The sequence below is a fragment of the Saccopteryx leptura genome, chromosome 5, assembly GCF_036850995.1.
Source record: "Saccopteryx leptura isolate mSacLep1 chromosome 5, mSacLep1_pri_phased_curated, whole genome shotgun sequence".
Taxonomy (NCBI): Eukaryota; Metazoa; Chordata; class Mammalia; order Chiroptera; family Emballonuridae; genus Saccopteryx; species Saccopteryx leptura.
Window position 1 is genome coordinate 33,552,363 of NC_089507.1, and position 72,089 is coordinate 33,624,451.

Below are 72,089 nucleotides of genomic sequence, written 5' to 3' on the forward strand. Positions count from 1 at the left end.
CTTGGCAAAAGAAACAATTTTTAAATTCCAAGATCAGTCAAGATTTTCTAGAAAATTAGGTGATAATGAATGAATATAATTTTCTTATAAACAATTGATACACCAAACTTAGTTACAAGAATATAATCACTAAAATCTAAATTAACTTCCTCTTAACAGATAAATTTGGAAAACTTAACCAACAGGCTTTATATTATAGTGAAACTTTCTCTATTTCTGTCCCCAACAATGTAAAGAGTTCCCATATTTAGGTTTATAAAAGATGTTTCTAACACCACATCACCTTTAGCATGGCTTTGGGGCCTGCTATCATTTCCTAGAAAACAGAACTTCATAACAATTTATAATAAAGTTGTAAAACTGACAGGGTCGAAACTCAAATGAGAAGCACAATATATGAAAAATGCCTAAAACTAGGTTTCCAAAATACTTCTAGTCTGAAAAATGTTAACAGTTCATAGTTAGGAACTTACCCTCAATATGAAGTTACTCAATTTGCTAGGTAATAATTCTTTAACCACAAATCACAGTTCCTCAGTGTTTTGGTTAATTTAGGGAATGTAACACTTTTGTAGAACATACAGAAAAGAAAATCAGTTCTGTCTCCATTTAATTCCAGTGTTGGTAGAAGTAAGTACTACATAAATGTAACATTCTATTTTTTTTAACTTGTTTTTTAAAAAAATGATTTTGGTGGCTTCCAGCCTAGTTTATAAATCATCAAAAAACTTGCATAATCTTATTAACTAATGTCACCTCAATAAATTTAATTAAAAAAACTAAAGGTAATGAGTTCTATTGACTTGATTGAAACAGATAAAAATTGACCTTTAAATTATGTAAAAACTCTCATTTTCTTCTTTAATTAATAAAGACTTTAAAAATAAATTAATTTTTTTCATCAGAGTAAAACATCTTGAAAATAAATCCCGTAAAATTATAGTTTTATGTTTTTAACTTGCTCTATTTCAAACAGGGTGTACAAATAAAAACCAAGAAAAATATCCAATTAACAATATTTTCCAGAGAAATTACTACATAAATATTAGGTATTAGATTTGGCTCTTATATATAAGGTATATATTAAAATTATTCCTTCTTTAAAATATGAGTCAAAGAACTTAGTTCAAAATCTTAATATAATTTAAGTAAAATAAATAAAATTCAAGTAAAAATATATAATAGTATTTTGATAGACTGAATTTTACAAATAATCTTTTACATAAATTTAAGTAAATTAATATGCAAATGGATACTTTACTTACCTATGAAAGCCTTAAAATGGTTATAATACTATTCACACGTAAGTCATTGGTTTCTCTAAATTTTAAATTTTAACTTTGTGTTACTGAAATGCAATAAATTATATTGGATTTAGTCAAACATGTTATGATTATTCCTAGTAAGTAGAATTTATAAATAAAGATAGGCAACCCAATAAACCAGATTGAAAAGGGCAAAAGCTGTTGGGAAAAATATTCGAGAATAGGAATCGATCTTGGCAATGCGTATGTGGATCCTTCCTTCTCTCCATGACCCTGTTCTGCAGTCTTCAAAGCAACAGAAGAAGCTGGCACAGTCTTTGCCCTCCAAACACTGATAACCGTAATCGTCTTCTCCTTGAGGCAAAGAAATGCTATTCATTGGGATCAGAGTGGATCCAGGATGGAGTCCAGGAGAGATCTGTGTAAAATAAAATATCAGAAAGAAAACAGTGTTTAAAACTTTCCTATGCCCCCTTAAGGCAAACTCTAAAAGAAGGCAGTAAAAATAACCTTGGTTTCCAAAACTCAAAAGAGATATTCAATCTTAATGTGTTTTTAGATTATAATTTACTTTGTAATACACAACTTAATATTATTTTTCAATTCAAAGACCACTTAGAATAAAACACTCCTCAAAAATAAAATATATGCCATACCTTAGGAAGATGATCTAATAAAATACTATGATTCTAATTCTAAAGCAATTCTAATTCTAAAACAAAAACAAACTGTATATTTCTATTTTACACTAAAACATTTACAATGTCATGTTTGTTTGCTATTATGTTATCTTAACTATGTTATTCATTTTAGTAATAATGAGAAAAAAAGTTGTTCATTGATTGCTTTCTCATATGTGCCTTTACCGGGACGGGGGACTATTGCAGAGCGAGTGATACCTTGCTCAAGACAGCAGTCTTGGGCTCAAGCCAGTGACCATGTTGTCATGTCTATGATCCTATGCTCAAGCCAGAGAACCCTCGCTCAAGCTGGTGAGCCTGCGCTCAAGCCCGATGAGCCCACACTCAAGCCCGTGACCTCAGGGTTTTGAACCTGGGTCTTCTGCATACCAGTCCACTGAGCCACCACCTGGTCAGGTGCAAAGATGACATTGTGATAATGCAAAGAAGTTTTTAAGAAGCTGTAGATGAGTAAAAACGATAAAGGATTGTAGCAGTGAATAAACTCAAGACATCAGACTTGGAAGATAGAATAGACAGGAGTTAAAACCTCAGGTTTCAGAAAAACTGGAGTTCAAACTTTGTCTCATTTACCAAGGTAGGTATCCTCAAGGCTAAGATTATATTAGCACCTTATTTTTGTTATGGCTGTAATGAGTATATTTAATAACTTAATATAATTATCAGTGCTTCATTTTTCCCAGAGAAAATAGCCACTATTATTATCAGGAGTTTTTGGGATATATATCATTTTTTTATAACATGTTCAGAATAATAGTTAAATAGTAGAAATAAAATTTTAAATATGAAAATTAATCAGGATACTATAAAATGTTGCTTGTATTGATTACTGAAGAGGATATATCTGAAATGGTTATAAAGGATGTATTAAAACAAGCAGCAACAAAATAACAACAAAAGCCTGCACCTCATCGAAACTGTTACCAGAATAAAAATATTAATGAACCCGTGAATAAAATTGCAAGTAAAATATGAATGAAGTTTGCAGGTTTAGTCACTCTTTTCCTTGAGAACTTCTGTGTTTTTCAGAGTTATTTAAGGTGTGACTTTACAGATTATTATATAATCAGTGGTTTTATTATTTAAACAGTAAATACAGTGCTGAAATTATAAAATTTGTTTAAATCTAACACAATTTTTTCTAATGAAAATGTTCATAATTTTTAATCTGATATAACTATATCACAAAACCATAACAATTAAATATTTATAGAAAAGATTCAAAAATTAAAGATAAAAATTAGACCTTCTTGAATTTAAATACTTTTTTTCTATAAAAAGGAACATAGATTCCAAACCATTAACTATTAAAAGTTTAGTATATACAAAAAAAAGCAAATAATCACATTTTGTGATATTTTAAAATAATAAATGCATCAGACAAGTCATAATATCCATGTTAGAAACAAAATGTGCATCCTGGAGATAAGGAGAAATGCCCTAACCACAAATAAATTCATGACTCCACTGGCTTAGATGTATCATAAAAGGCAAAGGCAGTGAATTATTAAATGTTAATGACAGATCTTTTGAGGTTGACACTTGGGGATACTTTACCAGACTCCTAAATTTTAGTGGAGCACTAAAATTATGTACAAAAATGAGACAAATTGGTATTCATTTTCTTGTCACTTAATACTTAAATTGCATAGTTTAAAGGCTAATCAAAGTGAAAAGTGATTAAAATACAAGTTCATTATTTGGCAATTTCAAGGTTATATGGCATAAAACACACTCATATATCACTCAGAGCTGCCATAAATGGAAATATAAAGTATTTCTTGGAAAATATCAGTTGTGTATGAGAGGGATGATTAAACACTACCGTGCATAAAAACAGAGGAAAACTGCAAGTGGGTCATTTAAAAAATAGACTAATCGCTCACGGTCAAATCATACAGAGTACAGTAACATCTTACAGTGACAATATTCCAGTTTCCTGCTGCCTACTCCCCAAAACACCAAAAACTCAGAAATTGAAGAACACTACACTTTAATGAATTACAAATGTAAACAGAAACAGACCTTATAAGTGCTGAGAAAAATAGTCAAAGAGCTGATACAGTATCAATAAAATAAATATTTTGACTGACAGATTTGTCACCAGGAAACCACTGAAAGATTAATTTGAAGAATATAATAAATATTCCACGCCTTATATAGCTGAAGTTTAACTATATTACCCATCTTATAACTTTTCAGGTAAGGATCCTGTGCCCCTCTCAAACAGCAAGCAGTGAAAAAATAAAAATAAATAAATTTAAGTTACTTGAAAAGAAACAACAGAATTGAATAAGACTTTCTTTTACTTCAAATGATAGTGTTTTGAAACATATCATATTTTTGTTATTTCAAAAAGTCACTAAGGATATAGTTAAATGTAACATTTTGAAAAATTAATTATATTCTTTCTATTATATATGTATATGTATATTAAATACTATATTACATATATTAATAATATATTTAAATATACAAAATATATTTTAAGTACTAAGACATACTAATAGCAACTGAAATTAAGTAGCAAATAAAACACTTTTATACAAATAATATTTATATATTAATTTACATACTATAATTAGTTCATCATATACTAACATCATTAATTATATACTATTAAATGTAGTAATATGAATAGAAAACATTAGGTCATGTTATTGATATTATGTAATACTGATTAATATTACTATTATTAAATTTTCCATTTAAACTGTTGCACATGAAAATGCCAACTTAAGCATAGGTTTTCTCCACTCCACTTTCACAAAATGTCTAAATTTTAAAAATTACAAAATGCACACCTGTGTTGAACACACAAAACATTGAGTGTTGGTGATGCTGAGCTGCCCACCAGCACGTCAGAATTTGTGATGATTTTCTAAAAGACAAAAGTTTGGAAATAGGCCACTTGTTAAAGTAGACCAATGGAAGCCACATTTCAGAAGAGGCTCAAGAAATAGGAACACAAATGTGATAGTTGTTCTTTGCATCAAATCTTCAGAGACACTCACTCTGGGGTAGAAGAATGGTAATAATAAACATATGGGACACATGGCATTAAATGTTTTAAATGTTCATTTCTAGAACAGCTGTATCTGTTTGAACTACCGCTCTTCCACTATACATGCAGAGAACTAGAGGTGCTGACAGATTGGTGTTTGCTTCTGCAACTTCTAAAAATAACTAAATAAATAGGTAAACTCATGCCACCCCAGGGAGGAGTAGGGCTCTTGGAGTTGATATTGGAATATCCTATAAAACCCTTATCACTATGCAGAGTATATGCGTGTATGTTTGGAAGCAATCAGATGCCATGTTTGTCATCACACACAAGAAAGAGAAACCTGACAGTAGCAAACCTAACAGGTATATTCCACACCCAAGAGTCTGTGAGAAACTGGTAAGAAATTTCGAGGTAAACCAATAATACAAAGGAAAAAACTAATGATGAACAGTATCAATTACTGATTCTAATAATTCAGGAAACCTAAGAGAACATTAAACTTTCTAATTAGATCACTCCAAAATACTTGAAGAGATAGTGCATCAATTTTAGTCAAAAAGGAAGAAGAACAATTAAAAAAATACAAAATCTGAAAAATTTTAGTACCTGTAATTAAAAAAATACCTAGAGCATTATAAAATATAATATTGAGGAAGCTGACCACAATCTATAGAAAAATAAAATACTTCAATGAAAACTATAATAAAAGGAAAATCTTAAATACATGTATAATTAACTTACAAAGTCTAAATCCATATAACAATAGATTTAGATAAAAAAATAGAAATCAATTGCAGTAAAGAATCAAAACTTCTTAGATATAAAGGATAAGAATATTAATCAACAAGGAAATGAAGGAGATCAAAAAAGTGTACTAATCCTTAACTATTTTTTAAACCATGGAAAAAAGGTGATAATAAAATTTCAGGGAAAAAATAAAAATACTATGTATATGAAAAAGAAATAACAATATCAGCATTAGAATTACTCATGATAATCAAATTAACAAGTAGGGATTTAAGTGTATTAAATTAACCAATGAAATTGGTTTTAAATTAACCAATAAAATAACTATTAATGCTAAGATAAAATATTGAAGGGGAGAATAGGAAGAAGACATGAGAAAGATACCATATTTTAATTATTTATACCAAAGAGTTATAACTGCTCTGAAATATGGTTCTTCAGGAATTAGAAGTATAATTAAAAAATAGGAAGAAAATAAATACAGAAATGATTAAAATGTGCTTAATTCTGAAGGTTGGGAACAAGGGTACCAGAGAGAGAATTTCATTCTTCATTTGTATATTTTACATTGTTTAATTTGTTCATGTATTTTAACCTAGCACATTATTACTATTAAAATTTGATTTTTTAAAGAAAACTGTTACTCAGGATTAATCTGGTCTCTTTCAGCTGTAATAATCTATGGTGATTTTAGTAAAAAGATATATGAAAGAATGCTGCTTGAAAATCAGGGTAGAAAAAGAGCTACTGGAGGTAGTATTTATACACTTCCAGAGCATTATGTGTCAACTGTCACAACTGATATTAAATGGTAACTCTATATGTTGAAACATCCCACATCCACAGACTCTTAATAATTATTTAAATAACCATCTTGCTGTATTTCACATATCACCAAGATGAAATGACGCTTTTGGGGAGCTATGTCAAATACCATTCAAGAAAGAAGGTTTATAATTTGTGAAACTGTTTTTATTACTATAGTTTTTTACTATTTTAATACTCCAAAAGATAGACAAATATTTATTTATATAGATAGCTAATGACCAAAAATAAGATCTTTTCTTTGCAGAGAAGGGCCTGTGGGGTAGGTAGCAATTGTGGGCAAAAACAAATGAACAAAAACAACTACAAAAAAACTGTCCTAAATTTATTTCTAATCTAATACCCTAGGTTCAGCTATTCTAATATATTACATATTGAACTATTGCAACAGTCTCCAAATTTGTCTCCCTGTCTGTTTTACCATACAAGAGTGTATTCTATACTACTACTAATTATCTTCCAGAAACATAGATGCAAATATGCCATCTTACTTAAAAACATTCATGGTTTACCAGGGCTAATATTCTTACCATGATCTTAGAGATTTTTCACAACTTGGCCTTAAACCAGTATCTTCAACCTAGCTTATTTTCTTTCCTAAGATTCCTATTTCTAGACCAGCATTGACTAACAGAACTTTCAGCAATAATAAAAATGTTATTTATCTGCACTATCTAATAAGGTAGCCACTAGTCACTTGAAATGTGACAAATAATACTAAACTATTGAATTTTAAATTTTGGGTAATTTTAATTGATTTGAGTCAAGGTATCTACATATATGGCTAGTGCTACTACTGTATTGGGCAGCTTAGCCTGGGTTTATATCAGTCTACTTTTTATTTTCACATATAAGCCTCAACTTGTTTCAAATTTCCCCGTTTTTTTTTTTTGTTGTTGTTGTTGTTAAGATTTTATTTATTGACTATTTTAGAAAGAAGAAGGAGAGAGACAAGGGAGAAAGAGAAGAAGCAGAGAGGAGGAACAAAAAACATCAACTTGTTGCTTCTTGCATGTGCCTTAACCTGGTAAGCCCAGGATTTCGAACCAGCGACAACAGCATTCCGGGTCAATGGTTATTCTACAGCGCCACTACAAGTCAGGCCAAATTTTTCTTTGTCTTAAATGTTCTTTTTAATTTCCTGTAAACTGCAACTTATTCTTCAGAGAACAACTTCAGCAATATCACACTTTCTTCATAATTTTCTGTCAAATTACTCTTAAAAGAAATAGCTTACAGCTTTTTGAATAAATTATTTATACTTGAAATGGAAGGAAATCACTCCTTTCTGCTGTGGCTCACACAGACATAGCTTCTCCTCAGCACTATACATTTGTGAAGTCAGTGTTTCACTGTGTTAGAGCACGAAAGCAAGAGATTTCATTAAGAACATTGTCTTCAAAAATATCTTTTAGTTACATACAATATAGAAAATATTTTGCTTCTGAAAAAAGTAGTTGAAACCAGTCATCTAATTGCTAACTCCCTTGTAGTATCTTTGTGCACTTTTAATTTTTACACTGGACTGTTATTTGTATTGCACTTTATTACCTTGCAAGCCTAATGTATTTTTTTACAACTAGATTTAAAGATCCCTGAAAGCAAAGAACACGTTTTATCGTATTTTTTCTCCAAAATGCCTTGTTCATGATGGGTGAATTAAATATCTATTATTTTACATTTTCAAATTAAGAAAGTACTAATAAGTTTTTTCTATCTTCAAATGGATATATCAGGTCACTGGTGTGGATATAACACAGTTGCCTGAGATTTCTAATCATCTGTAGGCTGAATATTCTAGTTTCAAAATAAACTTCTCTTTAGTAAATAAGACTAGTTTACTGCTATTTTATATACTTCTGTGACCTTTCCTTTCATAAATGCTTTTAACTATATTTTCTAACAGAGTTAACTTTTTATTTTTTTGTTTAAAAATAGATATTGACATAAACATACTAGAGGCATATTGTTAATTAACAGAAATAAGAACACAATAATGCATATTGGATGGGATTATGGACCAAATCAAAATGTCATTGACATTCACATTGAAAAATAAAGAAGATGAAAAATTTTGAAACAAAAAAGGAAGAACTGAAGAAGAAAAAAGAAAGGAAAGGAAAGGAAAGGAAAGGAAAGGAAAGGAAAGGAAAGGAAAGGAAAGGAAAGGAAAGGAAAGGAAAGGAAAGGAAAGGAAAGGAAAGAAAAGGAAAGGAAAGGGAGGGAAGGAGGGAGGGAAGGAAGGAAGAAAAAACAGCTTAATATATCATATGGAAAGAAAGGCAGAAAGCATCTTAATTGATTTATATTTTTCTAAGAGGATTCATTGAAGCTAAAAACTATTGTGTTCAAATATCATTGGCTTCTAATTAAAATCAATTGAGGTATTCTGGGATTCTCAGTTAAATTGTCAAAGAGACATCAACAAAGGGATTTTAGTTTTCTTTAATAAGAGACATATTTATCTTTCATTGACTCTAGTCAAAGTCTTTGGTCCTGGCCTGACTAGTGTTGTAGTAATTTAAGAAACAAAAAAAAAAGAAGAAAATATTGCATTTTAAACTACTCAGAATGTTGAGCTTATTAAAAAAAAAAAAGTAGAGATATGGAAGGAAGGTGAAATAGGGAGGGAAGAAGAGAAGAAGAAGGAAGAGAGAGAGAGAGAGGCAAAATTTCTTTGTCTAGGTTGTGTATTTGATTATACTGGCTAAAACAAATGAAAAATATTCTACAAAGCCCGTATATAGGATTTTTGAGAGAACAGCAAGTGGAAGTGTCTATTCTTTATGAAAGTGCACTCAGATTGATTTAACTGATTAGCAAGAATTTATGACTGAACCAGGCAGGGAGTCAGAATTTATTACTGATCCCAATTTTTCAATCCAAGGGTCATTTCATATTAAAAGAGCTCACTAATCACATAACTGAAGAGAAAGACTATAGAAATTTAATTTGGATTACTCTAAACAAAATACTTTTTGTGCCCAGGTAGTCAATTATGATATGTCAAATTTAACTTTTGATAGTGCTTCAAAACTTTCATTATATTCTTTATTTTTCTATCTTTAGTATATTTGATTTCTATCTTTAGTATTTTGACTATTGTAAATAGTCAACATGTAGATTCTTTTCTTAAATACCTACTCTAATAACAATGCCTAGAACTTGAGTACTTTTAATAAATATTTGGTGAATGAATAGTTAAACATTATAAACATTTTTTGTGACAGAGACAGAGAGAGTCAAAGAGAGGGACAGACAGACAGGAATGGAGAGAGATGAGAGGCATCAATTCTTCATTGTGGCACCCTAGTTGTTCATTGATTGCTTTCTCACATGTATATTGACCGGGGGACTACAGCAGACCTAGTGACCCCTTGCTCAAGCCAGTAACCTTGGGCTCAAGCTGGTAATCTTTGTTCAAACCAGTTGAGCCCGCCCTCAAGCTGGCAACCTCGGAGTTTCGAACCTGGGTCCTCTGCATCCCAGTCCGACACTCTATCCACTGCACCACTGCCTGGTCAGGTAAACATTTTAATCTTAAAGTCTGCACTCTAGTTTTTAGCTTCCTGAGAAAATGTGACCTGCAAGTGATTGAGAATACATTCTCTGCAGTCAGAGTGATTCGCTGCAGCCACTTTTTGGTTAAGTCCCTATAATTTATAGTCTTAGAATAAACTTAGAGAATCTATGTGGGATTGTACACTGCCTGCTTTTCATTTCATTCATAATTTTCATGAATGAAATTTTCAAAGTAGTAACCGACCATAGCTGTGGATGAGTAAATGATGAAATGTAAAATGCAGAGAGGATGCTCGGCTTTGATAAAAGGAAAATGATAGAAAAATCTGTACTTCTCTTTACCTACAATTTAACAAATCAACAATAAAGTTTACATCATTGTCGTTTGATGGTTTGTTCATTCAGGGGCCATAATATGTCTTAGGCATAAGTTAAAATAATATTAACTTTAACTTCAGAAACTCACAGGCTAATTCTATAAATTCTCAAATGTGTACTGCCAGTAATATGCTCTGCTTTCTTGAAATATTGTGGGAATCTGACAGCAAATTCATAAAGATATGTTTCTTGGAGTATAACATAAAATATAATTGATAAGTATAGGAAACATTTATAATGCACTGAATCCTAGAACTTACAAGGTTAGGAGACAATGAGGAAAACTCTATGCTCTATTATAAAACACTATGGTAGGCTTACAAGCTTTCCATCTTGCTTAGCTGTTTTTATACAATTCTCATTTATTTGGGTATTTTGGAACAAATCTGCTTTGAAATATTTTATGCAGTCAGCAATGAAGTACCTTTTTAAATTAATTATTGGTGACATGAATGTTTATTTTCTGATTTCTTGGAGGAAAATTAATATAAAGGAAGGATTACAAACTTGAGCTCTGGCAGTAAAAATGACCTGGGTTTGAGGTAGACTCTTCATTTCCTAAGTCAGTCCTTGTGCAAATTACTGAATTTGTACTCATCTAAGCATAAATGAAATCATGCATGTAAAATACTTAGAAGAGTGTCTGGCATGATCTCTGTTACATATCACTTTAAGGTTTTATAATTGCTATTGTAACAAAAAATTATAGTCAAGCATTCCACACCTGAGTATCTTAGAATCAATTTCAATTCTAATATATCAACTTGATATGATGTACGTTAAGATAGATACACGATTAGGAAGAGGGAGTAAGAAGGAGAAAATATATAGAAACCGAAACAGAACTGTATAGCCATGACTTTCAAACACAGCAGGATACTAACATTAAAGAGGGATCTTTATCTCTGAAAGGTAAGTTAATTTTGTAAGTCACCTTTTGTGCAAATTCCAAATCCTCACACAAACACAGACTCTCTTTAAAGAATGATCTTAAATAATTTGTTTATGTGCAAGAGTCTATTACTTGGGGGGAAATCACAGCAAATAAAACTAGTCTTTAGAAAGGTGATGCAAGGGTCTTTGCTTAAGGAAATAATACACTACCTTTGGTGGCCAATGCTAGTTACTCCGTTTTCATTTTTAATTATATTTGTTTTTTGTCTAGGTACCTCAAGCACCCATATTAGTCTAAGTAAATATAAGTATTCAAAACAGTATCCCTAATAGTACATGGCTATTCATAAAATGTAGACTTTTAACATACCGAAGCCTTGTTTTTTGGCTTTCTGTCTCTAGTAGTGTTTGCTTTTTTGTTGCTGGTAAAATAATGCAGGGTGCCATACTCCATCAAGGCTGCAAACACAAAAATGAAACACACAGAAACAAAGAGATCCATCGCTGTCACATATGACACCTTAGGTAATGACTTCCTGGCTATTGTGCTCAGTGTGGTCATAGTCAGAACTGTAGTAATACCTGTGGAGGAAGGGAAACAATAAGAGCAGATGAAAAATCATCTAAGAGACCTTTTTTTTTTTCTACTTTCACTTGTTACAGCAATATTGTGAGCAGAATAAACAATGGGCACAAAAGAGTATGATTCTGTGATTTCCAGAAAAAAAATACCAGTAATCACAGGTATATTATGTTCAATGTGTTCTTTGAGTCTGCGTGTTTTAATTACCTAAACTCTGTGGACTGCTCCCTGTACCCATCCTTTTTTTTCTTTATTTTGATAAATCATCCAATTTTTAACTGTCATGAGGCTGACTATAAACCTACTTTTGCCCCACCTGCACAGTTATTTAATTAAATAAGAATACCAATTTAAATCTTTCTTCTTTTCTAATATTTAGTATTATAAAGTTGTAATCCCCCCTTTGAGCAATGCTTTACTTGTATCTTGCAAATATTAATATATTAAATACCTATTACAATTTAGTTTGAAATATTTTCTAATTTCCTTTTTTACCCAAGGGTTACAAAAAATGTCATGTTTTAATTTATAAATATATCAAGTCATTATTATCGATATATATATATATATTGGTAATGTTTAATTTACTTCTACTTTTGTTGAAAAATGTACTCTGGAAATTTTTTTATCTATTTATAACTTAACTCTTATTACTCATTGACATTTTATTCTATGCATTCTATATTTATACATTACCTGTATTATGCCACCAAAGCAAAAATGACATGAACACAAGGATTTATAAGTGTAATTCATTGCTAATACAAAGTCACCTAGAACATTGTCTTTTCACAAAAAACATTTTATAAAAGTTGATTGAAATGTGATGCTAAATAAATGAGCTCAAAGAATTTTTCTTCAATTATATATATAGACACATATATGAAACTTTGTATCTAACTATATAAGACACAATTATAAAAAATATTGTTCAAGTTAAATCTATCACTTAACTTTGCAGTTGATATTCTAATAATAAAAATGCAATTCACACAAAAACACAATTTCACAATTAACTACCCTATTTCATGACACTATGCTTTGAATTTTGACTTCATTCAAATGTAGAGGTAGAAATAATCCAAATTCTCTTTGGAAAAAATATGAAAAATAATGTTTAAAAAGATATATAATATTTAAGTCATATTCAAAGTAGTGTATAAATAATACAATGCCATTTATTTATCTTGGCATAAAATGTAATTTGATATAATTGTTTGAACAAAAAGGAAAACTCAGGTATCAATGCATTGTACCACTAACTATGTCCATACTTTTGTTCAGGCTCTCAAAGGAACTGCATTTCAAAGTATAGAGCTAGATGCCTCAGGCTTTATATTGCTACTTTTATATGATTTGCATTTTACTCTATTTATGAAGTGAAGTTATTCACCAGTTATCATAGAAACCAAATAATACCCTCCTGCTGTTGAAAAGAGCAGTGGCCCTAACTTTCTTTGTTTTGTGAGACACAATTTCCAATAATGTGATTCACTTCCTGCACTATTCGTAGGAATGAATCAATTGATCAATGAGTTGTCTTTGTTTATCAATACATGGATACATGTTATAATTTTAAAAATAAATGTATAGCAAAATTAGACACATTTTCTTATATGATGTTATTGAAATAACTAAAGAAAGCAAAAGTCTACTTTATCAAGTACAAATTATAAAGTACCTTTTAAAAGTGTCATTATACAGGACACTCAAAATACTTACAAACTATGTACATATTTATACATTACAGAAGCCTAGAAGCTCCTTGTTTTTTTCAACAACCTGCCCTTTAGAGTAGTTGACTATTCATTAGCAACACTGTTAAGAGCAAGACACTGCAAAGCCTTCTAAACACACACCAGTCAATATATGTTGGCTATTAATGATTCCACTAAAAAAGAAAATTAAATCTTTATGAAAAGTAATTAAAAATGTTAACTAAATTAAATTCAGCAATTATGTATGATTTTCATGTGTTAATTCTTGCTGTGTATGAAGGTTCTCCTTGACCTCTATTACTGGGAAACAATAAAAAATGTTTTCTGAAATTTCAAGTTCCTTACGATTCTGTCATTCTTGTTTCTCATATGTGTATTTTTAAAACAATATTTCAAAAGAGTATCTATTTTGCTAGATTGTAGTGTAAAGAAATATTGTAATATATTTTACTGAAAACTTCTATTGTAAAAATCTCAGGACACTATAACATTATATTACATCATACCCAATGATGTTCTTGCAGGTACTGCATCTTTATTGATCCAAAAAGACACCCAGGAAAGGACAACTGTCAAAATACAAGGAATGTAGGTCTGAATAGTGAAATATCCCATCCGTCTGCTCAGATCAAAAAAAATTGTCATGATAACATAATCACCTGTAAGAGAAAAAAAAAGTTTTAGTTTGGCTTGAAAAGTAGAACAGTATAGATTTTAACCCATAGACTAAAATACAAATGCTATTTCACTAATTTTTGTTTCCTTCTTACCAGAGATTGTATGAGAAATTTCAGTTGAGTTCCGAAGCCCTACAAATGCAAACTGATATAATCTCCAATATTTAGGATCAGCCACTTCTACAGAAGGCTTTTTCCACTTATACTCAATTTCATTTTTAGGGTATCCATCTAGATTATAAATTAAAATAAAATATATAGATTAGTAAGATCCAAATCTGTTACTGTTGCAATACCGACATTATCCAAAGACAAATTTCTGAAATTCTTCCTCACTTTTGTATTCTGTATCAAAAATAGAAAATAATGGGCGCTGGCCAGTTGGTTCAGTGGTAGAGTGAAAGCCTGGTCTATGGATGTCCAAGGTTCAATTTTAAAAGGTTAGATATTTCTTAGAACCTATTCATCTTTTCTAGCATATTGGATTGAGTACTAGTTTTTCATATTATTCTAGTATGATCTTTTGTATATATATAATGTCCGTAGTAACTTTCATTTCTGATTTCATTTATAAGTGATTTTTTCATCTTAGCGAGCAAGGGATTTGTCAATTTTATTAATATTTTTAAAGAACAAACTGTGTTGTATTAATTTTTTGCATAGTCCTTTTGATCTCTGTTTTATTCAATTCTGCTCTAATTTTTTGCTATTTTCTTTTCTCTACTGACTTTGGGCTGCTTCTGTTCTTCTTTATTAAGTTTTTTAAGATACAATGTTATTGTGTTTTCATGGGATTTCCCTTAGTACTTGAGATAGGCTTGTAATGTTAAAAACTTCCCTCTTATTACTGCTTTCATTATATCCCAGAAATTTTTATATGCCATACTGTGATTCTTATTTGTCTATATATCTTTTGACCTTACCTCATATTTCTTCTGTGAGCTAGTCATTAAACAGTAGTATGCTGTTTAATCTCCATGTATTTGTTTGTTTTTTACTTCCTTTTTGAAGTTGATTTCTAATTTCAAAACAGGGTTGTCAGAGAATACGCTTGGTATGATTTCAATCTTCTTAAATTTGTTGATCTAGTTTTGTGACCCAACGTATTGTCTATCCTTGGGAATGCCCCATAAGCGTTGAGGAAGAAGGTATGATCTGATGTTCTGGGATGAAGGCTCTGTAAATGTCAATTACTTCCATGTGGCATAACGTGTAATTTAAGGCCAATATTTCTTTATTGGTTTTCTGTTTTAATGCTATATCTACAGCTCTCAATGGAGTACTTAGATCCCCAATTATGTGTTTTTAGTCAGTTTCTCTCTTTGGTTCTGTTAGCATACTGCTCTCAAAAATCAGGGCATATTTCAAAATGAATAGGAAGTGATTAAATATCCCCTAATTTTTGTGATCAGTATAGTTGTTTTATATCTTTTAGTACCTCCTGATTCAGTGTATATTTACTGAGAAGTGTTGTCTTTTTGATGTAGGATCCCCTTTATCACTATAAACTGTTCATCTTTCTTCCTTATTACTTTGTTATTTTGAAGTCTGTTTTGTCAGATATAAGTATGGCTACACCTGTTTAACTGTGGACGCTATTTGCTTGTAACATCATTTTCAACCCATTCAAACTAAATCTATCTTTGTCTTTGTGGTTCAGATGTGTCTTCTAAAGGGAGCATATGATTGAACTTTGTTTTTTGATCCAATCTGCTGCACTTTATATAGAGATTATGTTCTATTAGATATACAATCCATAAAGCTGTCAAAATCAATGCCATCTTTTACTCCAATGGAGCTTGGGCTGCGGGAGGGGAAGAGAGAGACGAAGAGGAAGGAGAGGGGGAGGGGTGGAGAAGCAGATGGGTGCCTCTCCTGTGTGCCCTAGCCAGGAATCGAACCCGGGACTTCCGCACGCCAGGCCGACATTCTACCACTGAGCCAACTGGCCAGGGCCCACACTTGGTTTCTTTTATATCCAAATTATTTAGTTCTGCTCATTTCTGTGTTTCGTTTTTTTTTGAAAAAAATAAACTTATTTCTATCTAGCTTTTCCAGTTCACTAAAGACTTTGCAAATATTCGCTTTTCCTGTAGTAAATACTCTTCACTCAAGCAATCTTTGAAATGTATTTTAAAATCCAATATAATAAAGTTATATCTTGCCTAAGTAAGTTGAATAAATTTTTTTTTTAATTTCAATTGATTTTTTTTAGAGAGAGGAATAGAAAGAGAGAGGGAGAAACATCACTTGTTGTTCCATTTATTTATGTAGTCATTGGTTGATTCTTGTATGTGCCCTCACCAAATATTGAGCCTGCAACTTTATTGTAGTACGATGATGCTCTAACCAAATGAGCTACCTGACCAGGGCTAAGATAAGTAAAATTTAAATCAACCTTTTATTCATGGTAATGCCAAACATGTTAAATCATTCTTAAGTACTCCATTATTTAATAAAAATACAAAAAAGGGCACTAAGATAAAACTAATATTTGCAAACAATAATATAATATAATAAAATATATACATTCACTAAGCATTTATGGTCAGTTTAAATTTAAAAATAAGTAATGTGTCATTGTAATTATTTTATCTAAGAGAGTTGAACATAAACCATACTTCAGTAAATTGTATAAATTTTATATTATTTTGTTTTATAATTTTAAATAAACAGTTTCAGAACCTAAAGTTCTATGAAATTACCATGCATTCTATCACTTACAGCTTGAAAATTCCAGTGGACAGGAATGTTCATCCATAGGAAAGTTATGAAGCTGAAGATAACATTCTGCATTAATTGTCAATCTATTTAAAAGGGAAAATAAATATTAAAAATGAGTAATAATCTTAAGCATTGAAAATATTTTCTCTAATTTTCAAATATGGCTTGACCCACAATAATAGACTTCGATATATTAAAAAACAATAATTCTAAAATCTCAAAGTCCTCAGTGGTAGTATTATACTACTGATTCATAGATGAGTCAGACAATTCTAACATTTTCCCCTTAGTCAACTAAACTACTCTGTATACATTTAGTATAATCTCTTTTTACAGTTAAAAATTTGTATTCTAGAAGACCAGTATATATACATGTGGGCTCTTGTGTGCATGTGCACACACACACCATTTAGCAAAGTGCATACAATAAACTACAGTAATTTTTTCTCTTAATTTGTCATGAACATTTTTACATTTTGGGTTATTCTTAATAAGCAGATATTTTCAAGACAATGAATTACATAAAATTAAATCTTACACATCTGCATCATAACATCCTTTCTTTTTTATTTATTATAATTATTATTATTATTATTTGGTATTTTTCTGAAGTTGGAAACGGGGAGGCAGTCAGACAGATTCCCGCATGCGCCTGACTGGGATCCACCTGGCACGCCCACCAGGAGGCGATGCTCTGCCCATCTGGGGCGTTGCCCTGTTGCAACCAGAGTCATTCTAGCTCCGGACTCCTGCACGCCAGGCTGACGCTCTACCACGGAGCCAACCGGCCAGGGCCCATAACATCCTTTCTTAAGGATGTTTTATTACATCATTGAACATCACAGTGTTACTTGGAGCTTGAACAACTGTTTCCAAAATGTTGCATCATAGTATATTTAGTGTATGAAAGGAGTCCGTTTCTTACTTTGCAACTTTAAAAAAAGGGAAATTTATGAGTTGATCAAACATTAGTATAAAAAATAAATTAGAGCAACTACTTTTTAAAACAGTATTACCTTAAAGTGTATAGAACTCGTCCATCATTCCAAATTCGAAGCAGACGATTAGGAGTTGTTATCCAATGAGCATCAGATTTCCTTGAGTTTCTGAAGAAAGTATCAGGAATCCAAATTTTTCCAACCATGTTACTGTTAAGCATAAGCACTTTCATGGTACTATTGAATTTTAAACGACTATCAAACCAGGTTTGGGCAAAAATTATATCAATTGTGTATTCCTGAAATAAAAAAAAAAAAGAAGAATGACATAATAGTAAAGCCACACATTTACATGCTTTCTTTAGATGTTTTGATTTTTATATTAAAAGAGTTTCTGTAAGTTAATAGCACTTAAACTCAGCCATAATCTAAATTCTTTTTTTTTAATTTGTTATAAAGAAAATATTTCTAGTAATCATTGCTGCTTAGTATGGCTTTATAGTTTTTGTCAATTTTATAAGATTTTATAATATATTAGCCATAGTTTTTAAAAAATCAAATTATTTTCATGTTAACAATTATATTAATTTGGTGATATTCACATGGTGCTTAAGTCACAGAAAAAAATGACTAAGTAAAAATATTAAGATGCAAATATTCACCAAATTACCTAAATTCTCTTGCATTGTTCTTTGTCCAAAAAATTAACTGCAATTATTTAGATTTGTTTTCAAATGTTTTATAGCAAACACACACAGACACACACTCACAAACACATGCCCTATTCTTCAGCTGTTTCCCAACAGTTTTTGTTCATGTCTATCCTGACCTCCTGCTTCTCAAACCAGATGTTTCTTCTTCAAATTAAATGATGGTTTATCCAAGCAGCCTCTTCAACTGACACAAATGATTAACCTTCACTCTAACAGTGTTACCTGTGTTAATGACATGATTTGTAATTTTAATAATAAATGCAAACAGAAAGTTAGCTCACATTCTGATGAGTAGACCGTTTGTAGATATGGCAGATCTAGGGGAGAGTAGTCAACATGACATGCCAGAATTTCCTTGAACTTTTTTATGTAGTCCAGAAAGCAGAAAGTGTTTAAAATAAAGGAAGAAGCATACATATATGCCAGGATTGTAGCTAGGCAAAGACCCAACCTTGGTGGGTAAAGGGAACCTCACGCTACTTGGTAGGTATACATGGCTGCAGTACTTCAAAATAACAGGGCATTAAAAGTGGAACTTGGGAACCAAGTTGTCTAAGAGTGAGATTTAGCAAGCAGCTATATTTCTCGCTTAGTAGCAGCCAACAAGATCTACTTTAGAATACTTCTTTATAAAAATGCTAATCACTATTGAAAAAGTTATGACTTCCAAAGGGTTAAACTCTCCCAAGCAGAGAGTCTTGGGAAAATGTAACATTTTTTCTATTCAAAATTACTCGTTCAATCTAGGATCAAAAAGAGAAAGATATCTTGATAATCTCTCCTCCCCAAATCCTTAATAGAGATTAAAAATGCCAAGTTCTTTTAAATTGCTAATCTTTACTAAGCATTTCGTTGAGATAAGAAGGTCATTAAAGTTTGTGCTATTTTATATGCAATCGAAAAATCCATTTTGATTTTTTCATTTGTATTAGTGTAATTTCCAGAAAACAATCAAACTGTGTTCTTGTACTTCATGTTCCTACTTAGAGGTTATATAATCTGCATAATAAATAAGCAAAAGAAACTTCCATTTACCCAGAACAAGAGCAATAACTTCTAGGATAAACATTTGGACATAAGAAACAGTGCATTTAACATTTGAGGTCCAATGTACGTTATAAGACTTAATTTGTCTCCTTGAAAGTTAACTTAGGAAACAACATTGGTAAATAAAGATGATTGATTTCAAACTCATTAAATCAAATCATAATTGATGAAAGTTTGTATAGTGTAGTCTTCATATTACACTGTCAACTTTCCAATTATGCAATGTGTCTCACACTTAACTAGCTAATTCAATATTACTGTCTTTCTAACAGTGAAAGAAAATACACAGTAATTATTGTAGGTGCCCAGTTTTATTATGAGATTTGGTTGATTGTGATTTGGTCTTCCCACCTGGATATATCTAGTCATATAACCTAATATTATGGTGAGCCAAGTAATGGTTAGTGATAAATCAAATCTAAGGGATATACATATGTTGAAAATACAAGTGTAATCTGCAGGGCAGGTAGAAGAACCAGGGGAAAACTGATATTTCTGCCTTGAGTCAAGACAGTTTGGTGATAGAATCCTTTTTTCCTCAAGGGACTCTTTTTTTCATAAAGTTTTCATCTGACTGGATAATGCCCATCTACCTTATAAGAAAAATCTGATTTACCCAGTTTAGTGATGAAAAATAAATTACATCTAAAAAATGTTTTACAGCAACAGATTTGTTCGTGTTTGACACAAATATGTAGGTACCATAGCCCAGCCAAGTGGACCTATAAAATAAACCATTGCAGAGCTATAACAGTAAGAATAGACATTTCATAGTTTCAGAAATATCAAACAAAATCCATGCATGTGTTTCTTTGCTGGAGAAGTTAAAATGAATAATTGTTGTGGTAGAAAGAAACATTCACCCAGCTCACGTTTTCTGTGCAAGTATATTTACCTCCTATTTTACGTCTCATTCTACATCTTAGTGAAGTTTGTTCCAAATATCTTAGTTGAGTGAATGTAACATATTGAAAAATTGTTTTATATTTATATATATTTATAAATTTGTGAATTTGACTTCCCATAGTTATGTATGTCTTGGGAAGTTTCATCAAGATCATGCCCAATTCATACCAAAGACTACACGGCAGGACAATTCCTTAAATAAACCTTAGGAACTTCCCCAATGTACAGACGTCAAAATGATTTTTACCTTCAAACTGATATTATGGAACAGACATGAATGAGGAACAGATGTGCACATGGAGTGCTCAGCATCTGCCACATGGGGAGTTGAAGCGAAACAAAGGTAGTCCAGAAAGCAGAAGCTAGGCTTTCCAGACTCACAGTAGCACTGCATCAAAAAAAGACAGAAACATAAATGGCTGGAGAAAAAGCAGTCAATTGATGTCTCTGACATATTGTCAAGAGAAACCCATCTAAGCAAGACACAATCCTATATTTGGAAGTCATATATTTAGAAAGATCAACTGCCTCAAGTTTTAAATTGTTTATTACCATTTTATAGATTCTTGCCACTGTCTTTAAATTGTTTATTACCATTTTATAGATTCTTGCCACTGTCCATAGTCTTAGCAGAGAAAAATAAAGAATTATTCAACACTATCAGTGTGCTGCTAGGATGGCAAAATGTTAAAAGTCAAGAAAACATGTTTTCTTTCATATTTTAATTAAACTGCAGAACAACTGGTGTTAGTTTAAATTATTATTTTTTTATTATTCAGTGAGAGGAAGGGAGGCAGAGAGATAGACTCCCTCATGCACCCAACTAGGGTCCACCCAGCAAGCACACTAGGGGTGGTGATCTGCTCATCTAGGCAGGCTTCATTTTTCAATAACCAAATTCTTCTTAGCACCTGAGACAGAGGCCATGGAGCCATCCTCAGCGCCTGGGGCAAACTCTTTCCAAGCAAGCCATGATTGCAGGAGTGGAAGAGAGAGAGAGAGAGAGAGAGGGAGAGAGAGAGAGAGAGAAGCAAGAGGGGAGGGTGGAGAAGCAAAGTGGCACTTCTCCTGTATGCCCTGACCAGGAATCAAACCCAGACATTCATACTTTGGGCCAATGCTCTATCTATTTTGACCCAAACAGCCAGGGCCTCAAAATAATTTCTAAACTAATAACTAAGCCTCTGCACTAAAAATAGAAAAAAATAACATTGAATAATATGGCATTGCTTTTAGTTATATACACAATTTTAAATAAATGTTAGATAATCAACAAAACCAATATTGATATGTTGAAAATGTGTTGTAATGAGAAGTTATGCTGTAATAGAAAAAATACTGGTTGGTTGGAATAAATAAATTGTGTCATAATTTCAAATCTGTGACTCAATAGAAAATAATGTTAGTCAAGTTATTCTGTCTCACTAGGAAAATGAGGAAACTAGGCAAGATCTCTCCCAACTGTAAGAATTGGTGATTATAAAACATAGAAATTAACATTTGAAAAAATGTTTTAAACATAAACAAGGATAAAAGCTAAGATGGAACTAGTATATTCCAGTGATATATGCTCATAAGAATATTTGTGATTTATAAGTATCTGTTACTTTCTTTAATTCCACCTAATTCTTTATAAATTTATAGCTGAAAATAGCATAATCCAGTGGCTTCAAAACCTGGTTGACAAGAAGTTTCTGAAGAGTATTTTCCAAATTCTGATTTCAGATCCCCATATCAAATTGCTGAATCAAAATCTTATGGAAAGATGCATGAGAACATGCATTTTACTTTTAGAGAAAAAAATGTATTTTTATACATAATTTGAGTTATAAAAGTTTAGTAATTTTGGCTTAATATCTTATCCCTTCCTTGAGGTATTTCTATCCAATATTCACTATACTTTGGACTAAAAATAAGGAAAAGAAAAAGAAAGATAAAGAAAGTAAGATTGACACTACACAAAATAATAGATATCTAAATGCAGAATTTTAGAATAATTAAACACATTTTAGAGTTAACATAGATAGATGGGAAGATTAATTCTTCATAATGAACAATGTAGGCCAACAGCTCTCCAAATACAAATTCTGTATATTCAATACTTGTGTGAGAACATGTACATATTGTGCATGTATATTTAAAAGAAATTTGTTTTTTATATTTAACTGCAATATAGATGTACATAAATATCTACATAATTTCAGAATGTAACCTTTTAAAATGGTGAGATATTTACGACCTATAGTTATCGTATGCTATGTTAAATATCACCACATGAATTAAACTCTTTTCTTTTCTTTTTTATATTAGCAAAACATTAAAATTATTACACTCCTCATAAATAAATTTTATATTAAGAAATAAACAGGCTGCTTCATGACTTTGAGTTCAGCATTGAAAGTCCTTGGTAAGTACCCTATAACCCACGTAATTCAATCTTGAGGAGGTAAGAAATGAAAAATAACAAGGTCTTTTCAAAATCAACTATAACAAATGAAATAGTGACTTGGAGCAGCTAGGTAGAAAGCAAGACTAAAACCAATTTTTACAAAAGGTAGGAATTAAACTATCTAGCCCTTCATTCTGCCAGACTTTTTTCCTCAAGCCAAGCTGGAGGCCAGAGTTACCAAGAAGTACAGGCCCGTTCTACAACATTCTCTACCTACTAATCCATAGAAGACTCAACATGTAACCAACCCAGCACTCTCTAATTAGAAAATGTTTCAAAATAGACATCTCCAAATATGATTAAGATGGATCAGAGGTTTCAGAAGTGTTTGTTCCCATATCCTAAGAAAATAATTATAAGTAAAAAAAAAAAAAAAGGATTTTGATAACATTATTCTTACAACAAACTGGAAACCTCCCAAATGCAATATAATAGATTATAAAATATATATAGTACAAAGATATCTTCTAATACCATACAGCATTTAATAATTATTTCCAAAAAATAATTAAGTGGAATAACAGTTGTGATAAAAAGAGTGAAAAGACACAATGTTATAAAACTGTATGTCTAATAGTATTATGGTATTTACTACAACTATATCCATAAAATTGTTTAAAAGGTATTAACAATGGCAAGTACTGGATAATAATAATCTATAATATTTAAATTTTCTCTCTTTTATAACAAGAAAATGAACTATTTTGATAAAGTTTGTTTCAATAAAAAAATAGCTTAAAATCCTCATTTGCAACTTAATATATATGTACTTATACAGAACCTTTTTCTTGGCCCTTACTCTTCTGTATTGCTCTATTTTTCTTTTTTTTTTAAGCTAACCTTGCCACTAGGTTTTAGCTTTGAAGGAAGGAAGCAGTATCTTTTAGTGGCCAATAAACCAATAAACAATATAGGTAGTAAACACATATAAGACAAACAAAGACATGAAATAAAATAGAAATGTATTTGTTTGCATTAAAGAAAATTATTTTGACATTTTTTGAAAATCAGAAGTTAATTTAATTTTCAAATTTAATATCTTTAATGTAGCCTGAGCAGTGGTGGCACAGTAGATCAAGCGTCAACCTGGGATGTTGAGGTTCCAGGTTTGAAACACTGAGGTCAGATAATTGAGCTCAGGATCACCAGTTTGAGTACGGTACATAAACATGACGGTCATTGACTTGAGCCTAAAGGTAGCTGGTTTGAAACCTAAGTTTTTGCTGACTTAAGCCCAAGGCTGCTGGTTTGAGCAAGGGGGTCACTGGCTCGATTAGAAGCCAGGGCACATATGAAAAAGTAATCAATGAACAAATAAAGTGCCACAACTACAAGTTGATGCTTCTCATCTCTATCTGTTCCTCTCTCTCTCTCGTAAAAAAAAAAAAAGAAAAAGAAAAAAAAAGATTTGTGAAGAAATGAATTTATGATTCAAAAGTAAGAAAAAGATTTCATATTAATAATAATAATAATAATATATATGGACAAGTAAGCATACTGAGTCAAAGAGTATAGAAATGAAACCAACACTTAATTCATTTATAATTTATCTGTTAGTATTGAGTAAAAATGTAACTTATATTTTATATTTTCTAAAAATAAAGCCTGTGAAAAGAAATAGATTTGAGTATCTAATGCCCAAAAATAAAATCTTTTTTTTTTTTTTTTTTTTTTTTGGTGACAAAGACAGAGAGAAGGACATACAGGAAGGGAAAGAGATGAGAAGTATCTTTGTTGTGGCACCTTAGTTGTTCATTGATTGCTTTCTCATATGTGCCTTGACTAGCGGGATACAGCAGACCGAGTGACTCCTTACTCAAGCCAGTGACCTTGGGTCCAAGCTGGTGAGCTTCGTTCAAACCAGATGAACCCGCGCTCAAGCTGGCGACCTTAGGGTCTCGAACCTGGGTCCTTGCCTCCGAGTCCGACGCTCTATCCACTGTGCAACCTCCTGGTCAGGTAAAAAAATTAAATCAAAACAATATAGAAAACTAAGGAGACTAAAACTATGTAATAAGCTTTAAAGTATTGTGCAAACTAAGAAAATAAAGTTAAACTGTTAATTATAAATTCATTTCTTCAGTTACTTTAACTCATCGCATCCGGGAAGACTAAACTCCTTCCTCTCTATTAGAATATGCAGGTCAATTATCCAGATAGAAAAGATATTATTGTTTTTCTGCTTTTGCTGCTTCATTCTCAACATACTGTACCTGGTAAGGAGTCACTGTTTCCTGTTAATATAGTAAAAAGAATAAGCAAGTTATTTAATATGTAGAAGCTATGTTTCAGACTTTATTTTCTTAAATTTAGAAGTAGTGATAAAAAAAAGGGGAAGGAAAGAGAGGTACATGCAGAGAAAAAGAGATAAACTTCTTGAACATTAGGACCAACTGCACAAACCATGTTGAAGACAAGTGATCTTTAAAGTGAAAGAAAATCATGGAGAAAATTTTTTCTGTGAGCACCAGCTTTTCTAGAATCTTTAGAATGTTTGAACACAAGTTAAATGTCTGGGGAGTTTATTACCAAGAAAAAAAAATGAGTCTGATAAAACAAGATACTGTAGTAAAGACTTTAAAGTCAGTTCTCACCATATTCAAACAGATTATTTAACTGTACACCCACGCATCCTCCCACACAGACATTTTATACTTGGCCATTCCACTTAAAAATCTACCCTCTTGCTTGCTAATTACACTCAAGCCAACTTGCTTGATTGTACTCACATTCAAATCGATTTTGTTCATTTATGAAAGCTGAATTCTAATTTTTTTGTATTGTTTAGTTGTCTTTTATGTAAACTGCTCCTTATGAATCCTTAATATCACAAAACTTCTTTTAATAAACATTATCAAATATGCTTAATTTTTTTCTCTATGTGCTTTAGTACCACCAGATTTAATAGCAATTTCAGTTAATTAGTTTCTTGAAAACAATCACTGTTCAAGGTTATAAGTATAATTTGTGTCATTGGGAAAACAAATCTTCAATACCATGAAAATTTTATAGAATAAGATCATCATAATAGCCTCTTAATACCCATTCTTGTCATAATAGCTCTGGAATACTAATGCAGCTTCGAATTCTATTTCTCTTCATTTTAATGACCATATATTTTCATTAATAAATTCATTCAAATTGCAAACAAAACAAACAAACAAAATATGCATTTCAGAAAAAGAGACTTCCATATACTCAAACAAGCTTATCTTCTCTAAGCCCTGACTAATTTAAACACACACACACACACACACACACACACACACACACTTTAAGGATCTTTTAAAAAGAAAATTAACATTTTAGTAATGTATTATTTTTATGAAATCTCATATGTACATGTTAAGTAATATACACAGATATTGGGATGATTTGTCTCTATAAAAATCAGCAAGTTGTATAGGAATTCAATCTGAGCGAGCTAATATTAAAATCTCATTGAAACTATCTTGTTCTTTGGTTTCTTTGTTACTGCTTTATCATAATTGGCCTCCCAATCTTGCTGTTTTACTACACCAGCTTCAATTACAGGTTCTTAAGTGTACATATTCCTTAAAATCTGATATTCATGTCTAATTTCCAACACCAGTGGGCCCAATATAATCCATTTTTACCTGGATTCTCATGTATATTACAAATTAATTATTTGTTCCTTCTATTTCATGCTCTTTAATATCTCAGATTATTTTATATCGTCATTCCTGGTTCTTCTCTTACCCCTCTGACATTTCTGTGTGTCTCATTTCTGCACCTCTCTTGTCTTTCCCTTGTATTTTATATACATTGATCTCATTTTAATATTTGGTCCTTAGATCTGTGTATTTCATGTCCATCTTCTCTTGGATCATTCATGTATTATTGAGGTCTTAAGTTTTTTGCTGCTTGTCCTTCTTCCTTTCCTCATTTAATCTATACCCTGTTAGAACATCTTCCCTGAACGGCTCTGGCTTAATCTTCAAATTACTGCTGAACAGCTTTTCTGGAATGTGCCATTACCCTTTGGGCTATGGCGATATTTCCTATTTTAAATCATAACTCTACCTTCTGTCAAGTTTTCTCATTTCTATAAAATATATTCATCCTATACACAAACGATCGATCTCTAAATTCTGAAAAATGTACAATAGTCCCTCATCTATCTATCGCAGAGGTTCGGTTCCAGAACCCACCCTTCTCTCCACCCCACCCCCGTGAGAGGCGAAAATCCACAAAGTAGCGACCTTATATTTATTTTATTATTTATACATATTTTAAGGCTTTCTAATCCCTCCCCACACTCTTATAAACCTTTCCCACTGTTATTCACCATTCCCACACTTATTTTGTTTATTTTATCACAAAAATAATTAAAATAATAAATATATAAATATGACACAAAATCCCACAATACAGCGAAAAATCCATGATACAAAATCAGATATTTACAATTTAAAAATCCACGATATAGTGAGACCGTGAAAAGTGAACCAATATATGGCAAGGGACGACCGTACTTATCTAGCATTTCTTAAATGTACTAGTGTGTTCTCCAGCTCAAATGCTACTGTGCTAGGTAAGATCTTCCAGATCTATTATTCAGACTAATGCAACAACCTCGTAACTGGTTTCACTAACGCTGGCTTGGCTCCTTATATCCATTTTCAATACTGATCTATTCTAAGAATGATCTATTAAAAATAAAAATTTGCCCATGGCACACTCCTGATGAAAACTTCCAATCATTTCTCTTATCCAAGGTATTATAATTCATGCTAATCAGACTTCACCCTTAATAAGGCACTTAAACATTGTTTCAAGCCTTAATTTCTTACCTTGCATTTATGTGGCAGTGTTATCAAATTCCTGGAACTTCTCCTGATTTTATCAGGCTGTTTGATTCCTCTCTGACTGTGAGCATGCTCCTTCCTCTGCCAGTGAATCCCCTTCTTTCTCTAACTCCTCTACCTTCAGTTCTTCTGGTTATCTTCCAGATTTCTTCAGGGAACCACTTTTGATGGATCAGATAAGTTTTAATTCCCTAGCATAGATCCTACCAAATATAGCATGTTAGAAGAAAAAGCTACACATTCTTAGATGTAGGAATATTTTATCTCTAGTTCCTAAAAGCTGGCACATAGTAATTGGACATGTTGCCCTCAACTCATTCAGGATTAGCTATCAGAAATTACTTATATATTCATCCAATTATTCAAGAATTTTATGCCAGTTTTTTTTATTGTTTATTACTCACCATATTTATAGGATCAACTGGTCCAATGCTGTTTACATAAACATCAGTTTCGATTACTGTTGGCCTCACTGCAAAAGAGCAACAAAAATGGTCAGAGCTATGAACAGAGATTCTGTTAAATAGAACTCAGTTTTGAAAATAACCTAAATGAATTATAATATTTACTGTTTCAGTAATACAACATTCCTCATTAAGAAATAAAAAAAAACACCATAAAATGCTACAGAACCATAAACACCTTTTTAGTTTACAAATTGGTCATGTTACTAAGACTTTTGACCGAAAACATTCTAGTGTACAACCTAAAATTTAAAAATGTATATATATACCTACATCATTCATTAAAACTAAGAAAGTTTATTCAATAAAAATTTCTAGATAATTTGCTCTACGTAGAATTTAGAATTTAGATAGATTTTTAGAGTCTATTATTTTTTCTTACCCTGCTTCTCCCTTGTTAATAGTATTCCTGTAGATTGTTTATAGTTGGCTTCAATATAAGGTGGATTTTTGCTTATTTTCACAAAGTATATGGCATGCACATCACTATGAACTTCATGTTATGTACATACCATTTGTGTTTCCCAGTAAGTCTTTAAATGATACATAAAGTATTTTTATATTTTATCAAAATGTGTAGCACAGAACAGCTTTTTTTTTTTTTTTTTTGTATTTTTCTGAAGCTGGAAACTGGGAGAGACAGTCAGACAGACTCCCGCATGCGCCCGACAGGGATCCACCCGGCACGCCCACCAGGGGCGGCGCTCTGCCCACCAGGGGGCGATGCTCTGCCCACCAGGGGGCGATGCTCTGCCCATCCGGGGCGTGGCTCTGTTGTGACCAGAGCCACTCTAGCGCCTGGGGCAGAGGCCAAGGAGCCATCCCCAGCGCCCGGGGCCATCTTTGCTCCAATGGAGCCTTGGCTGCGGGAGGGGAAGAGAGAGACAGAGAGGAAGGAGAGGGGGAGGGGTGGAGAAGCAGATGGGCGCCTCTCTTGGGTGCCCTGGCCGGGAATCGAACCCGGGACTTCTGCACGCCAGGCCGACGCTCTACCACTGAGCCAACCGGCCAGGGCCCAGAACAGCATTTTAAATGTTTACCAGATGATATGATTAATGCATATCTATAATCATACCATATTTTATTCTGATTCAGGCTTTTAACCTTTGCCAGGTATTTTTGGTTCTAATAATAAGATTTACTATAATAATTATAATGATAATTTATACTCATAAGATATTTTGTTTGCTATAAAAAACATTTTACATAGTTTCTTTTATTCCCTTCCTGACCAAATAAGAGATAAATGGTTTATTAGTTCACTTACCCAATACTTGTTGAGGAATATGTATAAAAGTTTCACAAAGTAGATAAAAAGTAAAAGAATATTCCAAGAAAATAATCTATTTTATCTATGTATATATGTATATATATATACACATACACATATATAACAGAGTTTTATAAAGAGATAATTCAAATAAAATAAAGCAGAAAAAACAACTTGAAGGGTAGACCTTTATAAAGTAGCATGTTTTCAGGATATTTACTCAGTTTTCCTTTCTAAACTTTATCTGATCCCCTTCTTGGCCTAGTTTTTCTCACTCCTATAATTCAGACACTATGTCCCAACTGTCAGGATGCACCTGCTTCTCTAGCACCTAGCTGAGCTGAGTCTGCCAGCCTGAGTCTCAGTTAAGTCTGCAGTCTTCCTCTCTTCCCGCTTTCCACCTGGCAGAGCTCCGAGGCTAGAGCTTTAATGGGAAACTAGAAGCATTTGGAAAAACAGTGTCTGTATAATTTTATAACAGTATTTAATCTTACCCTTTACAATTAAAAAAAATCACTTAGGAATACATAACATTTAAATAGTTTGTTTTGTTTTTTTCAAGCAAAGATTTAATTACAAGGTATAAATATTTCTTAGCTAGAAAAAACAAGATTTGTTCATAATAGTTTTAGAACAAAACTATAGATTTTGGGACTTATGCATGACAATGTAATTTGAATTACTAGTCAACAATCAGATTGTTTAAATAAAAATAGGCCATATAATTGAAAGAAGATTTTAGAATTTAACTTAGGTTGAAGACTGCTGAGACAAGTTGCTTTAACCACATGCCATTCATTTTGACTAACTATGAGTTGTAGCCAATAAATGTAATATAATTAAGCCAGTTGTGGCTAGATCTACAGAATGGTTTTTATGATAGCCAATTAATAAATAGATGATAGGTTTATTGGTTCCATTTATAAGTATATTTGTGGGTGGAATGCAGAGCGCATTCCTAGCAGCTGTGGCTGATGCAATGCTGTGAGAATACTCCAGCGCCCAGAACCCTCCTGGGCACACCCAGGAAGGGAGCTCGCCCACTATAAGGAAGTGACTCAGCACCAACCACGCAGCTCCCTGATCTTTTCAGCCATTGGCTTTGAGGAACATACTGTAACACCCTATAGGCTGAACCTGTGTATATAAGCTAGCTTACTTTCTGAATAAAGTGGATCTACATCACTAAACCTGGTCCCCGGAGTCGGGTCTTTGTGTCTCCGTCGTCCTCACCCCCCGGCAGGACTTGTCCAAATATATTTATTACTACTTATATGCAGCTCAGTACAGCATACCAGTCTTATTAATAAGACATTTTCACTTCATTTGATAAATCAACAAAAACTGAATATATGTTCTTTATTTCATAATGCTAAGGACTGAACACTTCTACACCAAGAAGTTAATGATTTTTGAGGACATTTTTATATGCAGGATATATAAGAAGAAAGTTTTAGATATGAAAGATGTATCCTGGTGTTCTGATATTAAACTTTCTTTAGGCAATTATAAGACAAGTATATGTATGTTAGAAAAGTATTAACTCTGACTTAAAGGTATGAGCTACCCTGAGATATCTCATGTTCAACCTAAATCAGGGTCAGCTAGGATGGGACAAATGAAGACTCATATTAGCCAGCCCAATGTAGAATACTGCTACTGATAAAAAAGATGGTAAAATAATTTAATAAATACATATTTGCATACTATAAGTATTTTTTTAATAATTTTATTTTTAATGGGGCGACATCAATAAATCAGGATACATATATTCAAAGATAACAACTCCAGGTTATCTTGTCATTCACTTATGTTGCATACCCATCACCCAAAGTCAGATTGTCCTCTGTCACCTTCTATCTAGTTTTCTTTGTGCCCCTCCCCCTCCCCCCTTTCCTCTCCCTCTCGCCCCTCCCCCCGTAACCACCACACTCTTATCAATGTCTCTTAGTTTCACTTTACTATAAGTATTTTTAAAATTCTTTTTTACCCTATTTTTAACTTTGGGTTGCTGGTGTTTCATCTAATTCTTTAAAGGTTTTCCAAAACACAAGGAAAAATTAACCTAAAAGTGAATAAAACTATTTTATATACAGGAAACTGTAATTGTTACTTATCAATTATTCATAATATAAATAATCTTTGTAGGTAAAATCACTTAAAATATAGGCTTCTTGGTAATTGAGCCAATACTATTTCTTAGCATTATAGAGTTCTCAGTCCAAAATTTGTTCAATTGCAGAATTTTAGCAATTTTTTAAAAAAAATCATATTTCAATTCAAAAAAGAAACTAACAAGAAATTGTTACTCCAGGATTTTTAGGTGATTTTTAAAGTGTGGGCAAGACTATGTTTAATTCATCAATACACACAGAAATCAAAGGTACTTTTTTGGCCCTAGCCAAGTAAGTCAATTGGTTAGAGCAACATCCTGATATACGAAGGTTGCAGGATTTATGTTCTAGGTTATAATTTTAAACTGTGTTAGGATAAGTAAGTGACTTATGCTAGGGTGTGTTTCAACTTTCAGGAAAATTCAGATTACATCACTGCCATAGGAACGGAATTGTGTTATAATCCAAGGGTCCTTGTGTATAATATAAGAAAAACCAAAGGGGAATAAATGTTGAAACAATAATTTTTTAAAAACTCTTTAAGAGACTACTTTGCAAGTAAACTTAAAAACTTTGATAAGATGTTTTATTTTCCTAGGGAAATACATTACCTAAATTCCCCCTGTTAGAATAGAGAGCATTGAAAAACATGTTTCCATAGGAAAACAAAGTGATTATTCCCCCAAGATTTAAGACATGAATGGTTTTACAATGAAATTCTACAAAACTTCCAAAAGACAGGTGTTGCTAATGCCCAATAAATTGCTGGACCTTTGAGAGTAAACTACTCTTTCATGAAACAAACATAAAAATGATACTTAAAAATGATGAAGAGAGTACTCAAAAATAAAAAGAAAGGTGAACATTATTTATGAATACCAATGTAACACTAAATAATATATTAGTAAACAGAATCCAACACCTCATTAAGTATATAATATGCATTGACCAATATGCATATTAAAGTATGCATATTGTTTCAGTATATATTATATACCATATTAATAATTTCAAGAAAGAAAACACTCATAATTATTTTTAGAAATGCTAAAAAAGATGTTGACAAATTTCAATACAATTCCTGATTCAAAAACAAAATAAAGAAAACTGAAAATAATTTTTAATGTAAATATACATATGAAGAAACACTAGAGTCATTTCCACTAAGAACTACAAAACAAACCTACCCATTATCACCATGATTAGTTATATATATCAGTGAATACTATAAGATAACAGATACCAATCTGTTGCATATAAATTGACAAAGAAAAAATAAAATCATTTTGTTGCACATGACATAATACCATATATTAGAAACCCCAATATATTCAATGCTTAAATTAATAGTAAAAAGTCAGTAAAGTAACAGAAAGATAGAATATAAAATGAGAATGTTATAAATCAATAACATTGATGTACAAAAACAATAACCAGTTAAAAGGACATTATGGTTGAAAAATACTATTTATCGCAAGAAAAAAATAGGTAGTATTTAATCTAAGTAAGAAATGTAAAAATTTATATGGGTAAATCCTTAAAATATTCCCAAAAGCTACAAAACATACATGAAGAATTGGAAAGTCAGACCATATTTCTATATTAGATGAGTCAATGTAATAAAGATGTTAGTTCTCTTAATTTATAAATTTAACATAATTTCCAATAAAATACCAAGTTTTTCTTCATTGGAACAAAACTTGTTGATAATAAAGCTCATATAAATATTTTTTAAAAATAGAAGAATAGCCAGAAAAACTGAAAAGAAAAAAAAAGAAAATAAGAGAAAGAACTGGCCTTACAAGATATTAATAAGTAATATTTCAGTTTCAATATACTGTTGAATCTCTACTATTAGTCAAACGTAGTGGCAAATAAATAAAAAAGCCAGATGAAAGAATGAAACAGAAAGGTCAAGTATAACTAAATTACATATGAAAATGTAATATTTTATAACGTTGCTATATCAAAATAACAGAGGCCAAGAATGATTTTTTAATAAATGATGTTGAATAAACAAAAGAGTTATTTGGAAAAGAGTTATTTGAAAAATATTAGATTCATACTTCATACCATACAATAAACTTCAAATGGATCAGGGAATTAAATATAAAAAGTAAAACCATATGAGTACTAAAAGTAAACATGGATGAATAACACTTGAACAAAACTATATTGAAAATGAATAATATAATCTCACGGAAGAGAACAGGTATGAAAACCTAACCACCTACGAAACACTGAGGATCAGTATTTTGATTGCATACTGTAAACCTAATATCAAAATTTTATGTAATTATTTAATTCTAATTAATTTATTTTCACTGATGTGTTAAAATTCTAAAACTCTGTATTTACTAGAATTGAACAATTTAAGAAAATACATTACAAATAATGAGAATTGGGTGTCTCAATGCTGCAAAAAGAAAGGTTACACATAAGGAGAAAAACTAGACTGAATGTGGTGTTTAGATCAGAATCAGAGCTCTCAGTATGAATTCATACTTTATGAATTCATGTAAGAGCTAGATGCAGAAATATAGATGCTTGTGAATGTGTACACAACATATATTTTCTACTTCTGCCCACTGAGAGGGTCATGAAGCAGAGACATCCAAAATTAATGAATACACTTTCTTCCCAGATCATGGTTTCTAAACAACATTCTACAAGAAAATGAAGCAGGGCTCCTAGGAGAAATGGTAAATTCCTTTGCTAGATCAGGATGAGCATGGAATGTCTTATGTGCTGGAAGGAAAGGATGTGTGCTAAGAATATGATGGGAACATGTGAAAAAATATAGAATAGGGTATCTATTTCATTTTTGTATGCTGCCAACATAAAATTAGAAAACAATTCTTTCCCTTTCTTAAAGATTTTATTTGTTGATTTTAGAGAAAGAAAAGAGAAAGAGAGAGAGAGAAGGGAGGGAAGAGTGAGAAGCATCAAGAAGTAGTACAATACTTACTTCTCTCATGTGCCTTGACTTGGCAAGCCCAGGGTTTTGAAAGGGTTACCTCAGCATTCCAGGTCAATACCTTATTCACTGAGCCACCACAGGTTAGGCCCAAAATGAATTTTTTAAACATATTTACAATTGAATCAAAACTCCAAATATATAAATTAAATCTAGTAAAATATATTTACACTACTTCATAAGAAATAAGAAAAACAACTATATACATATATACTGCTTATGACTTTGATGTGATAAAAATTTAATAAGGTAAAGATTTTAATTTCCCTATAATAGGCCATAGATTAAATGCAATATTCAAAAAGCTTTATTTTTTGCTGATTTGTATATTTTTATTTGTTTTAAAGATTCATGGTGAGGAGACTCAGAAGTTAAAATGTTTTATAAATTTTATACATAAATGCGAAGTACCAAGGAGAAGAATCCTAATAAAAATAGTAAGATTACTTACACAAATATAATAACAAGGAATATAATTCTACATTAATTTAAAAAGTGTGATATTGACAGAAAATTAGAATTCCTTCTTAATTATTAAATTTCTTTTATGAGATGTCTCTCAGCTCCTCAAAACTTTGCTGTAGCATCCTTCAGTGAAGCAGGTGTAACATGGTTACATCAGAAATGTTTACATATCTTTATTCTCACATCAGACTTGCAAACCTCTCAAATTAGTGTCATTCCAATTAATAATTGTCAAACCCAGCCATCTGACATACATCAGACAGTCAAGAAATATGTGATTTATAAGCAAAATAACATCAGTAATTATGGTTTTCTTAGTTCCCCAAGTCTCAGAAAGAAAACTGACACATACCTCCTATATCCGGACGAAGTTTATTGTCATAGCCTTGAAGCAAAGAATTGAGAATTTGTGTTATATCTCCTTCATGAATCTTTGGTGCCAAGACCCAGGTTTTGTTCACTGTTAAATCCTCATCATCTTCATCATCTGCTTTATCAACACTAAAGAGTTCCAAAAATAAAAGAAAAAGATGATAGAAAGTTGAACCAAATTGTATATTTCAAAAAAATAGTTTAAGATTATTATAATTTTGTTAGGGAATAGTAAGAAGGAGAAAAAGCATTAGAAATATTTTATATTCAGTAAGACTAGTGTCTTTATCATATGAACTGTCCTAATATAATAACTCCCCCAAATTAAGAATTCATTACAAGAAATATAACACATAATATTAAAATAAAATAAATCTTGGCCACCACCACACTTGCCATTAGAAGCTGGCTATAGGTTTGTGCACTGCACAATCTAGAAAACCATATGTGGTGATTCCAAACTGCCACACCCAAAAAATAAAAAATTAAAAGATAAATAAATACAGGAAAAGTTATAACAATCAGTTTGGTAAAATGTATAAAATGCATGTATACAAAAGAAAAATTAGGAAAGATAAAGAAAGGGTTGTAGTAAGAAGAAATAAGTATTGAACACAAGTACTATATGCTTTTTCTTTTTAAGTCAAAAGAACCCAGGCATCTTATTCCAAAATCACCGTCAAAGATTGTCTTATCCTCAAATCAATGGTGGGTGACTCACCTTCCTCTTATATTTGGGGGGATATAACTGTTAAGTTTTAGGACTAAAAGTTAGAATTTAAAATCAGTTAGCCCACTCCCTTTATAATACATATGAGAAAAACTGAAGACGTAGGGACTTAACTAAGCACAACCCTAGTATTAGCAAAACGGAGAATCAAGTTCTAACTCTCCAGTTAATGCTTCCTGCTACAGGAAGTGTGTTTAATAATCCTAAGAATTCAGCTTATTTCTGAATCGTAGTAGGAAATCCAGTAATACAGATAGATATTCATCTACAATTAAAACTAACAGGCTACTCTTATTTTGTTACCCATAAGCAAACCCATCTTCATTCAAGGAAGGTCATTCTACATTTAAAACATTCTACTTTAGTAAACCTTAGTTCTACAGTAAAAGAGTGAAAATACTAAACACTTATACTAGTAAATTCATAATATAATTTTTATTTACATATACTTCAAAGATTGGCTTCTCTCCAGTAGTGCATATTCAAGTTTATGTTATCTTTAAACCTTTACAATATCCATTCAAATCTATTTTGTTTTGGACTTAATCATCTTAGCTAATGCAGCCCTCACCCCGTTTATACTTCAAAAAATTTAAGTTTTATTGAGATATAGTTGACATATAACATGGTTGCAAAAATTAAGGTATATAACATAATGATTCCATATATGTATATATTGAAAAATATGACTACTAGAATAGGTGTAGTTAACATTCACTCTCCTCATCCTTAATTTTATAAATTTATTACCAATTAAAACTTAACCTTTATAGTATTTGTTACCTCATTTGTTCTTTTTAGCTTTACAATGGTGGTGCGGTGGATAAAGCGTCAACCTGGAACGCTGAGGTCACCGGTTCAAAATCCTAGGCTTGCCTGGTCAAGGCACATATGGGAGTTGATGTTTCCTGCCTCCCCTCCGTTTTTCTCTCTCTCTCCCTCTCTCTCGCTACTCTCTAAAATAAATAAATAAATACATAATACATACATACATAAGTAAAGCCTCTTAAGTTTATACTGAATTTTTGGAATAACATTGGTTAATAAAATTATATAGGTTTCAGCTGTATAATTCTACATCATCTGTATATTGTATTGTGTGTTTAGTACCCCAAGTCAAGTCTCCTTCCAACACGATCTCTCCCTTGACCCTCTTCTACCGCTCCTCAACCCCTGTCCTTTTTGTAATCTTCATACTGTTGTCTGCGTCTATGAGGGCTTCTTTTTTTCTACTACCTTATTTTATCCTCACAATAAATCTTTTGATAATTATTATCAACAGATAATAGAATGAATTATTATTCTCCACTTTTTTCTTCTCCCTCCTATCAGAGAATTTATACTTTTCACTCCACTGACATCCAAGTTATACATATGACTTCAAATACTCTTTCCTGCAAAAGGATTATATATCATTGTCCCATTGAGCTCATGCGGCCTTATGATTTGCTTTGACTAATGGAAAATAGGTGATATGTGTCACTACCAAGCAGAACATTGAATGTTAGTGCATGGGTCACCATATATCTCTTGTCCTTCTGCCAGAAGACCATCCATGCTCAGAAAGAGGTTACTTCATTACTTCACTCCCAGAGTAAGGTAACATGGACAGAGCCATAGTTCACACACATGGACATGTAGCGGCTGAGATTTGGGGGTAGTTTATTACCACAATATACAATTTTTATTTCTATGTAAATTACTAGGGTACATTTAGTTAACAAAATTTTAATGAAGTGTTCATTTATATTCATTGCTGTGTTTTGTTTAACTTCATAAAATATATAGTACTGGTACAATGGTATGTGTAATTTTCTTTGACATGTTTGTATTTGTATAGTAGCAAAATCTTGGTATTCTAAAAAGCACATGCTTATAGTGATTTATATTCCCCTTCTCTCAGCCAGCTCAGAGGTAATATGAAAATTGACCTCAAAGACCCTACAAAGGTATCTTTCCTCATTTTTGGCAATAACAGAAAAAATTCATTAAGGTTAATTTTTCCACATGTTTTTTCCAAGCTTTTAAAATTATCTTCAAACTCTTGATTAATTACGGTACCTTTAATATCATATTGGTATTGCTTTAGTGACTAAAATGTCCTTGTCATAATTTTTAAAATATTGTGTAACATATTTGAAGTTTCAATGTCCTTTCTAGGCTAACAGATTTTTATTTTAAACACATATGTTGAGTGAGTGAGTGTTAATTTGGGGAAAACAATCATGATATTAAGTCATATTCTGAAAAATTCTAGATATGCTCAAGAATTTCTTTGAAATATTTTGAATAACCATAATTTTATCATTAGTGTAGATACATTTAAGCTCTTTAGTATATACATTTACTAATTACTAATTGTTTATTTCAAAGATTAATGTGTTATTGTTATCACCTGTTACTGATGCCTACAATGCAACATCAAGTGCCTAGCGTATTTATAGAACCGTGTTCTAAGTTCTTTACATGTTATATCATTTGTTCCAGAGTAATCCCTTGAAATAAATATTAATATTTCTATTTTACAGACAAAAGAAAATAGGTTTATAGAATTCCCAAGACATACAATATTAAATAATACAGCCAAGATTTAAGATTATGTTGATATAATTTGAAGACTTGTTTTCTCTTTCCTTTGATGTTTCTACAATATCATTTCATTTTATCTTTCCTTTTTCTAAAATTCTTCCATTGATGTGAGTAGAGGAAGGAAGAGGAGAAGATGGAGAGAGAGAGAAAGAAAAGCATCAACTCTTTATTCCATTTAGTTGATCCACTTAGTTGTGTCATTTTATCTTTATTAAACAAACCAGGGTGGATGGATTTGGACTTTTCTAATTCATAAAAACATGTAACATTTATTTGAAGTGCATTGGGATTATGCATGGGTAGGGTGCTTTGTCTCTGCTTTTGAATTCTGAGAATTTAAAATAAAAATCTCAAGGAATCACACACATTCCCTCTGATGAGAAAGACTTTCTAAAGTATGTTTAATATCTAATCAATGCTTTAAATCACTTATAGCAAAAATACTATGTCCTACAAATGTGCTAAATGCTGAAATATAGAGATAACTAACATTATGTTCCTGATATAGATGACCTTATTTTCTGATAAAGGTGAAAACTAATCAAATAATACAGAAAAATCATTATATGCAAAGATTTTTATCATGATATTTTCTATGGTAGCTAAATTTTAAATTTATACTAAGAGTACGTTTAAGTAAATTATAATATATCCATATAATGTAATAGGTGGGGTCTGTTGATTATAAATAGCATCAAAAGTAATTTTTAAAATAATTTAGTTATATGAAAAATAACATATAAATTTACATTTATTAAAAGCGACATATAAAATGGTTAAAGATTTAATGAGAAATACAGTATAATAAATACACTAGGTCTGCTACAATAGTGAAGTCATACAAAATTTATTTTTTCTGTATATTAGTAGTATACTATAATCTTTCTGTATAATTTTGTAATATAAATACACAAAATGAGTTAATTTGGCATTAATCGTTATTTTTTCTATACACTATCAGATAGTACTCTGAAATAAATTTCTACTCATAAAAAATAAATAATTCAATAGAGCCTTTTATAGAGAGAAGCAGAGCTTTACAATCTACCAAGAAATTTGCAACTCAATTATTCTGCCAGGTGGACATAGCTCTTATGCTTGCACCAGACCCAGAGTACTTCAATCAAGTAATATAAACTATTTTTCATTCATACTGTAAACATTCATGTTTTACCCAGGTTTATGGCCTGGTTTATGCCAGTTTTCCTGGAATAATTTTAATATCACCTTCTTTCACTGGCAGAGTGACCTAATTTAAATGATAAATTATATAGTCACCTTGAATATAGTTCACATAAAGGTGACTGTGAATGTCCTGGTTCTGACACCTGGGGAAGACTCTTTCATTAATCTATTATGAAAAAGCAGATGAAACTCCAAAGCAAGGCCTTTTCTGTGATCTGTTGCTCATGACAAATCAAATTGCGTTTATTTTTTACATTAGTTTTTATAAGCATAGTAGTCAAGTAACAAGTTCCAGGAAAAAAAACATACCTGTTAGAATGTTTCTGAGTAGAAGATATCCTAATGTCAAAACTTATAAGCGCTAGCTTTTAAAGAGTAGGTATAAGCACGACTTTAGATTTGGAAGTAAAAGAAAATGAAAGTAAAATTTTAAAAGAAATTTAAGAAAAGTGAATTTTTGTAATTTTCTTTTTGTCTTTATATTGGAGTTACTAAATTCTTTTGTACAAAAACTTATTTCTGGCATTTTAGGTCTGAATCATTTGTATTACTCATAAATGTTGGTAGGTAAGTAAAAGAAGTGAAAATTGATACATGACAGAGTTACTCACTTCAACTCTCAGAATGTCAGCGAGGTAAAATAACAGTGCACTCAATTTGGTGACTATTTTAACACAAAGTAATATGGGACCCACCATTTAACATACATGGAGAAGAATGACTTGAAAACTAGTAGAGAAAGGGAGCCAAGCTGTCATTAATATTATGTACGTGACAGAAACAAGTGTTAGATTTCATCTATACAGTAAAATTATACAGACAAATGTGTGTGCACATCCCTGCCTAAACTTAGGAAAACTTTTGGAAGGATAAGCTCCAATTTACTAATTATGAGGAGTGGGATGGAATAAAAGATATTACTTATATTATAGGATCAAAAACAGTATGGAATTGGAGAAAACAGTTTTTCTTTTCTTTTATACGTTAACAAAACAGATACATACACACATTTGGATATTAACATATATCACTTAAAAATACTTAAATTATTTGTTCAATCAAATAACAAAAAAATAAGGCCATGGCTGGTTGCTCAGTGAATAGAGAATCAGCCTGGCATATGAACATCCCAGGTTTGATTCCTGGTCAGAGCACACAGAAGAAGCAACCATATGCTTCTCCTTGCCTCCCTTTCCCCCTTCTCTTCCTTTTACCCTTCCGTAGCTAGTGGCCTGATTGGTTCTAGTGTCAGCCCAGGGCTCTAAGCATAGCTCAGTTGTTCGGAGTACATCAGCCACAGCTGCTAAAAATAGCTCAGTACTGAGCATTGGCCCCAGATGGGGTTACCAAGTGTATCCCAGTCAGGGCGCATGCAGGAGTCTGCCTCACTAACTCCCCTTCTCTCACCTAAAAAAAAAAAAAATGTTTAAACTATTTGTGATGAAAAATTAGAATGTAAAATATGTTTAGAGAATAGAACACAAATTAGACCCGTGATGGCAAACCTTTTTATAAAAGGTTCCAGAGCTTTTATAAAAGTGGGCGTTCCAGCTTTCATGGTGGGCAGTAGCAGAGCAACCGAAGGACGCCGCAATTGGCCCACCATGAAAGCTGAACCGCCCACTAGTGGGCGGGAGGGGCCAGGTTGACCAGCTCTGCAAAAGTGGGCGGTTTTTATAAAAAGGTTTGCCATCACAGAATTAGGCTATACATTAATGATTCCATAATTTGTGATGCAGAACATTGATCTAGGAGGAAAACCATAAAGTGAGACATCTTCATTCATTCTGAATTTTATGTAGTTTCCTTGGTAGGTAGAATACACAAAAACTTTCAAATTACATTAAAGTTAGAAAACAAATGGCAATAAAGATTGCTTTTGCCACAGAGTGGTTCACTGTTCGTTTCGAAAATAGATCTATACAAATCCTAAATCCATTAGAACAGTGTGATCTACTATTATTAAATGTAAGAATGTACAATTCTATTAGTTAATGAGAAAAAGGATAAATTGATATCAGAATAGAATTTTAAAAGGTTAATTATTATAGTTATTATAGTAATATATTTTTAGAAAAGATAAAAATATAAGATAAAACAGAGGGTTTTATTTCTTAACATCTTTGATCACAGGTAGGAAATTTCTGTAGTTTACCAATTGACCTTAAATATCACAGCAAATACCAGGAATAAGACAATGTAGTTTGTCAAATTTAAGAGTATTGTTTCTATTTTTTTATTTACTTTTTTAAGCAAGCCAACTCTATTCTTTAAAAAAGTTAGAAATGAGAAATTATGAGTCTAGTGAATAATCATCAGGAAGGTGATAAGTATCCAAAAATTATAAATTTTCTATTGGGATCATTTTCTTGTACTTTTGAGGAAGATAAATAAACCATAATCTATTTTATTAAATTACCAATGGGTTAAAAGTATATTAAAATGAACATCAATTTCCCTATTCTTCTAATTTATATCTATTGAAATTGACTGAACATAAATTGGACTTAGAAACAATACAACTCTTTATTACATTACATTCTCTAAACTTTTAATGCTCTTCTGCATCAAGTAAATTCTACAAAGCTGCTAAAAATTTTCACAAAGTGGAAGCATAATTTTGAGACTAATGTTACATTAGAAAGCATATTTTAATATCTTAAAATTAACTGATAGAAATAGGAATTAGATTCTCTAAATGTGTAAATATCTACCTTTTCCTCTAAATCTTGGAATTATAAAATGAGATAAAATATTTTCATTGACATAAGGATCTCCTCGGACCATTCATCTCAAAACCGAGAGAATACAAGTGAGTTGAACAAAAACAAAAAAACACTCTAATTAATCCTTGTTATGATAATTTGAAAATATTTTTTAAAAATATTATTAAGGAAACAGTAGAAAAATACACATTCATAAGCCACCTACCTGCACAAAGCAATGAATTAGTTTGTAAAACACATGTCTGGGTAACATAAATTTAATCCAGAGAAAGAACTCCTTTGTGCTTGCTAGTTATTATGGCTGTTTTGTGGAACAGGTAAACCTTGTTCAAGACACTCTACTACAAGTGTTGAAAAATTATTCTATTAATCAGATACATCTAGGATGACTGAGAAGTGAATAATGTCCTTGTATTTAAGCAATTCACAAATTGTGCAACCATAGTGATGGCTCTAAAAGCATGCCCAGAATATTTAACTCTTTGGCCAGAGCCTGATTCTAGCAGACTTGAAGCTATTTGGAGAACCATGAAAACCCTTGGTCATATTATGTGAGCATACTTATACATAATCATTATGTTAAACACATGTTAAAGAGAAAAACCACAAACCCATAATGGTGTTACTTGTGCTAGAGCTTATTTTACCAAACTAAGATACAATCTCTGGAATATTGCTGTTTCAACTTTTTGTGAAATATAACCTTAATCAACCAGTCTGAATTTTCTGGTCAACACAAACCAGTCAATCTGTCAAATGGGTGCTTATCATGGCCCCACAGCAAGAAGAGACAATCTGCCTGATAAAAATCCCTTGTATTCTCCACCTTCCCCTTGGTCTAAAAAGAATTCTCTCCTTTTCTGTTTTGATAGCTCCCTTGCCCCAGCTTTCTTTCTATAAAAATCTTCCAATTTGTGCAATCCCTCAGAACACCTTTTAAGTTACTAGATGGGATGCTGCTGAATTGATAAATAATGAATAAAGCCAATTAGATCTTCAAAATTACTTTTGAATTTTTTAACAACCATTATATTCTAATCATACACTTTCTGATGTGCTCATCCAGTTACAGATTTGAAAGCAAGGTGCATATTAATTTTACTTATATATCTCTACTACTTAAAACAGTCTCTTCCACTGTTTTACTTAACCCTTTGAGTAGTATGAACATTCATGTACGTTCTCATGCCTCCTGACCATACAGAGTACGATCGATTTATTTAAAAAATGTGTAAGGCAACATTAAAAAAAGGCAAATGTATGTTCTTCTGTTACCATAAATTGGTTATCAAACAAACATGATTTTAATTTAATGAAACTGTAACTAGAATTAATTTCATTTTTTTTAAAAAAACTCACTCCCGGGAGTCAGCAAACATGAAAAAAAACTTACTACTCAAAGGGTTTTTTACACCCATGTATAAGACGGATTTCCCCATGGGTAAGACACTCCCATGTATAAGATGCACCTTAATTTTGGGGCCCAAAATTAAAAATATATATATATATTATATGAAGTTATTGAACTCAAGTTTTATTCATCATAAAATTCATACAACTCCTCATTGTCAAAACTCCCATCAATTAGCTTGTCCTCATCTGTGTCTGATGACGAATCATTGTCTTCAACAGTGAGAGCAAAAGCAAGCATGAAAAAGCAGAAAATGCAAGTAAAAATATCTACCACCACTGCATAAGATGCACCCAGTTTTTACACTCCAAACTTTTTATTTATTTTATTTATTTTATTTTTTTACAGGGACAGAGAGAGAGTCAGAGAGAGGGATAGATAGGGACAGACAGACAGGAATGAAGAGAGATGAGAAGCATCCATCATAGTTTTTTCTTGTGACACCTTAGTTGTTCATTGATTGCTTCTCATATGTGCCTTGACCACGAGCCTTCAGCAGACCGAGTAACCCCTTCCTCGAGCCAGCAACCTTGGGTTCAAGCTGGTGAGCTTTTTTTGCTCAAGCCAGATGAGCCCGTGCTCAAGCTGGCAACCTCGGGGTCTCGAACCTGGGTCATCAGCATCCTAGTTCGATGCTCTATCCACTGCACCACCGCCTGGTCAGGCTAGATTCCAAACTTTTTGATTAAAGTGCGTCTTATACATGGGGAATATGGTATTTGGTTGAAAATAAGGAGAAATGGTAAACCATTAAATGCACTATATTTGGGGAGAAAGGCTTTTTGCATTTTAGAAGTTTACCATTAAACTGTATACTATAATCTTTCACAGGGTGTTTCTTTTTTTTGCGACACAGAGAAACAGAGAAAGGGATAGATAGGGACAGACAGGAAGGAAGAGAGATGCGAAGCTTCAATTCTTCATTCTGGCACCTTAGTTGTTTTTTTTACTGCTTTTTCATATGTGCCTTGACAGGGGAAGGGGTAACACAGCAGAGTGAGTGACCTCTTGCTCAAGCCTGTGACCTTGGGCTCAAGCCAATGACCTTGGGCTTCTAGCCAGTGACCTTTGGGCTCAAGCTGGTGAGCCTATGCTCAAGCCGGATAAAACTGTGCTCAAGCCAGCAACCTCAGGGTTTTGAACTCAGGTTGTCTGCATCCCAGTCTGATGCTCCATCCACTGAGCCACCGCCTGGTCAGGTGGCTACTGCCATTTTAATACCCAAGTTAGGTGACCAGAATAAAGGATCTCCTAAAAGATGTAGGTATATTGTTTTCAAAAGGCCTAACAAATTTTGAGATCAGAACTCTGGTCACATAATAGCAATATTATCTTTCTGTTTCTATTTTCACTAACACTGGCCCAAACTTATCCCTAAGAAAGCTGAGAATATTCATACTTTTCTCAGAATTGCAACTGCCAGCCTTTTGAGTGTCTCACTATAGCTCATTTAGAACTCTGAGTAGAGCCTGACCTGTGGTGGCGCAGTGGATAAAGCGTCAACCTGGAAATGCTGAGGTCGCCTGTTCAAAACCCTGGGCTTGCCTGGTTAAGGCACATATGGGAGTTGATGCTTCCAGCTCCTCTCTCCTCTCTCTCCCTCTCTGTCTCTTACTCTCCCTCTCTCTCTCCTCTCTAAAAATGAATAAATAAAATAAAAATTAAAAAAAAGAAGTCTGAGTAGAAATTAGAGCATTCTATTGTCTTTACTTGTTTATTAACATAAAGTTCTAGAATTTATGTTCACTGGGATCAGAGTCACTGCCCTCTTTGTCCTATGCATCTAGCATATACACACTCATATATATGTCCTATCTATATACATTATTAGGGCAAGGGTTATGTCTTGCTTACCACTGTTTGTTTCTCCAGGTCCCAGAACTCTACTTAATACTTACCACATAGTGATACTAAATGAATGACGATGCTCAATAAATGATTACTGAATGAATAAATAGCTAACAGTATTCCCTGAAACATGGGACTTCAGTAGGTTTTAAACTATTTGAGTACTGATAGAATTAGGTTCTGAGATATTTAAAAGTAAAAATATGCCATATATTGTCATTTGCCTCCCACAGAGTACAATAACTCTACCAAACTTCTGCATGAATAAGCCTAGTGAAAAGGCATCCTTCATTTTGTTACAGAGTGTTTATAAGAAAAGAAAAATCCTTCACATGGCTTTCACTACTTGGTTACGGTTTGTCTCTTTCACAAAGGCCAAAAATTTTAACTATGATTTTATATGGCATCTCTAAAAATAAGTGGCTATCTGATTCCTCAAACTTACCTAAATTCTAAAAGTCTTGCTTTGTACACTTTATGTTATGATTTTTTAAATAGAGTAAGTATTTCAGATTGTTAGTTTTTAAGAAAACAATTAGTCTAAGAGTGTACATAATATGTCAGTTTATTTGATAGATACACAGTAAATTTGTGTATTTATTGTGCTTCTCTCATTGCACTGTCCTCTCTTCCTTCCCTTTTCCTTCTTCTTTCCCTCTCTTTTTGCTCCCTTCATCCACAGTCATGTTCTTTGGTTTGACTTATATAGTATTTGTAAGCTGAGAAGTATGGTGGTTGAAAATGCACACTCTGGGCATGGGACATATGGATCTGAGTCTTAGACTCAGAACCCAATCAGCAAGATGATCTTTAGTAAAGTCTTAGATAGAGCTGTGCCTCAGTTTTCCCATCTGTAAAATAGAGAGACTAATAGTATCTAGGGTTTATTCTCCCTTCATATTTGATTGGTAACTTTGTTAAGTATAACATCTTAGGCTGAACATTTGCCTTTAGATTTGGAGACATTTTTCTCATAGTCCTCTGGTACCTCTGTGAGGAATCTCATGGCTCTCGAATTCTTTTTCCTTGATCATATGTGATCTATTCTATCAGCACCCCTCATCTTTAAAAATTTAGACTCTTCTGTTTACATTTGAAGTTATAAAGGTGCATTTCCTTATTCTGACTACAAGATTTTTTTCCTAGGTCTTTGTAGTGTGAATATATATATTATATATATATATAATTCATGTCTAGTCCATTCTCTACTATAAACCTAGTATGTTGCAAGTAGTCAATAAATATTTGTTATAAAAGAATGATCTGTCTGAAATCCAAAAGATATTAATATACAGGAATCCAAAGATTTTACTTTATTGTACTTAAAATCACTGTAACTAGGATAAATTATACTAGAATCAATGTGATTCCATAAAGTAGCTGTTATTATATATTTAATTTTAAGTGTTATATGTTTTTTCAAAAATGTTTTATCTTGATCTTGAACCAATATGAAAAGATAGTTGTTATTTTTATTTTTTACAAATGAGAACTCTCTGCCTCAAAGATTTATCTAAAATCACCCTGTTGAGAAATGCTAGAGCTCAAACCAGAATTTAAAATCTCATTGTAAAATCTAGGATTTTCTACTGGCATTATGCATATATGTGAATTATTCTCCTGAGCCCAGTACATTCAATTTATGCCCATTCATCTCCTTACCCCAGAGCAGAGGTTTAGCATATTTTAATGATACCTTGAGTCATGTTTTTAGTTTTCCACTGTGGTACTTCTCTAATTTCCACTGTGGTACTTCTCTAATTTAATATTAAATTAGTCTACTTAATATTTAAATGAAATGTCAAATGTTTTCTTTCATTGTTTAATCAAAAGTGTGTCTCGTAGTACATAAGAAAATAAAATAAAATAGGTATACCTAAAAGACTTTATACATAAGGGATTTATCAATTATAGCATTTGAATTTCAGCTTTAAAATCATTTTCTCTCAGTCTTTTGAATAGTTAATTTTTGTGGAGACTCATACTTAGCTATTTTGTTCTTAACCTTGCATAGTTCTCCTTCATATTAGAAAATTAAACAAAAATCTGGATAATTAAAAAAATTAATTTATTCACAAATACTTCCACAAAATACAATATATAATTGAAATTATACATTTTATAAACCAAGTGTATTTGAATATTTTTACTTGAGCAACTGAGTGCTAAATTGTATATTCCGATTGATAAAATTATTTTTAAAAATAAAAAATTATTTTTCTTGAGCTCTCTCAAAACTTCTTAGTCAAAGCTTATTATAAATTACCTTTTAAAACAGCTAAAATATCAAAACATTTTTCAACTCTTTTTAAAAACATGATCATAATTTGATATTTTTCCAACATTAAAAATAAGTCAAATCAAGTTAAAGAGATTTTAAGCAACTTGTCAAGAGGCCACAGAGCTTCGTGGAGAATGAAACACTGGAGCCATGACTATAGCTTTAGTTAAAGCATGAGATAGGTTTACACAGTTCAGCAATATAAAAATCAATATTCTGTCTCTCTTTTGTATTCTTAGTAGAAACTAATGAGTAAACAAGCTCTTGTCCCTAATGAGATATAAGCAATAACAGTTTCCAAGTGGGTAAAACTCAAAACAGATGACTTTGTTGAATTACTATAGAAACCATTAATAGACACAAAATTCATATAAACAAACCATCTATGTTTAGTTTTGAAAAGGTTCCTCAAATAAGAAATGGAGAAAGAAATATAGACGTATATGGTTTATTCATATACATAGACATCAGTAGGTAGACATCAGTTATCTCTAACTAAGTACTAAAAAGATGTAGCGACTTTTCAAAAGTAAAGACATGTGAACTGAGGAACGGAATAGAGGCAGAGGCGGGGTCACAGGGAGCATAGGGAAGGGGGATGAGGGGATGGGATCAGAGAAAGTGAAGGGTTTAGTGAAATTATATATACATAACACATAGATACAGAAAACAGGACAGCAAATCCCAGAGGGAAGGGGGAGGGAGTTAGGGGAAAAAAGGCAAAGAGGGTGTAGTGAGGGACATGGGAGTTGGGGGTGAGGGTGTTATATTGAGTAGGACACTTGAATCAATGTTAACATAATATATTAAAATTTATAAAAATAAAAAACTGTTCAAAAAGAATAAAAAATAAAGATATAAACTCTCATAATTGAGGCTCTAAGAGTTAATTATAACAACAGCATATAGCTTTAAAATATATATATATCTCCACTGGCTAGAATAATTCAGATTATCTATAGTACTATGATAAAATGAATGATCAATTTGAACTGCATAACCCCTCTGTCTCACTCACTCATACATGTGGTACAAAAAGTATATAGAATTTTTCATTAGAACTTTCGTCTTAAAAAATACTGTGGAAAGAAAGCCAGTGAAACAACTATTGAGTTACTTTATGTTTTAGTCTAAATCTTGGACACAATGCATGTGAAAAGGTGAAGCCATCATAAACGATCTACTAATGCCCTTCATTTATTAGATGAAGAAACTCTTCAGAGGTTAAAGACTCTCATAAAAACCATGTCTCCAGACTGCCAGAACCTATCTCTGTCCCCTACACCATGCAACTCTTTAAATTCAGAGCAGCTTGGAGAGAATTCTGGAGCATAAATTATTGTCAAAAACAAAAGATTCTGTTTAAACAAAATGTCTCTTTCTGGCCTTTAATAAGCAGCTTGCCTATTAAATTGCAAGGGAAACTTGCGCTTAACAATGATAAAGGAGTAAACAAGTTGTAATTTTAGAAAATCACTGGAAAATCTTCTTTTATTTATGAGAACACAGATTCACCTGTAGTATTATGAGATGCATGAGATTACTGACACAAATTTTATCAAAATTTCTTCTATAATTTTTTTCTATAACATATTCAAAGAACTATGCCATTATGACACAACTTATATAACAAGAATAATTAATCAAATAATGTTCATGTGCAAGCAGAATTAAGTTTTTTAAGAAAGAGGGTAAATAAACTAAAACTGTATTACTTTAAAAAAGCTTTCTGGCATGTGTAATATTACTTAGCATACTTTAAATTATTCTTTATTTTAAGAGAGAAAGTATAGTTGTTAAACCTGCTGGTATTAACAAAAATATTCACTCTTGATATATACTGAAATTGATCATAATAATAATCCATTTTAGCAATGATGCAATAATTATAAAGGCATGTTTCCATCTACATAACAACTGCATTTACTGTTGAGTTCTAAGCATAAACATATCATACATTAATATAATTTTAAATATACATTCATATGAAACACAGTTATGTGATATGGGTAGTGTGTTCAAGACCTTTATAGAGTCTATGTCTTAATCAATATATCTTAACTTTGTTCATCAATTACTCCTATAGCCAGATGCAATACCTGAGCAATGTATTTTATTTCCAGAATAATTTAAAAGTTTTATTGAAAAATATCACAACCAAAGAAGACCAAGTCTTGCTCTTATTACATTGGCAACTTGGGGCTGTTAATCCTCCTCCCCCCCCCCCTCTCTCTCTCACACACACACACACACACACAGAACCAGGACATCATTTATATCACCATACAATTTTTATTCACTTGTAGACAGACAATTAAAATAAAACTTATTGGAATTTGTCTTAATAAAATATAGTTATATATAACATAAATATAACACATGACCCGGATAGATTTTAGCCGTATTTATCATTGTTCTTGATGTAAAACTTCGGGATTTTTTTTTTCAGAAAAGCAAAAACAAGGGGGGGGGGGCAAACAACATCAGTATATGGAAAAGCATCATACATACCACGCTAAGAAACTTGTTAGTTTCTGAGATAACTTTTCCATTAAAATGCAGAATTATCGGAAAGTTCATCAGTGGCATTCATTCACTAAATTTAGTAGCAAAATCATTTCTACTCCTCCTCCCCATTCCCTGTAACAGAGCCTTTACTAGTTTTGACTGTGCTTCAAGTAAAAAACAACTGGACTAACCTCCATGCTTCACACATGGGTTCATTTTATTCTATCCAAAAATGGAGAATCCTAATTAGAAAAGAAAGTAATGGTAAAAATATCGCACCTGTACCTGGGGAAATGCAAATGACTTAACTTAGAACGATTTTTGAAAGAAAGAGAAATGAGGAGGAAGGAGTTAGACACCCAAGAGTAGTTTTAAGTCCCAGCATTTACTTACCAGTTTCCCAAATGCAGGGTCAGTAACAGGAACATCAGCCTCATCCCTCTACTTTGACTCCACAGAAGAAAAGGGGAGAAGAGAAAAGCTTTCCAAGAACCCATCGAAATCGCTTTTTCCGCTCAATTCTCCAAGCCAGGACTTTTTCTCCCACCTCAGCTGCAGCCGGGTGAGTGAGTACCACCAGAAGGGAGAGTGTTAGAAGGAGATACACCTCCCCACCAGGTAGGATGCGACTCCCAGAGGAATTGAGCAGGGGAGCCAATCGGGCGGAGAGGATGCTGGCATAAATGGTCTGAAAAACATTTGGGCCAATCAAGGGCCCCAAGAGGCGGGTCTCCCCTACTAGAAATCGAGCCCAGTAGGGAAAAGGGCTCCGTATTTTTTAAAAGAAAAACAAACCTCTTCTCCTTCGCAGCCTCGGGGAACGTTTGAGTGGCCTTGACAAATTCCTTCCCTGGGGAAAAAGGTCTCCTTCTTCCTCCTTGTTTTCCCTCCTGCCTGACTTTATTTCGGGTCCACTGCCTCCCTTTTCTCCCGCGTTTGGATTCTGAATCTGTCTTCCGAGACCCGTGGGAAGATCGCAGTACCTGTTTGTTTTCCCCAGACTCGCGAAGGTTCTGCTAATTTTTGTTAATTGTCATTCTTTTTGAGTGTGAGGCGGTGTCTCCTTTCTCGTTGCAGACCCGGTACCTGGCTCAATGCCGGGGAAAATGAGTCTTCGGAGATGGTGACTATATAACCGAATGAATGAACTGGGTGTGCTCTGTGCATTCTTGGTAACCGCGTTTCCTAACTCCTTTTCTGTCTTGATGAGTGAGATGATTTTCAGTCTCCTCTCTCCGGGCACCAGAAGACGATGCTAATGAATGCCGTCAGGCAAGAACTATCTCTTTTTACAGAGGCATAAACAAAAATCCAATTTTAAAAAGATCCTGTGAGCCAAAGGAGTTGTAGACCTAACACATGGGTAATTCTTGTTTTCTTCTCCCTCCCCAGTTGCCTTTGCATTTGTTGAGATCCAGTGTTTGGTACCTAACTTCAGAAGCTTGCTCTGAGTTTGCAGCAGAGCTCAACAGTTGCCGTGGCAACTAGAAAGCCTCTGGCTGCTTGAACAACTATACAGGCGAAGACAATGATGGTGGTGGAAGCAGGCTCACTCTGCCCAGCCATCTTCAGGCTTTTTGCCTTCCTAAATCCCTGTTTTCTCCCTAAAAAACCTGGGATTGGAGTCTTTGGTGGTCTCATTAATCTCCCCAAAACCACGTGGAATTAGCCACATTCAGGAGTGAACAGCAATTTATCACATAGTTACCAGAGAGCATTTGTCTCCTCAAAAGCTGTTCAAGGCAGAAGTTAGAGTGTTTCTACAAGACTGTGGGGTAACTGTTGCTACCCCACCTTCTGAAATCACTTTGGGGAATCGGATAGTGGTAACAAAGTTACAGATATTTTCTTGCCCAGAATACCAGATGGTGCAATGCTGGGCTTTTCTTCCCTCTCTTTGATTGATTCTCCATCTTTTTAGTTGCTGGAAAAAAAGGTATTGACCTCTTTGGTATTATTCTACTAAACGTTAATTAGGCAGTATTATTTTCTTCCACAAAGCACATTAGTCAAGGTAGCTAATACCGAATAATTTATATAACAAAAAAGTTCTATTATAATTGATTTTAGAGGAATAAATTTAGTTAATCTGTGTAAGTTATTTTTTTCTATTTTTTCTGCTTCAATTAAGAATGTGCTTTGAATAGCTATTTAACAGTTTCATTGGATGCACACACTAATTCACTGATCTGATTAGTCAGTGAACTAGGAATTAATTCACTAGAAGTATGTAGTGAATAACAAACACTTATCTAGTTACTCTTTGCATTTTGATAAAGTAATATTTTTGCATATACTAATGGGAATATGATACTGCATAGTGTTAACAATCATAGTTGATAGTTCTCCCATCAAAAATACTTACTATGATTTTACCCTTATTGTTTTCACATGTGACTGAAAGATACTGAGAACAGGTTAGAGAAATTGATGGAGAGGAAAGATGAAGGATATATCCCATTGGGTAGTTACATATTGCCTGTTCATTCTTGTAAGTCATTGATTTTTAATTTTTTAAAAAATCTCATGGCACACACAACCTAATTACTAAAATTCTCTGGCACACCAAAAATACATATTTTTGCTAATCTGACAAATAAAAAATAAGTATAGTTTTGATTCATTCACACAGGACAGTTATTGTTGTGTTGGCTGTTGTCATTTTATATTTTTGACAAATTAAGGGAAAGAAAGTCAGTGTCCCTAACTAAATAGTCAGGTATTGCATGTTTTAAAAATTCTTGTGGCACACCAGTTGAAAGTCGCTGTTGTACATTGTAAATAACTGGAGGAACTTTCCGAATGGGAAATTTTCTGTACTTTTAAAAATCTAGTTTTTACCAATTTTGTGCTGAACTATTTTGAAGTTTATTTCACTTTTTTTCAAACACTTTTATCTGATTTTTTTTTATTTCTATGTTTTCTTCTTTGATTTTTCTTTTTTTTTTTTTTATAATATATGTGTCCTGGGAAATGGTTCTTATTCTGCTGTCATGGTTAATTATACTTCCTTGTAAACTGTGTAAAAGGGATCTGAGCCCTCAGGAACCTGAATAAGGAATGATGATTTTGTATATCGGCTATGTCTTCACATTGACAGCCTGTCTCATTTGAGTTTATACACCAATTATGTGAGGGCAGGGGAAGAAATATGGCATACAAGTTCTGAAAAAAGTCAAGAAGGTAAACTTTACTCATCAAACAAAACATGGTGCCTCATAGAGAAACACTCATAAGGAAGTACATCAGGTGTTGTACACGATTTTAGATTAGAAGGTTAGACGCTGCTCATAAGAAAGGGACTGGAGAAAGCTCTCTTTCTCTGTGACAGTAGATTCCAACTACAGGCAATTTGACATTTATCAATGTCCAAAGATATTTTCAATTGTCATTACTTAAGGGCATGGGGCTGATCTATTGGCATCTAGTGAGGAACATTCAGAGTTGCACATTCTAAAACACAAAAGAAGACTGTCCCACAACAAAGAGTCATGGGGTTTCAACCATCAATAGAACCACAGTTGAGAAGCCTTGCAGTATGATGGGTAGCCAGATTCCGTTATAGCTGAGGATTTCCTTATATTGTCATTGAAGTCATCATTGCCTGCCTCCTTCCTTTGACAGGCTGAGCCACACCATTTTCCAATAGTTTGGTATCTAGCTATAATAATTATTAACTCATAGTGTGAAGCAATGATTTTTTTTTTAATTTGTCCAGGTATCATCTTAGAACAAAATGCTTAGGGTACCTTTAAAAGATGCAAGTCATGCACTCGCTCCAGATCTAACAAATTAGAATTTTTGGCAAGAACATCCGGAGGTTCTCACACCTCAGAATGTTTGAGAACTATTGTCCTTTAATCATCTCATGAAATGATAAGTGAGGCAGTGACCTGATTGTGAATGTGCTACGCTGACCCTAGCAAAGTTGGAGTTTGACATGATTCATCAGTCCATTGTCGATGTATTCATTCAGAATATTGACTAAGAAACTGTAATGTCAGGAAGTATGCCTGGCATTTAGAAACACAACAATGAACAGGATTTACCATTTTGTGCCTCAGTGTGTTCATGTGTAAAAAAGATGAGAATCCTACTTAACTTCTAAAGTTTTTTTTAAAGATTAACTGGATTAATACATGGAGATTACTTAAAACACTACATGTACAGGTTGGGGCAAAAGTAGTTTTGCACTTGTATATATATGTAAGGAAAGTAATAGAATAATTAATAAATAACCCTGGCAGCAGGGCTCCATTGGTTAGAGTGCCATCTTGATGAACAAAGGTTGTGGGTTTGATCTCGGTCAAGGCACCTATAGAAACAGGTCAGTGTTTGTCTCTCTTCCTCTTCTCCTTCTTCTCTTTCTAAAATCAATAAATAACATTTTAAATAATAAATAATAATACAAAATAAACTTTGTGTCTCATACTCAGAACTGTAAATCTATCTACTTTTGCCCACCCCTATGTAATAGAAATTACTAAACAAACTGTTAGTTACTGTTGTTATTATGTAACTGATTAAGAATAAATTTCAAATCTAATTTATTCACTTTAACCCACAGCACAACACCTGGAGCAGAACAGTAACTTCGAGAATGCACAGTCTAATAGGGAAGATACCGGAGATTAGGGAACATTGGGGCTCTCATCCACCCTCAGCATTATCCTGATAGTGTTGACCTCAAAGCCAGAAGACCTCTGAGTCCTGTCTCATTCTCTCAGGGCACTTCTCTTCTTCTGGACACAAACTTTTTACTGCAGTCGGAACAACAACTGCAGTTTCCTAAACTTATCACTCATATCATACTTTATTGTTGTGCTACTTCCTCAGCGTAGGAGGCCCTTACCTCTTCATCTGCTCAGACTCTTTTCATTCTTCCTAAGTTTCAGGGCCACTTAATTTTTTCCTAAAAGCCGTTATTGATGGCTCACTGCATACTAATCTGCGGTACAATTCTGTCCTATAATAATGGTAATATTTATTGTGTTCACTATATGTCAGCAAGCATTATTCTGAATGGTTCTAAGTTATAGGTGCATATAGTTCTCTGCCCACTTAAAATACCACTTCATAGTTACACATAACACATATCATCATTTTGGGGAACTATCAGTGTTTCTACTCAAACTGTCAGTTCTGTGTTTTTAAATTTTATATACTAAATATTGATAGTGCTTATTACACCTGGTATCATATTATGTATATATTTAATATTGCTACAGTATGTATATATATATATAGTTAATATTTTATGTATATTTGATTAATAACTTTTTCTCTCTAGAACATAGTACCAGAAATTCAGGGATTTCTTTTTTTTTCTTTTTTTTTTTAAATTTTATTTATTAATTTTAGAGAGGAGAGAGAGAGAGACAGAGATAGAAGGTGGGGAGGAGCTGGAAGCATCAACTCCCATATGTGCCTTGACCAGACAAGCCCAGGGTTTTGAACCAGTGACCTCAGCATTTCCAGGTCGACGCTTTATCCACTGCGCCACCACAGGTCAGGCCAGGGATTTCATTTGTTTCCATCATCCCTTTTGTCCAAAGCAGTGTCTAACAAGAAATAGTTTCTCCATAAATATTTGTAGAATAGATATTCAAAGTATAATTAAATAAATAAGCACATGAGTGTATTTAATCATTTTATATATTTCTGTCACCATTATGGGATCTCTTCTAATAGCATAACTGTCAAGTGCCCATCTTTAGACAAAATTTAGAACTTGTTTGACTTATTCGTTCCAATCAGACCATGGATTTAATTGTTTTTATTTTTATATATATATATAGATTGCCATAATCAAAATTTATAAACCAAGCACCTCAGACTGTGCAATCAAATTATTTAATCCAAACAGAAGAAAGGACCAGCACAAAGAGATTCCAGACTAAAGGCACACTCCCTTTCTTTATTAATCTGTTCAATCTCCTTAATCTTGTACATGAACTCCTGAGTATAGCCGGGAGAGTGAATCCTGAAGCTGGTCCTTGGTGCCACATACCAAAGGATCTATAGTTTCCAACCCTAAGTCTATTCTTTGTTTATTTGTTTCTGTATTGCAATTTCTGAATCTGAACTTTTGCCACTTATTATCACCATTCTTTCATGTATCTTCCATATTTTCCTATCTATCTGATTTTCCCATCAACATGAAAATGTGCTCACGTATAACATTAAAATCTGCGCAAAGATTAACTTCACTACCCTTCTGTCTTCCGTGCCTATCACTTACTCTCATGAGTAGCTAAGGCGACCAATCGTCCTCCTTTAGGGAGGACAGTCCTTCTTTTGTAAGTTCCATCCTCCCTCAAAAACTGTCCTCCTACATGTCCTCATTTTTGATATTGGAAGACTAATCTGTAAATGTCCGTATTCGATCGATGCAGAGTCAATCCATTGCATGTGATGTGATGTATTTGTATCTAAATTAGTACTTTTTTTACAATTATTATTAAAAATTAATAAGCATGTAAGCATAATTACAATATAAATATTACAAATGTTTTATTATGCATTTATCCTATTAGTGTATTATTTTGCAATGAGTAAAATGTTTTTTTTTATTTACAATATTGTTTTCTTTGATTTATTTTTGTCCTCTTCTTCATTGTAAAAAAGTTGGTCACCTTAAAATAGCCATACATCTGTACTTTTTCACCACCCAATCACTCATCAAACGTTGTGATCTGTCTTGTGTCTCCATGACACCAATGCCTTCCTGTTGCTAAGTCCAGTAGAAGTTTCTCATACTCACCCTGTATGATCTCTCATCTACATTTAATCCAGTTGTCCACTTCTGTTTCTCAAAGCCCTCCTGGAGGTTATGATACCATGCTTTCTTGCCTTTTCTCATGCATCTTTAACAAACTCTTTTTAGGCTACTTTCTGTTTTACCTAACTCCAACATTTTGGGATTTCTCAAATATCAATTTTACTTCTTTTTTTTTTTGCTTCATACTCTCACTTTATACAACCTCATTAATTTCCCAAATTATATATGCTGTTTCAAAAACTGAAATATATTCCCTTAAATAACAGAGCAAGTCCAGGAATTTCTTTTGGGTTTCAGACACATATATCCGATTAGTACAAGCTAGCTAGTCAAACCAGAAGCCTCAGAGCTTTTTAAATATATGTGTTATCTAATCTATCATGAAATCTTTTCAATAGTCGCAAATCTTATCTCCAATCTATTCAGTGGAAATAGATTGCAGTGACAATGGACTTAAAAATAAATAACCTGGGTTCAAATTCAAGATTCCCTACTAATAATTGTGTGAGGATAAGAAGCTTATTTTGCAATGTCTTATTTCCCATATGATTGCTGCCAACTTAGTTAATTTATATAAAGCTCTTAGAAGAGTGACTCATTTATAGTTAAATGCTCAGTTAATCTTAATTAATACTATTAAATAATACTATATAATTAATAATCAATTAATACTATTATTATCATTATCCAACTTTCTGTATCTACTGCCAATCAATCCAAATGACCATCATCTCTTATGTGGGTTACTATAATATCTTCCATTTTCAATGTTGCTTATCTCTAATTCATTCTTCATATTAATATCACAATGGTCGTTTTAAAAGTGGAAATGTGATCCTGCCCTGTTCAAACCATTCAATGATTTTTCTGTTGTACTTAGAAAATAGTGTAATGTTGTTATCATGGCCTTTGACACTCTCCAGCTTCTGTCTCCAACCCCTTCATCATTCCTTTTCCCCCATTGCAGCCTTTTCTTTCCCTGGATATATTTCAAAAAGAACAATTTCCTTCAGTTTTTCCATTGCCATGACTCATAGATAGGGGTTTTTCAGGTAATTCCCCTATACCTGGATTACTTTTAGTCTCAGTTTCATTGACACATCTTCAAAAAAGCCCTAATTCCCAAAATTCCAACTAACTTCTCAATTATACCATCTAAGAGCACACAGTCCTTTTACTTTCTAACACTTGCTGTATTTTCTAATTCACTGATTGATTTAATTCAGACATAGTGGCTGAGATTGGGGTTTCAATAACTCTTCTATATACTAAAGATATCACAATAAACAAAACTTGCATTCTATTGAACTTTCTGTAATATAAATTATATATATATTTATTCTGAAGCATTTTTTCAAAAACATTTGTTTAATTTTTGTCTCTTATCTAGACTGGGACTCCTTGATAATAATAAATTTTGTCTTTTTTCTTTCCTCACACCATACTCAGTGTCTGGTATACTGTGAAAGCATAGCTATTTGTTAAATGAATAAATAAATTAAGGAATGAACTAAAGTGTTCCTATGTTTATGAACTCTAACTTGAAGCATTATCTTTCATTTTTGTAAGCTTTCATTTACTCTTTATAGAAGTATACAATATTAATATAAAGTTTTCTGAGTTTATAAAATATTATTAGATAATATAAAAATGCTTAGCAAATAATAAATAGCCCTCAATAATTGGCAAGAATTTGAAATTAGATGGGTAAATGCTTGTAAACTTATGAATCATGTAATTGAGTTATGCTTGAAAAAGGAAGAAATGTATACTCAGGCAACATAAATTTAAATCCTGTCTACAATAATTATTTCTGTGATCTTTGTCACACCGCAATATCTGTCTGAACTTCAGATTTCTTAATTACAAAATGGAGATGAAAATCATTTCTATCCAAATGGGTATGAATAGTGTAAAGCCAGTTGCCACAGCCACCATTACAGCTGCCTGGCCCATGCAGGTTCGCATTGGATTCGGAGAGTCAGTAAAGAAACAAAGGAGCCAAAAACTGGTGGGCCATCATCTTTAATCCTAGCTTGCACCCAGCGGGCAAGTAAAAACACACACTGGGCTCCAAAACCCACTAATTTAGTGCTCACAAAGTTACTGACTTATCCGAGTTTCCTAGAATCAAAGATTTCTAGCTCACCAGACTTATTCACCTGTTCCCCATCTCCTTCCTTCTCCCTGCACAAACTGGCTTTTCCTTCAGCACTCTGCCATCTTGGCTGCTTCTCCTGGCCTCCTCTACATGGCCTTTCTTTGCTCTCTTCTCTAATGCTAATCTCAGGAACTAAGAGAGAGGAAGCTCCTGGTCTGCCCCCATTTTATAGTGTAGAAATCAAAACCTTTAATCCAATATACAAATAGGAAGTCTCTAATACAAAGTCACTTATCTGAGGCATGATGGGATTGTACCACCCCACATCAAAAAGGGTGGGAAAGCCTTAGTCCTAAAACCAAATCCCAGGCTACAAGGATCCTGCCTGCCCACAGCCCGCCCCCAACACAAATTAATATTACCTAGGCTACGGGCTTCCATGTGGGCAGCACCATCTTTAACAAAGTGAGCATAATATATTTTATCTGCCCAACAAATAGTGTTGGTCAAATAAGTTTGTAAATATGATATATATATTTGCTCGCTTATAATTTGTATTGGGTATGGGGGACAGGCTAGAAGCAGGCAGGATTCTTATAGACTTTTTGATGTGGGGTGGTACAATCCCATCATGCCTCAGATAAGTGACTTGGTATTAGAGACTTCCCTATTTTGTATATTGGATTAAAGGTTTTGATTTCTGCACTATAAAGTGGGGCAGACTGGGAGGTTGCTCTTTTGGTTCCTGAAATTAGCATTAGAAGAGAGAGCAGAGAGGAGAGCAGAGGGAGGCCATGTGGAGGAGGCCAGGAGAAATAGCCAAGATGGCGGAGTGTTGAAGAAGAAGCCAGTTAGTGCAGTTTGTGTATAGGGAAGGAGATGGGGAACAAAGGAGAATGAGGCTAGTGAGCTAGAAACCTTTGATCCTAGGAAACTCGGATAAGTCAGTAGCTTTGTGAGCACTGAATGAGTGGTTTTGGAGCCCAGTGTGTGTTTTTACTTGCCCGCGGGTGCAAGCTAGGATTAAAGATAATGGGCCACCAGTTCATGGCTCTGTTGTTTCATTACCGTTTGTCCGAATCCAATGCGAACCTGCATGGGCCAGGTGGCTGTGATGGTGGCAGTGGATACTGGCCATACAAATAGCAAATAAAATAACCTTAGTGTAACTCTTTGTAACTATTAAGTGATGTAGAAATATTAGTTATTGATTTTTTGTTATTATATTTTGATGATCAAAATAAATAAAGAAGGCATGACAGAGAAATACAAAATATCAAGAGGTGACAATTATATAGTTGCACAGTTTTCTAAAAATTGGGTATTTTAATTGATTTAGATATCTTAACTTACTAAAAGCCTACAACAATCATATGTAGCAATTACTTTCATTATCACTTTCTTTACAAATGAGGAAACTGAGGATCAAAGATTTAGTAATGTCTCCAAGTCATACAACAAGTAAGTAGCAGAACTGGCATTTCAGTGTAGGGTATCCGGTTTCAGAGCCAATGTTATGAACTTCTATGTGATGTTGTCTTTTGGATGTCAGATGAGTCATAATTTCTGCTTTAAACAAAATTGTTCATATTTCTTCCAAAGACACCTTTTCCCCCTGAGGTTAATCAACACTGTTATTTCAGTGACTACATTGCAAGGTATTATTGTCCTGAAGAACTTTCATATTTTATTTTAAAGGGCCATCCCATAAAAATGTCAAAGGTGGGAAAGAGTTTTTGAAGAATGACACTTAAGCAGCCATGTTTCAAAGGAATATAGTCCTGTTTAGGATATGAGACAGTTACAGGAAAGAGGTCCAGCACTTAAAGATTTATCAAACCCTGACATTTAATAAAAACTTTAAAGGTCTTGATGAAACTTTATTATATCAATTACTTATTTGCCTCATATAGAGCCTAATATATTTTATTTTAAAATGTCTTGTTATCAGGAATGGTAGTGAAATAGTAGCCCCCCAGGGTATATTTGAATGGCTCTTATCATCCAGTACCTAACTTCCTACTCATCCAGTTTATAGCCCACAATGTGTCTATTTATGTGGGTTTGACTAACAGCTAAAGCACAATACAGTTTTCTATGGCCATTAAAGTCTAGAGAGAGACAGCCTTTTTACGCTTGCCACTTTCCATCTTCATTTGTCTCACTGTAGCTCTTGGTTCAAAAAAGAATACAATAAATAAGTATAAATACTGGGAAAACATTTATAATCCTCAGTATTCCTCTTAGCCACATGAGGAGGTTCCATATGCACCAAAAGTTGTTTTCATTGACAAGCATTTGGGTACTTTGTTTTATGAAAATGAATTCTAAGTAAATTGGATCAAAATATAAGGGTTATAATGCCATATTATCAAAATGTGCTGAAATGAGTTCATGTACTAAGCAAATTTGGAATTCAATATGTTTAATTAAATAGTTAAGAGTGTTTTCTTTAATGATTGATTAATCTTTTACCCAAAAGTTACAAATAATAAAGTTAAAACATTTGTAATACTGAAAAGTAGGTATTCAAAGTTTTAGGAAGAAATGGATGTTAGCAGGAATTTGTCCCACTTACCAACTCCAATCAATGCCTCTAAATTTGTCCAAGTAACTATCTTTTTTGTGTGTGTCACAGAGACAGAACAGAGACAGAGAGAGAGAGAGACAGAGACAGAGAGAGGGACAGATACACAGGAAGGAAGAGAGATGAGAAGCATTAATTCTTTGTTGTGGCACCTTAGTTGCTCATTGATTGCTTTCTCATATGTGCCTTGACTGGGGGCTACAGCAGATGGAGTGACCCCTTGCTCAAGCCAGCGACCTTGGGCTCAAACTGGTGAGCCTTGCTCAAACCAGATGAGCCTGCGCTCAAGCTGGCTACATTGGGATTTGAACTTGGGTCCTCTGTGTCCCAATCCAATATTCTATCTAATGTGTCACCACCTGGTCAGTCCCAAGTAACTACTTTAAGCTTAATATATTCACTAAGGAAGCCCCAGCAGCCCTAAAGAGCTCGAGGGTAGCCATGACCTGTAGGCTTGGGACAACAGTGGGAAATGTTGCCATCAAAATGGATTCCCAAGTTTCTTTGCGGATAGTGAGATTCCAGGGATTCCTTGTATTCTAAGGACTTGATAGGATGGCAGAGAACAAGTGGCAGAATTTAACCACCTGGTTGGCGTGGTTACAAAAATAGACAGTAGAGTCAATGCTTCTTTATAATGTCTAACCTAGTTACAACTACTGAAGAAGTTAATTAAACAAGAAAGTTAGTTAAATATTTGGAATTCTTTCTCAAGTGAGGTTTATTTTGAATTTCACATTTCACTCTTTAGCTGATTCATAAAGAAAATTTTCTTAATCTAATTAATTTTGCCATACTCATGAATTAATGAGTTTGAAGTTATATAATAAGCATTTTAATGAGTTTGAAGTAATACAGTAAATATTTTCTGTTAAAAACATCTTTAAATATTAATGAAAAATGACTTTGAAATTGCTATAATGGGTTTATTATTATTTAAAAATAGTATAGGTTGTGTTTTACTTGATAAGTCCCTTGTAATCTTGGCTCTATGTGATTATACATATTTAGTTCCTCTCTATTAATGTCCTTTATACTAATAGTATATCCTGATAGATACACTTAAAATATAGTTTAATTTTTATGGAAAAAGAAGATGAAGTTCTTATAAAGTTATTCACTGCTAAGGACATAGAAAAAAATCTCTGTTGTATGTTTCAAATGTATAATTTAAAACTAATGTAACATATAGTTTACACTTAGGAATTAATATATTTATTTTAACTAAGTTCATATATTTCTTTTGTGCTTATATAGCCACCAAAGCAACATGTGTGTGGAAGATTAAGCCAAACATAGTTTTTGCTTTGATGGAGGCAATCTATATAGTAAGCAGAAGGCAACAATTCACTTAATAATACTCTAAGATTCTTGAGTGCTTAACTTGTACCAGGCACTTTTTCAATATTTTTAAAGATGTTAAATAAAAAGGAATTTAGGAAGATGCAAGACTAAGCCCGGGAATGACTCCCAAAACCTCTGCCACAATCAGGAAATTGAAGGATCAAAAATTTACCACTACAATTATTAGCTCCAAGAACACATTGACTTGCAGTTATAGCCAGGAATTAGGAATCTCACTCCTGAAAGTTGGATTCAGAGCCATGTCACTAATCTTCCAGCAGCCAAAAAAGATCAATCCTTTGAACACTTCTCACCCTATTTAGCTCATTTCCAAATTCAAATCTCATCCTAATTCATCTGGTTGGCAAAGCTGAAATCAGATCCAAGATCCTAGCTCTGAGGAAATCTGGGAGAAAAAAATAGTATTAGCACATAGAAGAAGGTTGACATAGGGTTTCAAGTAGGCTAATCTATTATACTATATTCAAGAACCCCAAAGACTATTTTTGCGTGCTAAGACTCTGAATTATTTTATAAATTGAGATTGCCTATTTAAAAAAAATTGGATCAAGGCAGAAGATTGAGAAAACCGATATATCTCTCCTTTGCCTATACATTATGAATTGGAATAAATGTTATTTTTTATAAAAGAAAATCCTTAATAGCTCTGGAAAACAAAAGTGAACCATAAATAAGCTAAGTATTTTGAAAAAAATAACTTTTAGAGCATAGTTAATCTTTTTTTAAAAGACTTTATTTATTGATTTTTAGAGAGAGGAGAGAGAGAAAAGGGGGCAGGAAAGAACCGGAAGCATCAACTTGTAGTAGTAGTTGTTTTTCATATGTGCCTTAGCTGGGTAAGCCCAGGGATTTGAACCAGCCATCTCAGCATTCCAGTATGATGCTTTATCCACTGCACCACCACTGGTCAGGACATAGCTAATCTTTAGTATCACAACAATAAAGAAACTAGGCAGAAGAAATCCCACCACAATGTAAAATGCACACAAGAGCAAGCCACTACAAAGCTTTCATTTCATGATATTCCAAAAATTGTGTTAAGAAATAAGTGATCAAGAGGAACTCAGCCAATTCTGAGATACTATTCAATTAATACAGCTTACCCTGCAGTTAAATACATTACAGACCACACTGTCTAAATAAGTTAAATGTGTGTGATGGTAAGGGGTGGAGGGATCTAAAAGAATATAAAGAAGAGAGTTCTAGAAATATGGAACTTCCAAAGTAGTCAGTATCCAGAGAATAAAATCTTACCTATTTTGGCAATTAGGAAGGCACATAACCAGTCTTCCTGTGCTCCGCCCTTGTACTCTAACATGAGCCTGTGAAATTTCACTCCACCCACACAGCAAATGAACATGGTGCCTCTGACTCCCAATTCTGAAATGAGGCTTGTTTGGGAAATCAACTTATACCACTTTCCCCCCCCCCTTCTTTTCCCAAGTGAGAGGAAGGGAGATAAAGAGAGAGACTCCTGTATACTCCCCAACTGAGATCCACCGGACAACCCCCTTCTGGGACTGATGCTCAAACCAACCAAGGCATGGCTCTAGGAGGGGAAGAGAGAGAGAGAGAGAGAGAGAGAGAGAGAAGGGAAAAGGGGAGGGGTGGAGAAACAGATGGTTGCTTCTTCTGTGTGTCCTGATTGGGAATTAAACTAGAACTTACCCATGGTGGGCCAAAGCTCTACCACTGAGCTAACGAGCTAGAGCCAATTTATACCACTTCAATGGAAATCTACATTAGGTCCTTATAGAAATAATGCTGTACTTTCATTTATAAATATAATGAATTATTGAGAATTTGAAGAAAAATTATTAGACCAGAAGGACCAAAATGAGTAACCAATATAACTGAACTTAGAAGAAAGAGAATGAAGCAAAAAAAGAAAGAAAAAAAAAGGTATTAGAAACTCTGAACAGTTCTTGGAAAAAATAATATTTAAAAAAATCTAGGGGAAGAAAAGAATGTGGTGAAAAAGAGAAAATATTAAACAATACAATACATTTGTAACTTAAAAATATAAGCTAAATCTAGATTTAGCTAAAAATAAAATTTATTTTTTAAAAATAAATTTATTAAGGTGATATTGATTAATAAAAGTATGTAGATTTCAAGTGTACACTTGTATGACATACCACTGTATATTGCATTGTGTGTCACCATCCAAAGTCAACTCTTCTTCAGTCACCATATATTTGAACCCTTTTACCCTTTACTACTTCCCCAATCCTTTCCTTTTAGTAACCAGCATACTGTTGTCTGTTTCTATGAGTTTTGTTTATTTGCTTCTTTTGTTTGTTCATTTTTTACTTTCATTTTTTAAATAAATTTTTATTAATTTTAATGGGGTGACATCAATAGATCAGGGTACATATGTTCAAAGAAAACATCTCCAGGTTAACTTGTCATTCAATTAAGTTGCATACCCAACACCCAAAGTCAGATTGTCCTCTGTCACCTTCTTTTTTTTTTTTAATTTTATTTTTTAAATTTATTTATTCATTTTTTAGAGAGGAGAGGGAGAGACAGAGAGAGAGAGAGAGAGAGAGAGAGAGAGAAAGAGGAAAGACAGAGAGAGAGAAGGGGGGAGGAGCTGGAAACATCAACTCCCATATGTGACTTGACCAGGCAAGCCCAGGGTTTCGAACTGGCGACCTCAGCATTTCCAGGTCGATGCTTTATCCACCGCACCACCACAGGTCAGGCCCTCTGTCACCTTCTATCTGGTTTTCTTTGTGCCCCTCCGCCTTCCCCTTCCCCTCTCCCTCCCTCTCCTCTCCCCCCCACCTCATAACCACCACACTCTTGTCCATGTCTCTTAATCTTGTTTTTATGTCCCAACTATGTATAGATTCATGCAGTTCTTAGTTTTTTCAGATTTACTTATTTCATTCCATATAATGTTATCAAGATCCCACCATTTTATTGTAAATGATCCGATGTCATCATTTCTTATGGCTGAGTAGAATTCCATAGTGTATATGTGCCACATCTTCTTTATCCAGACATCTGTTGAAGGGCTTTTTGGTTGTTTCCATGTCTTGGCCACTGTGAACAATGCTGAAATGAACATGGGGCTACATGTGTCCTTACGTATCAATGTCTTTGCGTTTTGGGGGTATATACCCAGTAGAGGGATTGCTGGGTCATAAGGTAGTTCTATTTTCAGTTTTTTGAGGAACCACCATACTTTCTTCCATAATGGTTGTACTATTTTACATTCCCAGCAACAGTGAATGAGGCTTCTTTTTTCTCCACAGCCTCTCCAACTTACTATTACCTGTCTTGTTGATAATAGCTAATTTAACAGGTGTGAGGTGATATCTCACTGTAGTTTTGATTTGCATTTCTCTAACAACTAATGAAGATGAGCATCTTTTCATATATCTGTTGGCCATTTGTATTTCTTCCTGGGAGAAGTGTCTGTTCATGTCCTCTTCCTATTTTTCTATTGGATTGTTTGTTTGTTGTTGAGTTTTATGAGTTCTTTGTATATTTTGGATATTAGGCCCTTATCTGAGCTGTTGTTTGAAAATATCATTTCCCATTTAGTAGGCTGTCTGTTTATTTTGTTGTCAGTTTCTCTTGCTGAGCAAAAGCTTCTTAGTCTGATGTAGTCCCATTCATTTATCTTTGCCTTCACTTCTCTTGCCTTTGGAGTCAAATTCATAAAATGCTCTTTAAAACCAAGTTCCATGCATTTAATACCTATGTTTTAGTCTATGTATTTTATTGTTTCAGGTTTTATATTTAGGTCTTTGATCCATTTTGAATTATTTTAGTACAAGGGGACAAACTGTAGTCAAGTTTCATTCTTTTGCATGTGGCTTTCCAGTTTTCCCAGCACCATTTGTTTAAGAGGCTTTCTTTTCTTTATTGTGTGTTGTTGGCTCCTTTTTCAAAAATTATTTGATGATATATATGTGGTTTTATTTCTGGACTTGCTATTCTGTTACATTGGTCTGAGTGTCTATTTTTCTGTCAATACCATGCTGTTTTGATTGTCGTGGCTCTCTATAATATAATTTGAATTCAGGTATTGTAATGCCCCAGCTTCATTTTTCCTTAAGATTGCTTTGGCTATTTAGGGTTTTTTATAGTTCCATATAAATCTGATGATTTTTTGTTCCATTTCTTTAAAAAATGTCATTGGAATTTTGATGGAAATTGCATTAAATTTGTAATTGCTTTGGGTAATATGGCCATTTTGATTATATTTATTATTCCTATCCAAGAACAAGGAATATTTTTCCATTTCATTGTATCTTTTTCGCTTTCCCTTAACAATGCTTTGTAGTTTTCGTTATATAGGTCCTTTACATTCTTTGTTATGTTTATTCCTAGGTATTTTGTTTTTTTTTGTTGCAATTGTGAAGGGGATTATTTTTTTGAGTTCGTTTTGTAATGTTTTGAGATTGGCATATAGAAAGGTTATGGCCTTTTGCATATTAATTTTGTATCCTGCAACCTTACTGTGTTGGTTTATTGTTTCTAGTAATCTTTTTGTGGAATCTTTGGAGTTTCGATGTATAGGATCTTATCATCTGCAAAAAGTGAAACCTTTACTTTTTCTTTTCTGATATGGATGCCTTTTATTTCTTTATCTTGTCTGATTGCTCGGGCTAGAACTTCTAGCACCACGTAAAATAAGAGTGGAGAGAGTGGACAACCCTGTCTTGTTCCTGATTTAAGGGGGAAAGTCCTCAGTTTTATACCATCTAATATGATGTTAGCTGATGGTTTATCATATATGGCCTTTATCATGTTGAGATATTTTCCTTCTATATCCATTTTGTTGAATGTTTTAAACAAAATTGTGTTGTATTTTATCAAATGCCTTTTCTGCATCTGTTGATAAGATCATGTGATTTTTGGTTTTTGTTGTTGTTGTTGATATGGTGTATTACGATAACCATTTTATGTATGTTGAACCATCCTTGAGATTCTGGGATGAATCCCACTTGATCATGATGAATAGTTTTTTTAATATGTTATTGTATTCGATTTGCTAGTATTTTGTTTAGTATTTTAGCATTTGTGTTAATTAGAGATATTGGTCTGTAGTCTTCTTTTTTTGTGCCGTCCTTGCCAGGTTTCAGTATGAGGGCTATGTTGGTCTCATAAAATGTGTTTGAAAGTATTGCTTCTTCTTCACTTTTTTGGAAGACTTTGAGTAGAATAGGAACCAAATCTTCTTTGAATGTGTGATAGAATTCACTAGTATAACTGTCTGGGCCTGGGCTTCTATTTTGGGGGAGGTTTTTAATAGTTTTTTCTATTTCCTCCCTGCTAATTTGTCTGTTTAGGCTTTCTGCTTCTTCATGGCTCAGTCTAGGAAGGTTGTATTGTTCTAGGAATTTATCCATTTCTTCTAGATTGTTCAATGGTGTCATATAGTTTTTCATAGTATTCTACAATAATTCTTTGTATGTCTATGATGTTTGTGGTGATTTCTCCTCTTTCATTTTGGATTTTGTTTATATGAGTCCTTTCTCTTTTTTGCTTGGTGAGTTTTGCCAACAGTTTTTCAATTTTGTTGATATTTTCAAAAAACCAGCTCCTTGTTTAATAATTTTTTTCTATAGTTTTTCTGTTCTCTATTTCAATTATTTCTGCTCTGATTTTTATTATTTTCTTTCTTCAACTGGTTTTGGGTTGTCTTTGTTCTTCTTTTTCTAGTTCCTTAAAGTGTGAAGTTAAGTGGTTTACTTGGGCTCTCTCTTGTTTGTTCATATAGGCCTGAAGTGATATGAACTTCCCTCTTATTACTGCTTTTGCTGCATCCCAGGAATTCTGATATGTCGTATTGTCATTTTCATTTGTCTGTATCTACCTTTTGATCTCTGTGCTTATTTCTTCTTTGACCCATTCATTTTTTAAAAGTATGTTGTTTAGTTTCCACATTTTTGTGGATTTTTTTTCTCTTTTGCAGTTGAATTATAGTTTCAAGGCTTTATGATCAGAAAATATGTTTGGTACAATTTCAATTTTTCTTGAATTTGCTGATGTTATTTTTTTGGCCCAACATATGGCCAATTCTTGAGAATATTCCATGTATACTAGAGAAAAATGTAGACTCTGTCACTTTGGGATGAAATATCTTATAGATGTCTATCATATCCAATTCTCTAGTGTTTCGTTTAAGGCCAATATATCTTTATTGATTTTCTGTTTGGATGAGTGATCTAGAGCTGTCAGCAGTGTATTGAGGTCTCCATGTATGATTGTATTTTTGTCAGCTTTTGTTTTTAGGTCAATAGGTAGCTGTCTTATATATCTTGGTGCTCCTTGGTTTGGTGCATATATATTGAGAATTGTTATGTCTTATTGATTCAGTGTCCCCTTAATCATTATGAAATGACCATTTTTGTCTCTGATTACTATTGTTGTCTTGTAGTCAGCATTATTAGTTATGAGTATTGCTACACCTACTTTTTTTTGGATGTTCTTTGCTTGGAGTATTGTTTTCTTGCCTTTCAGTTTGAATTTGTTTTTATCCTTGTTGCTTAGATGTGTTTCTTGTAGGCAGCATACAGTTGGATTTTCTTTTTTAATCCATTCTGCTACTCTATGTCTTTTTATTGGTGAGTTTAATCCATTTACATTTAGTGTAATTATTGACAGTTGTCTGTTCCCGATTGCCATTTTATAAATTGCTTTTTGTTAGTTTTGTGTCTTGTTTGATTCTTCTCTTTTTTTTCTATCATTTGTTTTTGTTTGGTTGTAATCTATATTTCTTTCCTCTGTTGCTACCTTTTTTAAATCATGTGCTTTTGTGGTGGCTTTTTTCAGGAGTGGTTACCATTAAGTAATGAAAAGAGTACCTACCATGTTCACTGTAGTACACTATCGTATGAGTGCTTCTGCACTCCATAATTTTTTGCTACTGTTAATCTCCGTCCTCTCCCCCCCCCCTTTTTCTTTGTTTTTGTTGTCACAGTTCAAATTTGGTTTTATTATGTTCTTGGTGAAGTTTTTACTTGTTGTTTTGTTTTGTTTTGTTCTTTGTATCTGGTTGGAAAACCTCTTTTAGTATTTCCTGGAGTAGGGGGTTTTCTGATGATAAATTTCCTCATCTTTTCTGCATCTGTGAATGTTTTTATTTCTCCTTCATATTTGAAGGATAGCTTTGATGGGTATAGTATTCTTGGCTGAAAGTTTCTCTCTTTCAGAACATTAAATATTGGGATCCACTCTCTTCTAATTGTAGAGTTTCTGTTGAGAAATCTGATTATAATCTAACAGGCCTTCCCTTATATGTTGTATTCTTCTTTTTCCTGGCTGCCTTGAGAATTTTTTCTTTGTCGTTGGTTTGTGCCATTTCATTATGATGTGCCTTGGAGTAGGTTTGTTGGGGTTAGAAAAACTCTGGCCCTGGCCGGTTGGCTCAGTGGTAGAGTGTTGGCCTGGTGTGCGGGGGACCCGGGTTTGATTCCCGGCCAGGGCACATAGGAGAAGCGCCCATTTGCTTCTCCACCCCCCTCCTTTCTCTCTGTCTCTCTCTTCCCCTCCCGCAGCCAAGGCTCCATTGGAGCAAAATGGCCCGGTCGCTGGGGATGGCTCCTTGGCCTCTGCCCTAGGCACTAGAGTGGCTCTGGTTGAGGCAGAGTGATGCCCCAGAGGGGCAGAGCATTGCCCCCTGGTGGGCAGAGCATCGCCCCTGGTGGGCGTGCCGGGTGGATCCCAGTCGGGCGCATGTGGGAGTCTGTCTCTCCCCATTTCCAGCTTCAGAAAAATACAAAAAAAAAAAAAAAAAAGAAAAGAAAAACTCAATGTTCTGTTTGCTTCTTGAATTTGAGGCTTTAGTTCTTTCCACAGGCTTGGGAAGTTTTCATCTATTATTTGTTTGAATATGTTCTTCATTCCATTTTCTCTCTCTTCTCCTTCTTATATTCCTATTATTCTTATGTTAGTCTTTTTAATGGAGTAAGACAATTCATGTAGGACTTTCTCATTTTTTTTTAAATTTTTGAGTCTCTCTCCTCTTCTCTCTGTTGTGCCTCCAGTTGCTTGTCTTCTATGTCACTAATCCTACTTTCTATCTGTTCTGTTCTATTAGCTAAGTTTATTACTTCGTTTTTCAGTTCATGAATTGAGTTTTTCATCTCTGTTTGATTTGTTTTTATAGTTTTAGTTTCCTCGGTAATATATTCTTTGTGTTCATTCAGTTGTTTTTCGAGCTCCCTAAATTGCCTTTCTTTGTTTTCTTGTATATCTCTGAGTATTTTTAGGATTTCTATTTTAAATTCTCTGTCATTTAGCTCCAAAGTTTCCAATATATTAAATTTTTTCTCTATAGATTTTTCCTCATCTATCTGTGCTATAGCTCTGTCTTTTGAATCCATGATATTCGATTTCCTTTTCCTAAATGGCATCTGAGGGTGGTTTT

General features: G+C 33.0%; 1 protein-coding gene across 1 annotated transcript; it reads right to left on the reverse strand.

Moving 5' to 3' along the window:
• Positions 1 to 1,413: 1,413 nt before the first annotated feature.
• GABRG1 (gamma-aminobutyric acid type A receptor subunit gamma1) lies at positions 1,414 to 51,428 on the reverse strand. The gene is made up of 9 exons (XM_066384896.1): positions 51,257 to 51,428; positions 35,566 to 35,714; positions 28,328 to 28,395; positions 18,058 to 18,278; positions 17,042 to 17,124; positions 14,411 to 14,548; positions 14,147 to 14,299; positions 11,710 to 11,921; positions 1,414 to 1,683 (listed from the first exon to the last, which is right to left on the reverse strand). Exons 1-9 carry the CDS (start codon positions 51,358 to 51,360, stop codon positions 1,414 to 1,416), a joined length of 1,398 nt encoding a protein of 465 aa, XP_066240993.1. The 5' UTR covers positions 51,361 to 51,428.
• Positions 51,429 to 72,089: the final 20,661 nt, after the last annotated feature.

Coding starts and splice junctions, on each gene's coding strand:
- GABRG1 (XM_066384896.1), bottom strand. CDS start 51,360: ATGGGTTCTTGGAAAGCTTTTCTCTTCTCCCCTTTTCTTCTGTGGAGT. Junction 35,715..51,256: donor ACCCTGCATTTGGGAAACTG/GTAAGTAAATGC, acceptor GGAACTCTTTAG/TGTTGATAAAGCAGATGATG. Junction 14,300..14,410: donor AATTTCTCATACAATCTCTG/GTAAGAAGGAAA, acceptor TTTCTCTTACAG/GTGATTATGTTATCATGACA.